We start from the raw sequence: 72,089 nt of genomic DNA on the forward strand, positions 1-72,089 counted from the left end.
CACTCCTGACAGCCTGAGGGGACATCGTGGACAGGAAGTTTGTACGGACTCCCAGGCGGGAAGAGACAGTGGCCAGGGTTGACTCAGTCTGCACCTGTGGAAGGAGGAATGTGGATGTTAAAACAGAGGTCCTGGACCCAAAGCTGCTGCCCCCTTCCCCTGCAAGGAGACACTTGGTTCAGCTTCTCCCTAATATGCGATTTCCCTTCCTCACCAGACTGCCCCGTCCCTTGCTCTTTCGCATCCCAGCCCAAATTCCATCTTTTTTTTTTTTTAAGATTTTATTTATTTATATATTTATTTGAGAGAGAGAGAGAGAGCACGCACGCACCTAAGAAGGGGAGGGGGCAGGAGAGGGGGAAGCAGACTCCTCGCTGAGCAGGGACCACCCCCCACCTCCCTGCCACGCCCACGACCATGGATCGTGACCTGAGCCCAACGCAAACGCTTCACCGACTGAGCCACCCAGGCGCCCAACTCCATCTTTCTTGAATCCCTTTTTGAAGACTCGAGTGCACACACCATCATCTACCTTCTTGGGCCGTCTGCCCGTCTGCCCCCCTCCTACTAGCTGCAGCCATCTGTAACAGAGCCTGCCGCCTGGTCTCCAAACTTCTCCATCAGTTCCTTGTCTCAGACAATTCCATCTTCCATGGGTTCTTGGTGCCCCCTTGCCCCGACTGCTCTGTCCCCCAAGAGTCAATACCCCATTGTCACCTTGATTACAGGAAGACCCACCTTCCACGACCCTGCCCACCACCCACCAGCCCTCCACCGAGCACGAGACTTGCTATCAGCAATATTCTGTGCTGGTTCCCGCCCTCCGCAGGACCTGAGCTCCGTGCATCACGTGACGGCATCCGCTTGTCACCATCTTCCCCTCCCCCCTCCTGCCTTTCCTCCCTCCACCTCTGCGCATGATTTGAGCTCTGGCTACCCTGAGTTCCTTTGCTTCTCAGAATACCGCAGGCGTCTTTGCAGCTCCTCCCCTTGTGTGAGCGTCAGTTTTCTCCCCAACATCTCCTCTGGGGGTTTTCCACTCTCTGCTCACTTCTTGCTTTTGTTCTTTTTTCTACATTTAGAAAAATTTGTGAAATAGACTTGCAGACAAATACGTAAAACTTCTATGAGAGTCGAACAACTGCCCTGTGGATATGGACTCAGATGAGGAAATAGACCATTATCAGCTCCCCCAGGCCCCCGCGTGTCCGCCTCTGAAGGGGTCCCCTACCCTCTGCGCAAGAGGGCACCCACATATCCTCACATCCACCATTATCATTTCATGACTTTCTAGAGTTCTGCCCCATGAACACTAAGGATTGGTTTTGTCTGATTTTCAACTCGGTGCAGCTGAAATCCTATTCTTTTGTACCTGCTTCCTTCCACCAGCATGGTGCTGCTGTCAGGTGTGTTGTGTGCTTTGTTGTGGTTCTTTATTTTTTTAAAAGATTTATTTATTTTAGGGCACCTAGGTGGCTCAGTGGGTTAAGACTCTGCCTTCGGCTCAGGTCATGATCTCAGGGTTCTGGGATCGATTTCTGCTTTAGGCTCTCTGCTCAGCGGGGAGCCTGCTTCCTTCTCTCTCTCTCTCTGCCTGCCTCTCTGCCTCCTTGTGATCTCTGTCTGTCAAATAAATAAATAAAATATTTTTTAAAAAGAGTAAAAAAAAAAAGATTTATTTATTTTATATGAGAGAGAGAGACAGAGAGCGAGCCCAAGTGGGGGGAGCGGTAGACTCCCTGAGGAGCGAGGAGCCAGATGTGGGGCTCGATCCCAAGACCCATGAGCCTGTGGCCTGAGCTGAAATCAAGGGTCTGTTGCTCAACCGACGGAGCCCCTCAGGCGTCCCCTCCCCATTGTGGCTCTTTCTGAATCTGACCTTAGAACATTCCATTCCACAAATGTATGGCACTTGCTGTTAACGGACATTAGGGTTTGCTCCCTTGATTTCGTCTTCTTCAGTGTCTGTCTACCGCGAAGCATTTGATTTCAACTTCCTTCTCCACTAACTGATCCTAAGCTTCGGGAGAGTGGAGACCGTTTGGGTTGTGGATCCCAGAACCTACAGAATGTCTGATACCGGTCGGGGCTCGCAGTGTGCGTTGGCTGCAGGAATGCTCACTCAGACTCTGGGTTACTGAAAGGTGCTGCTCAAACAGTCCCTCCTCCTCCAGGCAGGCTTTCAACAACAACGACAACAGTAATAGTAACCCCCATTGTTGAGTTTACTCCACGGGAGGTGCTCTGCCGAACACACATCATCTCACTTAATCCAAACAGCCGTGACGTTGACTTAAGATCCCCATTCTAAAGACGCAGACGCTGCAGCTTTGTAAGACTCAGTCACCCCCCAAAGGTCACACGGGCCCAAGGTCAAACCGGTGGTTGAGTTCCGGGCTCGGTTCTTTTGCCAACAGCAAATGCTAAAGTCCCGAGATTAGTCTTGCCTGTAGATCTGTTTGATTTGGCCCATGGGGGTTTTGACATTAAAAACAAAAATTGATTTCCTATATTAAAAAAAATGAGGGATTTTGGGGGCGCCTGGGTGGCTCAGGGGGTTAAGCCTCTGCCTTTGGCTCAGGTCATGATCTCAGGGTCTTGGGATCGAGCCCCACATTGGGCTCTCTGCTCAGCAGGGAGTCTGCTTCCTCCTTTCTGTCTCTGCCTGCCTCTCTGCATACTTGTGATCTCTATCTGTCAAATAAATAAATAAAATCTTAAAAAAAAAATGAGGGATTTTTTACAGGGCTGTTGGGAGAGCTGTTTTCAGCAAATTACAGATAGCTTTCAGGTGGCTGAGCCAGGCCTTAGATTCCAGTCTGACTCTCAAGTCTGTGTTCTATCCAATAGAATATTCTGCCTTAGCTTTTTAAAGCAGATGTGGACCGGAAGAACAGTGTTTCCCTGGGGCCCAAGCTGTTTCCTCTTCCGTGGGCAGGTCCTTGGAGCCCGTCCCTGTGTCCTCATGCTCTTCTCTCTCCCATGACCTGGAGAGAGGGTCTGGGCTGCTACTGGAACCTATCCCACAATTTAGACAATCTATCCACATCTTCACCTTTTGCATGATGTCCTATGAATGGACTGGGCTGTTGTAGCGGGGGAAAAAAAAAAAAACAAAAAACACAACATAAATATGTCCCTGAAAAAATAAATTTTGACCTAAAGAGTTGGTAAAATTCAAGTCATTATCATCTGGATTACCTCCAGTCCCTGAGTTGGTAAAATAACATTTTGAAATGCCATTTAAAAAAAAAAAAAATTGGCCTGTCTACACAGTGATGGGTCTGAGAGGCCTGACAGCTCAGGTACTTAGCTTGGAATTTATGAATCAAAAGCTTTAAAACTTAACCCAAGAAAGTTTTTTTAAGTACTACTATTTCCACCTAATTAAGGACTGTCATACAAATATGATTTATTTACAGCTATCATTCATGTGCAGCGTAGAACTATCCAAGGCTTTTTAAAAAAAAATTTCTAATGACTTTTATGCATTAACTCAATCAAGGGGCTTTCTAAAAATATTATCTTTCCCCTTCTGGATAAGGAAATTAATGCCTACTTATCATATAAAATTTAGAAACTATAGGAAAATACAGTGAGAACATAAAAATTACTGGAATCCTACCACCTGGAGATAATCATGGTGGACACTTTGATAATAGTTTCAATTTTTTCTGTATGCCCTTGTATAAAAATTGATATATATGTAGTATAAAAATAGATAAAGATATATATTGTTTTATTTCACGTTTCATTTGTACTCATTAAACAGACTCACAACTGTAAACATTGTTAGAAAACATCATTTTTAATGACTTCAAGTTGTCTCTCTCATGGACTTACCATAATTTGCTCAGTCTTTTCCCTATTATTGGAAACTCTGCCTGTTTCCAATTTCCTGCTATTACAAACAATGCTCTCATGAAAATCTTTTACATACTTTTCCCTTTTTGATTATTTTCTTGGTCTAGATATAAACAGAATTAGTGGGATGAATAGAGAATCAAAGGTCATGATCTTTATAAAGATCTCAAGGAGTCGCTCCCTTTCTCAGCAAGTTATGGGGAAAATGGTTCTTTTGTAATATCGGGTGGAAAAATTAGGATGGGGAATTAGATCTTCATTTTCTCAGTTATTTGAAACACACTAAAATATGTCTTATAGAAGGATATAGTCAACTGATTGCCTTTGGGCAGTGAATTGTTTTGTTGTTGTTTGGTGGTTTTTTTGTCTATTTTCATTTTTTTACTCCTTTAGACTTTGCAACTTTTATACAAAGTGTTCCTGTGGTGTATTTCTTCTGCCCCCTAGACACAATATTATGAGCCACCACAATGTGCAGGGCTCATCTTTATCCATGCACTGATTTCTCATATTTTTGATTCTCCATTTCCTTTTTTCTTTCTTTTTTCAGGTTTTTTTTTTTGGAAAGTCATATGTGCCCTTTAAAACTTCGAGGACTCTAACCTAGGTGACATCCCCCTATGCTGTCTACCCACTTTCCCGCTCCTTTCTTTTTTTGTTTTAAGATTTTATTTATTTATTTGACAGACAGAGATGACAAGTAGGCAGAGAGGCAGGCAGAGAGAGGAGGAAGCAGGTTCCCCGCTGAGCGGAGAGCCCCACGCGGGGCTCAATCCCAGGACCCTGGGATCATGACCTGAGCCGAAGGCAGAGGCTTTAACCCACTGAGCCACCCAGGCGCCCCAGAAGACACTCTATTTCAACTCATTTTACTCCCTGCCAAGTTTCCTGATGCCAAATGGCTCACAGATCCCATTTGATTAGTGGATGCATGGTTCCTGCTAAAGTCTCAAAAGTTTCTGGACGTTAATCATGTCAAAAATAAAGATTCAAGGTAAGTTAAAATGAGATTTTCTCAGGCTGAGTGCACAATGAAGATTAGCTCAATCTGTGATGAAAGACCGTTTAATTCTATAGAGAAAAGTACCCAGTTGTCTGCAGCAAGTTACAATTGGAATTGTGTAGAGGGACAACATTCTTTTGTTAGTACTAATTGTTAATCTAGTACTAATTTCTTATTACTAATTTAGTACTAAATTATTTTATTTTATTTATTTCTCAAGATTTTATTTATTTGACACAGAGAGAGAGCACAAGCAGGGGGAGCGGCAGAGGGAGAGGGACAAGCAGGCTCCCCACGGAGCAGGGAGCCTTACCTGGGGCTTGATCGCGGAACCCTGGGATCATGACCTGAGCTGAAGGCAGAGGCTTAAGGGACTGAGCCACCCAGGCACCCCAATACTAAATTGTTTTAAGGTATACTGCCTTTTAAAATGTTTTAGTTAATCCATTTATTTAGAATCTATTTCTTGAAGACCAACCATATCCTGACCGTGGGCAAGAGTGTGGAGAAAGGCGTGTGACCTCTGACCTCAGGCAGGTGACACTCTACTGAGAAGTAAAAGGAATCCTGTCTCTGTTTCAACGTGTGGTTTTTTCCAGCACCAGCAGGCAATTAACGTAGTTCTGACCTGTCGACCCAAGACAGCGTTGGATCCCACAGGTTAAGGTTCAGCCTCATGGGCTGCACCTCACCACCGACTTCAGAATCCAATCAAAAGTCCAGCGGGTCACCTATGCTTCTGACTATAGAGGTTCCAACCACCCTCTCCTTGGGTGGGGTTAATTTACTACGGTGGCTCCCAGAGCTCAGAGAAGTATTTCACTTACAAGATGACCAGTTTGTGATAAAAGGATATAACTCAGAAACAGCCAGATGGAAGAGATGCACAGAGGCGGGTGTGGGGAAAGGGCACGGAGCTTCCATGATCTCTGGATCTGACACCCGCCCCATCTGGCACATGTTCACCAACCCAGAAGCGCTCCCAACTTTATGGAGGTTTCATTACACAGGCGCACTTGATGAAATCGTGGGGCATTGGTGACTCAACCTGCAGCCCTTCTCCTCTCCAACAAGGTCCAAGAGGGACTGAGGGTTCCAAACCCTGACCATGTGGTTGGCTCCCCTGGCAACCAGCCTCCCTCCTCAGGTGCTCTCCCCCACCCGCCAGAGTCGGCTCATTAACATAACAAAAGACACATTAATCACCCTCATTACAAGAAATTCCACGGGTTTTAGGGAGTCCTGTGCCAGAAGTGAGGAAGAAGACCACACATAGGTATTTCTTATTATAAATCACAGTATCACAGGAGGAGATGAGCAGTCAAGAGATAACCACAAGTAATTACAAATCAATAGGCAATTGCAAAGTGTGGTAAAGATTCAGAAAGAATACATGCCTTTCTATGTAGGGGAGCATGATTTCATCTGAGGAATTCAGGAGAGGATTGTGAGTGAAAGTCTGAACAACAAACAGACGGGAACGAGCAAAAGAAAAAGAGAAAAGAATAATGCAGATAAGTAAACTCTACGCAAAGGCTTTCATATCCAGATAATATCACAGAACTCATGATTTAAAGCTACCGTGGCTTGAGGACTATCATTTTGTGTGGATGGGCAGCTTTGGTTGGTGGTCCCAAAGATGAATGATTTTGGAGCACTTTTCACAATAATAGCCATACCCTTTTGAATGTCTTAAAAAACAAAATTCAACTGAGTATGTTTAAAAGATGTCATTGGCTTTATTCAACAGTTCATGCATGAATCAGGGAGCTTCCCATCCAGCACCTCGCCAGGAGCTTGGAGGAGCTGTGCAGAATGGTAGACCTTCACAGGCAGAAGGGGGTCAGAACAAGGAAGCCATACCTGCCAAAAAAATATAGGTTGGTTATTGCAAGGTCACTAATTTTAGGGGATGACAGGGGTCTGCCAGGCAGTTGGCCTCACTCGTGCTGATCAGGTGATTCCCGACTGCTTTGGGGTTCTGTTTCTGGGAGAGCTAAGACTGTCATTAAGTCTCCGTTTGGTGATGTGGGGCTCAGCAGAAACAATTCCATTTGGGGGCTTGTCTTGTCTTTTAATGCCTGCAATTTGCCAGACACACTGCCTTAGGTTTCTGATCCAAAATTGGCTTTATGAGCTGTCTGCTTTTATTACTATGCCTGTTTTAGAGAAGGGGGTGGGAGAGATGAAACAACTTATCCAAAGACCCCTGGCTCAGAGATGGAGTAGCCAAGCCTTGAACGCAGTCACCGGATTCTAGAACTCCTACTCACTGGTACGTTGCCCTGCCTCCCATGCTCGGAATACGACCCATTTTTATGCTCGAGTGTTCAAGGAAGGTAGCACATGGGTTAGCTGAGGATATGTATTATTGGCCTCTTTTCTATTCCACTGTATTGTTTAAATAATAAGTATTTATGAAACCTACAAACGTCACGACTTACCCCTATTAACGCAGTGTCGTTTATAAAAATAACAACGTACTTGGTAGTATCGATGGACTGTGAGGAACTTCCTTTCTGCCTCAGGGACAAAGCAGCAAGAGAAAGCCCTGTTTGGGCAATGGCCCGAAGCCTGCTCTCTAGTCCCGAAATAGTACTTGGCCATGGGTGGGAGTTACACCACTGCTCTATCTTCTCGTACCTTCCTTCTTCCCATCTGACCTCTGCCCTTGAAACGTATATAATCTGGGACCTAAACCGGAGCCGTCTGCGGGAGCCACAAGGGCTACAGTGAGTATTTGCCGCACGTTAGCTTTGTTTGAGTACATTGACACACTTTTCCCAGAGCATACATTTATAAAGATATATAAATATATTATTTTTAGGGTTTTAGGCTTTTTCCAGAACATGTCCTTTCAAACTTGTTTCAATAGAATGTAGAAAGAGATGGAAAAACAGCTTCGTATTTATTGGGCCGATTCGAATGGTAAAAATCACCTACTTTCCCTCCATCCCGACTGATAATTTTCTGTGCATACATAGGTATGTGAGGTATGTATACAATTGTGTGAAACAGTCATTATTCCTTAAAAAGGGCTCTGTTGGGGCACTTGAGTGGCTCAGTCAGTGAAGCGTCTGCCCTAGGCTCCGGTCGTGATCTCAGGGTCCTGGGATACAGCCCCGCGTCCGGCTCCTTGCTCAGTGGAAGCCTGCTTCTCCCTCTCCCTGAACCCCCACTCCCGTTCACGCTCACACTCGCTCTCTCTCAAATACATAAATAAAATCTTAAAAAAATTGCTCTATTAAATAAATACTTTTTACTCAAGAAAATATCGTGCGGTGTCAATAGAACCATTTTGAAGTGTAGGATTCCCTGCTCCACGATTTTACTGAACTATTCCCTTGGTGGTTTCCAACATTTTACCAGAATAAAAATTGTTGCAGTGGATATTTCTACACATGTGTATTGCATAGTTTCCGATTCTCTCCTTAGGGTAAAATCAGGGACAGAGGACTTCTGGTTAAAAGTGTAAAATAAACATGCTAAGCTGTTTGATGTACATGGCAACGCGTCTCAGCAATGAGAATACACCCATTTTCCACCAAATCTTGTAAGAGTTCCTGTTGACTCGTATCTCCCAACAATGGGATTCACCACTCTTTCAAACACGTACCTCCCTTGTAGACTAGGAACGATAGCGTGTTCCCGTGTTGTCCGGTCGGTCTGCGCGGAAAAGCTTCAGCGACACCATCTAAAGGAAAAGACTGGCCAGAAGAAACGGACCCTCTTCTTTGAAGATCCAGAAACTCACTCTTTCTCCCTCGCAAGGATCTGATCCCAGGAGAGTGACTCTCGCCAACTAAAATGCACACGGTGGTGAGAATGATATCAAGATATCCATTACTGATGGTCAATGGAAACCATGACCATGGCAAAGACCAGAAATCCATATGTGAATAAAACCAGTGTATTTGGCCTCAGAATGCTATACATGCACTGAATATCCATCGGAGACCTCTCTATGATTCTGTGTGTGTGTGTGTGTGTGTGTGTGTGTGTATTACTGTCAAAGGGAATAGAAAAAAACCATGAAATTCATGTCCCCAGCATGGTCATCAAAAAGTTGTTAGATGAACATGGGATCAAAATTAAGGCGAGGAGAGAATTCGATTCCATCATGGATGGGTGGGTTTGCCGGAAGGAACAGTGTTTGGAGGCTGTTGGCTATCATCTCTCCACTTTGGCACCCATCTAAGGACAGCCTGCGGTTGAGATGGGGAACATTTGCAAGAGGTGGTTACCTGGGGCAGCATTTGGATAGAGATGACACTTATTTATTTTTTTTTCTTCCTATGTTGATTCATGAAGTGAGCTGTCGTGGAATTTTGCTGACCACCCAGTGCATGGAGCTCAAAGTAGGGCTCGATCTCATGACCCTGAGATCTCCACCTGAGCCAAAATCAAGAGTCGGATGCTTAACCGACTGAGCCACCCAGACGCCCCTCCTCTTTTTCATTCAGCAAATCAATGGTATGCTTATTTGCTATATTAATAAGGATAGAACCCTGGCTTGGCTTAGCTCAGAGAAAAAGCAGGAATGTTTACTGGCTCAAAGATGAGAACCAAAGGAGTGAGGTAGATGGGCTGGTGGGCAGCCAGAATGGAGATCCTAATGCCACCCAGTTCTTGGTTTCTCAGTGTGGCGCTCAGTTGCTCTGGTTTCATGCCTTCCCACAGCGGGCCAGGGAGAAAGGGTGTGAATGTGTGTATATGTATCAGTGGGGCAGGGACGGTTTATAGATGTGACTCCGGAAAGTTCCAGACTCAAGGCTTTCATGACTTGAACAGAGACCCAAAGACTCTTCTCTGCCAGATACCGTTGAAATAAGAATCCTCCTCCTCCCCCGCTTTTTTTTTTTTAAAGATTTTACTTATTTGAGAGAGAGAGAGAGAGAGAGCACAAACATGAGCGGGGGGTAGGGGAGGGGCAAAGGGAGAGGAAGAAGCAGATTCTCAGCTGATCAGGGAGCCTGATGTGGAACTCGATCCCAGGACCCTGGGATCATGACTTGAGCCCAAGGCAGAGGCTTCACCAACTAAGTCACCCAAGTGCTCCTGAATAAAAATTCTTAAGAAGAATTCCATTCATCCAGCTTGGGTCCCCTGCCCCAAGAAAGGTGAGTGATATATCCATTAGCAATACCTACTTGAGGAGAACATTTTCCAGTAGAATTTGGAGAGTCTTCTGTGCAGGTGAAATAATACACATTCGCCACGTGTCTCTATCATTAATAAATAGTGGGACTCCATTTCTAGTTTGTCTGTATTGACTTGTCTATTCAGGCTGTGATTTTTCACAGCTAGGTTTTTATGAGACTGACGCGCTGCCTACTGCGCTAAGGAGGCACCTCACAGCTAGGTTTTTAAACCGAGCCCAACATTGGCCCGATCCTCATGTGCACACACACACACGCATACACACACACACACACACACACACACACACACACAGCTCGGTCACAGTACAAATCTGTAGACCATGGGACTCAAATGGGCATCCAGCTGCTTGGCAGGCTCAAGGGAATTCCTCTGTGACCTATCAAGGGATTATGGTGAAGGTATCAAGAGACGGTACCGCTCTCATCACCCTCTCCGCTGCCGCTCTTCTCCTGCCCGGCAGAGAGTACATCACAATTGTCTGGCTAACAGGCTTGAGAGGACGCACTGAGCTCTGTGCATCTAAGCTCACCAGCGAGGGACCCTGAGCCGTGGAAGAGAAGAAAATTAAGGTAGCGTGATCACAGGAGATGATTATCCTCCGTATATCCAGGGATATGTTTATTGTATGGTGGTTAAGAATCCTGACGTGACCAGCCCCTGATAATATGGGTTTTAGGAAATTATTCCATGTGTGAAGCCCTAGGTGCTTCCATCTGAAAAATGAAGGTGACCCACAAAACCACCTGAGCAGGTGATGCTAAACTAAGCATGTCCCCGTTTCCTATTGGATGGATTCATTTTTCTCCTTGTTATTAGTTACTACCATACGGGGCAGGTTTGAGATTTCAGTTTGGATGCTCAAAACCTTCAGAACAACAAAAAATTCTTTGGGAGATCATCGGCCCTATACCATGTGGTCTCCTACTGGAATGGAATCATGAAACTCTACTGTGCTCCGTGGGGAGAACAGGGATTCTGTGATCGAACTTCTTTGGAATGTACTGAACTTAACAGAGTTAAACAGGCTGTTGGAAGCTTCTACTCTGCTCATAGCCACAGAGATTTTTTTTGAAACAGAAATAATGATCAAGTCACCTTTTTGACCTGAAACTTTCCAGTGGATTCCCTTTGCACTTGGAATCAAATCTTTGTGCTTTGACCTCTACATCCTTATGTAATTTGACCCTTGGTCTCTCCAGGGTCCCTGGGTACCCCTCTCTGCCTTGCTCACTAATCTCTTGCTCTGTGCATCAAATCCTCTGCCTCCAAGATTTTACACTTCCTCTTTGTCCTCTCTGCAGTGATTTCCCTCCACCTCGTTTCATAGCAGTGCATTTGCACTCTCTAGGTCTCCGAGGGCTTCCTCCCTGACCACCCCATCTAAAGGAGGCCCTGCACCACCTACCTTGTTTCCCTCCAACAAACTCTTGGTTCACACCGGTCGAATAGTACCTCACGGGTGCCTTGGAAATGTTACATATTTTGCCGTGCTTTCCGGATCTGCTCCAGTTCTCCATCATCAAAGAAAACGGGTCTTCCTTCATCAAGCTGAAAAATCTGTCTGTGTTTCCACCTGTCACTTCACGCAGCCTGGAATTAAGTGCAGTTGGAATATGCATGATGTCAGCATGAATATTTACAACAAGGCAAGAGAATTGCATCAAAGCAACCCTTGCCTTGAATGACTTGCATCAAATTTTTTTTCCACCTTGAATTCACTCAATGAAACCATGGGATCGATTAATGGGACTTTGGGGGGGGGTGGATTTAATGAAATTGTGAGCGTTCTCCCTGAAGCAGGGAGGTGTAACGGGCAAGCTGGTGGGTTTCTGTAACCCATTGTGTAACCCCACTGAAGGATTCCCCTTTCACGGGGCAGCCCTGTAAGGATACCTCCATGTACAAGTCCCTAGAATGTGCTTTCACAGGCATTGTCAGCAGACTTTAGCCTGAAAATCAACCAGTTGGGGCCAACCATATGGGACTTCTCGGGAGTCCTACACAGGGGAATGTGCTGTTGGGTGCTGAATGTGTATTCTTGGGAGGAATAAGGCAGGTTGATAGAATGCTGGAACTCGAGCCCTCTGAGATGTTGGAGCTGGAGCCATTCTTGATTTTGCAGGTGGAGGAACTGAGGCCCAGAGAGGTAGAGGATTGTGTGTGTGGGGGAGGGATGTGATGTCAGAGATGTTGAAAACCTGGCCACTTGATTCTCTGTCCAGAGAACCTTCCACCGAGTCACAACACCAGAAACACATAGGGCAGATGTAAGCCGTCACCCATGCAGAGGCACAGGAGGTGAGGCCCCGGCAGTGGAGGGATGGGTGCTCTACCACAGCAGGGAGCCGGCAGGTGGCTTGGGGGGCTGGGGCTGTGAAGGTTACACTCGGATGGTGGGTATGAAGTTGGGTCTTGAATGGGAGCAGTGACAAGAGGCTGGAGCATCCCTGGGGGTAGCATTTCAGAGTCTTTTTTTTTTTTTTTTTTTAAGATTTTGTTTATTTGTCAGAGAGATCACAAGGAGGCAGAGAGGCAGGCAGAGAGAGAGAGAGGAGGAAGCAGCCTCCCTGCGGAGCAGAGAGCCCGATGCGGGGCTGGATCCCAGGACCCTGGGATCACGACTTGAGCCGAAGGCAGAGACTTTAACCCACTGAGCCACCCAGGCACCCTGGCATTTCAGAGTCTTGAAGAGTGAGGGGAAAGTGGACACATTCGCGATGTCCCGGGTCTGTCACGGCTCCCTCTAACATCTCTGTTCATTCTCTGTCCAAGTCCCTAGACCAGCTTCTTGATGCTTGTTCAGCATCCTTCTGGTCCATACCTCATGCATGGGTGGCCTCTCACAGGTCCCCAGTGTGTCAGTCAGTCCCCGGTGTCTCTCCATCAGGCCTAGGTCCTCAGCATGGGGGCAGGAGCTCTCTTATGGCGGATGATTTCAGGCTCCCTCCTGTCTCTGCTGGAGCTTTCCCTGATGATCCTTGCTCTGCCATTTTTCCATTTACCGGATGCCTTTGGCCCTTGCTGCCATTGCTGGGTGTTTAAATACTCCACTGTCTGGGGACCTGCTCTAAGTTACCTGGATCTCTCACACTGGGTCATAAGCAGAGATTGTCCTCTCTGCTCCTCTGGGCCCGGCTCCCTGCTCAGGAGCAGTAAGTAACCCTAAGGCTCGGTTAGACAAGGTGGGTCTCTGCTCTCCACAGACAGTGGCTTCTGCTATGATCTGAAGGTTTGTGGCCCCCACAAAGTTTATATGTTGAAACGCAATGGTATTAGGATATCGGGCCTTTGGGAGGTGATTAGGTCTTGCGGGTGGAGCCTTCATGATGGGATTAGCACCCCGATGAGAGACCTCACCAAGTTCCCTGGCCCCTGCCACGACATAGGGACCCAGCAAGAAGCACGTGACCCGGAAGAGAGCTGTCCCCCAACCACACCAACATTTGACCTTGGGCGTCCGGTCTCCAGAACCATGAGAAATAAATTTCTGTTATTCACAAGCTACTCCATCTGTGGTATTCTGTTAGAGCAGATGGAACAGACTAAGACAACTTCTATCTGGTTTACCCTTTTGAGATCCCCAGCCGGGGCTCTGGGGGCATTGACTTGGTGAGCTCTAGTGTGGAGGCACATGCTTAAATATATGTGTATTTTTAAAATTTTGGTAACATATACATAAAATTTACCACTGTAACCATTCAAAGGGCACAGTCCAGTGGTACTAAGTACGTTCCCATTCTGGAGTGATCATTGCCACCCTCGATCTCCAGCACCCTTTGCAATACCTAGAGCTGAAACCTAATAACCTAATACTTAAAACTAAACGCCAATCCAGCCCCTGTGTGCCTCCCACTCCCCTATCCCCCCCCCCCCCCACCCTGCTGAAGCTGCCTCTCTACTTTCCGTGTCTCTGACTTTGGCGACTCTAGGAACCTCACTCAGTCTTCGTCCTTTTGGGACTGGCTTATTTCAGCGAGCAGTGTTTCCAGAATTCACCTATATTATAGCCTGCATCCAGAAAGTCCTGCCCTTTGGGGTGCCTGGGTGGCTCAGTCGGTTAAGCATCTGCCTTCGGCTTGGGTCAAGACCCCTGGGTCCTGGGAGCGAGTCCCTTGTAGGGCTCCCTGCTCAGCCGGGAGTCTGCTTCTCCCTCTCTCTCAGTCCTTTCCATCTCTCAAATAAATAAAAATCTTAAAAAAGAAAAAGGTCATTCTGTTTTATGGCAAAATAATATTCCACAGCCCGGGTACAGCCTGTTTTATCTACCCATTCACCTGTCTCCGGACATGCCAGTTGTCTCCACCTTCCAGCTGTTATGAGGTAGGCTGGATTGCACATGGCGGTGGAAACATCGGTTTGAGTCCCTGCTTTCCATTCTTGCTGGCTTTTGGCTCTCTTCTCCGAGGGAGAGGCTCACAGTCATATTGGTCCTCCTCCCAACTCACAAGTGAGAGGAGGATGTGGCTTGCACGGGGTGGGGGCAGGTGGACAGCTCTCTGGGGCTCATAGGGGTGCCTCGGTCCCCACTTGTCGGACTTTCTAATGACTCTCCTGGGTGCATACCACGGGACAGTTATGGGAACTTCAGCCTGAATGTTTTGGCTGACCTCTGCCACCTCCCCCACTAAATGGTTGTTAACATGGGGGAGTTGCATGGGTGAGGGATTATCGTTACCTTAATTATTTTTGAGTCTTGAGAAATTAATCAGTGTCCCTGTGATTGTTTACGTTAGACCATGCGAGAACCCGTCCCAGCATAGCCGGCCCGTCCAGCTGCTCGCAGATGTTGAAAGGGGCCATCAGGAAAACCTAGTAGGCTCATGAAGAGTGGAGCAGAGGATATTTTCCTAATGATGTGTAACTAGTCAGAAATGAAGTATTTGGTTCCTGCCCCAAATTTAATTTAATCCGTGACCCTGGAACACTCAGAAAGGAGGGAGTTAGAGAATATTCTGCAGCCACCGGACCCCTTCAAAGGGTGATTTTCTTCCTGGGATGAAATAGGCACCTCCATCGCCGGTAAAACGGGACCACAGACACAAAGGCCCGGATTTTGGAGGGTCTGTATTATTTAGCAACGTGACTGACTTGTAAACGGCCTCACATTGGTTTATGCAAATAAGCAGATGCCCCTTTGCACCCCCCCCCAAGTCTGTTTTTACCTGTTCCTCTTACGGGGTTCTTTATCTTCAGTGAAAGGGCTTGCTGCGCTGTTAACCCCAAACCAGCCCCAGAGAGAGTGGATTCAGTTGTCTATCCACGCAACCAGTATTTATTGAAGAGCTACTAAGAGTCAAGTATGTCAGCTGGGCTCCCTCCCAAGCGGGCAGGGGTGGGGAGGGGAGAGAGCTGGGGTATGGCAGGGGGAAGGAGGACATGCTGATGAGTGGGGTTTAGTCATGCTGCGGACACCTGAGAAAACAGGTGGTGGGGGTCCCAGGATCAAAATGATCGTGGTGAAAGCTATTGCAAGGCTCCAAACATACTGTTGACTAAAACAGGACGTAAAGCTCATATTTGGTGTAATTTCAACCACATATAGAAAAACACGAGTACACACAGGCACACATGATCCTGACATTGAGGTGATACTACTGTGATCATTGGATGGCCAAATGGTATTTTGTAGCGCGGATATATCACAAGTTGCTTTCTATTGTGGAAATAGTAGTTGCTTTCAGGTTTCAATAGGGCAGTGGATACCTTGAGCGCTAACCTGGGTCTGAATGTTTGAAAATTTCCTAGTGTAGATTTTTGACATTGCCATTTCTGAGTTGGAAAAAAAAAATGAATATGTTTAAGGCTTTTCATAAATGTTGTCAAATTAGTTTCCAGGACAGCTGAAGTGTTGATAAGTGTTCGCAAAACTACTCAAACTCTTGAATTAGACTGATAAAACTCTTTTGTCAAAATAATCAATCCGGTCATCCTGAGTTTTTATAGATTTTATTTGTTTATTCATGAGAGAGTAAGAGAAAGTGAGTGTGCCCACAAGTGGGGGGAGGGGGTGGCAGGCAGTGGGAGAAGCAGGCTCCTCACTGAGCAAGGAGCCCAGTGTGGGATTCGATCTCAGGACTCTGGGATTATAACCTGAGCCAGAGGTAGATGCTAAACTGACTGAACCACCCAGGTGTCCCTCGAGTTTTTAGATGCTTTTATTTTCATTATAAAACTCACTCCCTCGAGTTTTTAGATGCTTTTATTTTCATTATAAAACTCACAGAAATTCATTCAATGATACTGAGAAAAGAGAGAACAAAAAACATCACCTTGGCTTTAAATTGCCAGATAAAATTCCAAAGTTGCTTTTTAAATAAATTTAACTAAAATATAATTTTAAAGTAGTTATAGTTTCTGTCTCTCCCTTTTTTTAAAGTCGCCCCTCTCCTTTATGACATCATCATCATTCTGAGCCATGTTTGTGAGTTTGCACAGGGAAACCCACCTATGTGCACGTATGTGAGTGTGTGTGACCAACGCAAAGCTAGACATCTCCCTTTTTTTTTTTTTTCCTTTTGCAGTCCCTGTTGGTGCATTTTTCCTTGATTACTATTTTTAAATTGGGGATTTAGAGATGGTTTCTGAATGACCTATTTATAGCCTCACCAAGATACATCTTTTTTTTTATTTATTTGACAGAGAGAGATACAGCAAGAGAGGGGACACAAGCAGGGGGAGTGGGAGAGGGAGAAGCTGACTTCTGCCAAGCAGGGAGCCCGATGCAGGGCTCAATTCGAGGACCCCGAGATCATGACCTGAGCTGAAGGCAGATGTTTAAGGACTGAGCCACCCAGGAGCCCCCGAGATAACTCTAGAGATAACCATTGCCCAGGGCATGGATGCCTTAGGGAGGAAGTTGTGTTTTCCAAAAGAAGTTTTCAGAATGTTTTAAGAGTTCCACATGAGATGAGTCTGACACAAGATTTTGCATTCCTTTGACAAGTCCCTTTGGTGAGCTAGTTGCCAACACAGCTTGGGAACCCAGTTTTTCTGCTAGCAGGTGTCTCTTACCGCTCAGGTCACGGTAGGAGGGGCGAGCAGGAAGCCTTGAACCACTCCGGCCTTGCATTTATTGACGAATTCTATCAGGTTGACCATTGGAATCAGCGAGTCGATGAGGTGTCCTGGTTGACCAATGCAAGTTAAACAAGTTCCTTGCTCTTAAAAAAAAAAAAAGAAAGAAAGAAAGAAAAAGGGCACTTCTCTTCTTTTCTAACCATTCTTTCTGTCTCGTTCCGTGTTTGTGCGGTGTTGATGGTCGGTGGAGGTGGCCAGGACAGAGTGGTGACAAGGACAAAAGAGCGCGATAACACTTGAAGTTGGGGCCGACAGAGGGGTGAGAGGTCAGAAAAGCAAACAGAGATCAAGGGGCACAGATAACGGGGGGCAAAGCCCATGCAAACAGCGGCTCGCGGGCGGGCTGGGCGCCGGGCTGTCCTGCAGGGAAGGCTGCTGGCCTGGAGGCAGCTGCTGGCCCAGCCCAGCTGCACTTTGTCCCCTCTCGCCCTGTGGAGACCCGGCCCCCACTGAGTTCTTCCTGGGGACCCTGTCCTCGATGAAAACTGAAAGCAGCTGGCAGGTAGCTAAGCCTGGGGCAGAGGGAACCCAGACCTTCGCCCAAGACAGAGCCCTAGTGTTGCTTTTGCAAAAGAATAAGATTCCATGCTTCCTGTCTGTTTCAGGAACCGTTTGATTCCGTCCCGGTGAGAGGAGGTGCGGGTGCTGGGAGCAGGGTTCTCAGTTTGCAAAAGGCTCTTCATCCGAACGAGCAAAAGAAACAAAACAAAACAAAACAAAACAAAGATGTGTGCTTCTTTAAATTAAGTCCTAGCTTTATTTTTTTTAGTTTTTATTTTTTTTAAGATTTTATTTGACAGAGAGATCTCACAGGCAGGCAGAGAGGCAGGCAGAGAGAGAGAGACAGGAGGAAGCAGGCTTCCCACTGAGCAGAGAGCCCAATAGCCAGGCTTGATCCCAGGACCCTGAGATCATGACCTGAGGCCAGGGCAGAGGCTTTAACCCACTGAGACACCCAGGCGCCCTAAGTCCTATCTTTAAATTAAGTTCTAGTTTCCCAGAAGCAGGGCCAGAGACCAAGAGTTTTGTGCGAGTTAATTTGGAAGGTGAATGGAGGAGAAACACTAGAAAGGTTGGAGGCAGTTGGGATGCCCCCAGGAGACCAGTTAATGTTTGCACAGTTAAGCAGGTTAGCAGGGTGGGTGACGGGTCTCGGTGTCCCTGGGGAGCTCTGAGACCAGCGGAGGGCATGCTCCAGAGTTACCCCTCAGAGAGGGATGGGAGCTGAGCCATTTATCCATCAAGCCCCGAGAGTCACGGGTTGAGGACTTTTCCAGGAGGCATTCTGTCCCTGGCTTGTCCTCCTCACTCTGGCCGAGTGGGCTCCCAGTGGCCAGACAGATGCCAAAGGCAAGGAGTCCGGGTGCGGCAGTGGGAGACATTCCGGGGGCTGCTCACGGTAGTGACCGGTGCTAAGGCACATGGGCAGAGGTCCGAGAGTGTGTGCCTCCAAAGGGAAGTGGGTGTTCTCCGTGATTGAGAAAATTCAACATTCCACTCAAAGAGGCATTCGAGATTCCGCCAGGAAAGCCCTCTCCCCAGTGAGCCCCTCCCCAGTGATCATCCCAACCATTTCATTGATCCAAAGTGGCAAGAATGTTCTTCCTCCCCCAGCCTGGCCCCCAGCCCTTTTACCTATTCTAGTGGCTTTTTGTTGTAAACCCTAGGAGTGTGTTTTACGTAATGAGGTTTGTTCGTCGTTGCTGTGTTTTGGGGGTATTAATTACCCGTTTATACAAATCCAGGATTAAGACACAATGTGATACGAGTTACAATTTTCCAAGGCAGCAAAAATCCTGGATAAAACAATTAAGGGAAAGTACTCGGTGGACAGACGGTATCTGCTTTGCCAAGTTCATGATTTGTGAGCCAGCATCCTCCTGACAATGTTGATGTATGTTTCACATACTCATCTATTATCTTAATTTGTAACATTTCTTCTAAACTCACCTGAGGGCATGTTCTTTCAGAAACTTAATTATGGGGCCATTAGTTGTTTGACAACACTTTTGGCAAGTGGTTATTGCGGGAGTAGGGTCTGGGTGTTTGACAGACAGAAGGACATAGCGGGGTTCTCTACAGGTGGGAATCCCAGGAGTGAGAGAAGCCTCCCGAAGGTTAGAAGATCACGGAGCCCTAGAAGTCCTGACTTGTTACTCAGCAAGGAGTGGAGGGGATGAATGTCATTCAAGAAGTGTTAACTGAGCATTTACCATGTGCTAAAACAGTGATTCTTTACTGGTCTGACTGCTTAATACGCTGGAACATTATTGAAGACCGCAAAGAGCTTTTACATCTATACGGTTATATCTATGGATATTTTTCATATTAGAAATTAAAAGAGAAAAATATGAAAATTTTATTACTAATTGATGCCGAAAATAGCCATAATAAGGCCATTTCATGGTAACATAAGTAACATATTTTTATGGAAAATAACTCTATTTTCCAAAACAAAAGAAATGTATGGCAGGGGGAGTGGCATAGCTTTACATTTGTGCAAATGTCTTTTATGTCTGGCTTGATAGAAGTCAGCTGGATTTCTATCTCTGCTTCTGCATTCAATTTGTTGCAATAAGTTGTTTTCGCTGAAGTCTGTCAAGAACATCCGACCTTGCAGAGATGCACGGTTGGAAAAAAGGAGGAGTATTTTAATAGCCTTTTAGATAATTGTGGTTTTTTTTTTTTTTTTTTTTGATGCAATACCCAAACTTGACAGTTCCCAAACTAACTTCCTTTCTTCCTTCCTTCCATATCTCTGTAACCATTTTAAGCATACATGTTGCTTTGCAAAAGAATAAGCTTTCTTGCTTCTTCTCTGTTTTAGGAACACTTTGACTCCCCCTAAGAGAAGGGACAGGTGCTGGGAATGGAGGTCTCCGTTTGTGAAACGCTGCTCATCCGTGTTTTGACCAAATCTAAGAGGAACCATCAAAAGAAACCAAAAGCCAGTTGAAGACTCAACTTTTGATGAATGTTTCTTTAAAATGACCTTGTTGGGCAACTCTCTCCGTGGTCTCCTTCCAGAACTCTTCTCATCTTGCAAAACGGAAAGTCTGTCCCCATTCAACACTAACTCCCCATTCCCCTCCCCCTTAGCCTGTGGCAACCACTAGTCTACTTTCAGTCTTTGTGACTTTGACTACTTTAGGTATCTCGTATGTGTGGAATCATATATTCTTTGTCCTCTTGTGACTGGCTTATTTCACTTGGATAATGTCTTCAAGGTCCATCCACACTGTAGTGTGTGTCAGAATTCCCTTTGTTTTTTGGCTGAAAAATAGTCCGTTGTATCCCTTGTTTTGTTTATCCATTCATCCATCAGTGGATTCTCGGGTCTCTTCTGGCTATTGGCCATTATGAATAATGATGCCATAAAATATGGGTGTGCAAATATCTGTTTGAGTCCCTGCTGTCCAGTCTTTGGTGGTATATATCCTGAAGAAAAATTGCTGCATTGTACCGAGGTTATGTTTGTAATGTTTTCGGGAACAACCCTACTGTTAAGTAGTAGTTTCTTAAAAGTTAGTTACAAGGTGGGATCTGAAACCATATCTGTGAATGTTATGTGATCTGTTATGTTAACATTTATTAGTCTGTCTTGCACTTGGGATGGATTTTTAACCCATGCACGATTCTTAAAACAGTACGCATTGGTCATTTGGAATAGAGCAGCACAGTGAGCTTTGCAAATCTCCCCACTAATGATTCATTTTCAATACAAGATAAAACAATCATGTTCATTCATTTCACTGCCGATATTAAGGCCTTTAATGCATTTCCAAGCTGTCAAGCTCGTGGTGACAGATATAAGTTTTCTAAAATTCTAATTATTCCTTGAAAGCTTTGCGTTTTATCCTTGACAACCGATGCCGTCAGTTGTTTTCCTTGAAGTGACAGACTCACTTTGTTCATTTTCGAGAACACGTCTGCCAGATAGCCAAGTGTGAATCACCCGAGCTTGTCACTTTTCAAGTAATGACGATATTCCAGGGAGGGGGAAAAGCTCTGGTTCAGTGTGTAATTCAGACAACTGTCCAAGTACTTTTCTGTGAGACACTGTCCTCCTTTGCTACACAGAGTTACCCATGGAAGAGTCTGTGTTGTGCGAACGGAGGTTTTGGTTCTTGGATTTACGACAAAAGTTACATGGGTATTCACGCTCAAACAAAGACATCTAGGAGGAAAGTAACAAGCACAATATAGTTTATTAAGGACGGCACACAGTCTCATTTTCCAAAGATTTTATTTATTTCAGAGAGAAAGAACATGATCGGGGGAGGGACACTGGGGGAAGCAGACTCCCAGCTGAGCTGGGAGCCCGATGTAGGACTTGATCCTGAAACTCCAGGACTGGTGACCTGAGCTGAAGGCAGACGCTTACCTGACTGAGCCACCCGGGGGCCCAGGACTGCACACTCTCAAGAAGGGAGACCAGGCAGGCCCTGAGGTGGCAACGGCACTAAGGTTGGGGGGGGGATGTCTTTTCTTTTTATGTTACAGAGGGTCTGGGTCATAGCTAGGTCAGTCTCCTACCAAGGTTGTCTTCAATCATCAAAGGGACCCCATGTAGTGATCGGGAGGGAGGATTTTGGGCCATACAAGGGTCTTGCTGGAACTGACAAGGCTGTCTCTCCCCATCGGGGGATGGATTTGAAACCATGATGTAATTATGTTATAATGAAGCCCTCGGTTGCACTGGGGCAGAGATGGAAGAGGGGAGCAAGTGCTCTGCACCTGGAGCTTGGTCTCTCAGCCCCCCGGGGGCATTGGAAGCTGGAAGGTCATGATGCTGTGCCCTCAGCCTTTGAAGGGGTCACCTGTTTATGCGTAATGCGTCCCCTCTGACGCCAGCCCACAGCTAACTAACTGCCTATCAACAACGGAAGTGTTTTCTGTATACTTTCCACGTCGTTGCTCAGAATATTAAAAACACTGGTATTCAAGGATCAGTCAGGATTTTTAAAAAATTTTTTTAAAAAGATTTTGTGTGAGAGAGAGAGTGCACAAGTGGGGTCGAGGCAGAGGCAGAATGAGAAGGAGGTTCCCCACCCAGTAGTGAGCCCGACACAGGACTCCATCCCAGGACCCTGGGATCATGACCTGAGCTATAGGCAAAGCCCAAACGACGGAGCCACCCAGGCATCTCATAATCAGTGAGGATTTATTTTGATTTTTATTTATTTATTTATTTATTTATTTATTTATTTAAAGAACTCTCTAGTTTTTTTTTTTTTTTTTAAAGATTTTATTTATTTATTTGACAGAGATCACAAGTAGGCAGAGAGGCAGGCAGAGAGAGAGAGAGGGAAGCAGGCTCCCTACTGAGCAGAGAGCCGGATGCGGGGCTCAACCCCAGGACCCTGAGATCATGACGTGAGGTGAAGGCAGAGGCTTTAACCCACTGAGCCACCCAGGTGCCCCATCAGTGAGGAATTTTATTATTTTTTTTTAAGATTTTATTTCTTTGACAGAGATCACAAGCACGCAGAGAGAGAGAGAGGAGGAAGCAAGCTCCCTGCTGAGCAGAGAGCCCGATGTGGGGCTCAATCTCAGGACCCTAGGATCATGACCTGAGCCAAAGGCAGAGGCTTTAACCCACTGAGCCACCCAGGTGCCCCTGCTATCAGTGAGGATTTAATAAAGTTCATCAATGTGACGGTTTGGTCAGGGGAACAATTTAGTGACATTGCATTCTTTTACCGTCTGTGTGCTGGTGGGGAAACAGAGACTATGCATGGGTGTAGTTTGGTTATTGCCTCTCCTTGGGCAAAGGCTACTGCACGCCCCCCACCAGCACCCCCTCACCCCTGCTTTCATGTCATCAGTTTAAATATCACACAGTGAAGAAGGCATATAACAGTTTAGTGTGTTTTTCACGGCTTATGTTTGACAAAGAACATTATGTTAGTTTCAGGTGTCCAACATAGTGATTCCACAGCTCCGGACCTTAAATCGTGCTCCCCTCAGGTGTAGCTTTCATCTGTCACAATACAGGGCTCTTTTTTTGTTTTGTTTTATTAATTTTGTTTATTTATTTATTTATTTGTCAGAGAGAGAGAGTGTGAGCTTATCAGCGGTGGGGGGGCTGGGGACCCGCAGCCAGAAAGAGAAGCAGGCTCCCCATGGAGCAAGGAGCCTGTTGTGGGGCTCCATCCCAGAACCCTGGGATCATGACCTGAGCTGAAGGTAGACACTTAACCGACTGAGTCACCGAGATGTCCCACCGCATGGGACTCTTACATCCAGTGACTATGGATTCCCCATGCTGCACCTTCTGCCTCCCTCCCCTGACTCATTGGTTCCCACTCCCCTTCCATCTTGCCACCCATCCCCCATCCCCAGACCCCTCTGGGCACCATCAATTTGTTCGCTCTATTTATGGGTCTGTTTCTGCTTTGTTTGATTGTTTCATTTTTCAGATTCTCCATGTAAGTGAAATAGTATGGTGTTTGTCGGTCTCTGTCTTAGTTCACTTAGTACATGTTCTGAGTCCATCCGTGCTGTCACAAATAACAAAAAAACCTCATGCTTCTTTTTTTTTTTTTTTCAAAGATTTTATTTATTTATTAGACAGACAAAGATCACAAGCAGGCAGAGAGGCAGGCAGAGAGAGAGGAGGAAGCAGGCTCCCCGCAGAGTAGAGAGCCTGATGCGGGGTTCGATTCCAGGACCCCGGGATCATGACGACTTGAGGTGAAGGCAGAGGCTTTAACCCACTGAGCCCCCCGGGTGCCCCCAAACCACATTCTTTGTTATGGCTGAGTTATTTTCCATTTATACATACACCTCATTTTCCTTATCCATTCATCTGTTGATGAACTCTTAGATTACTTCCATATCTTGTTTATTGTAAACAATGACCCTTAGTATTTTTTTTTAAAGATTTTATTTATTAATTTGTCAGAGAGAGAGAGAGAGAGCACAAGCAGGGGGAGCAGCAGGCAGACGGAGAAGCCGGCATCCTGCTGAGCAGGGAGCCTGATGAGGGACTCTATCCCAGGACCCTGGGATCATGACATGAGGCAAAGGCAGATACTTAACTGGCTGTCTTTAAAAAAATAATAATTTGCTATCTTTGCTTTCAGCTAAAGACCTATATCTACATCTTTTTATTTACATATATACTTCTTTAAAAATGGAATCATATTAAGGAAGCTGTTACATAACTGGCTTTGCTTGTATAATGATACGGCATAAATATTTTTCTATGCAATTAAAGAGTTTTACACAAATACTAGTTACAAATACAAAGCAAATGTAAAACAAATAGTTGGTATCACAACCTGTGGCACAGCTAAAATGTATTTTAACCAAACTCAATTGTTGTGAACATAGCTTATTTTCCATTACTTTGCTATTGTAAAAATTCTCTACCCACCATTGTTATACCTGAAGTGTTTAATATATCCTTGATGTTTTCTTTCTTATTTTATGTATTTGTAGTGATGGAGTTGGTAGATCATGGAATCTTCATGTCTTGAAATAAAAATGGATTTTAATTGTCCTCCAAAAAGTTGTATCAACCTACTCTTTCATAGGACAGTAGAAGGATGTCCGGGTGCCAGCTGCTGTTTATTGATTGATTGACTGATTGATCTATGTATTTATTTATTGGAGAGAGTGTGGAGGAGTGCAAGCAGTTGGGGAGGGGGAGAGAGAGAGAGAATCTCAAGCAGGCTCCATGCCCAGTGTGGAGCCCAGTGAGGGGCTCGACCTCATGACCCTGAGATTACAACCAGAGCTGAAGTCAAGAGTTGGTCACCTAAATGACTGAGCCACCCAGGTGCCCCCAAATGTACTCTTTTTAAAAATTACCATTTTGGGGCGCCTGGGTGGCTCAGTGGGTTAAAGCCTCTGCCTTTGGCTCGGGTCATGATCTCAGGGTACTGGGATCGAGTCCCGCATTGGGCTCTCTGCTCAGTGGAGAGCCTGCTTCCCCCCCTTTCTCTTTTAACAATTACCCTTTTAACAATTTTTATGCATATAATTCAATGGCATTAAGTACATCTATGCTGTTTTGCCCCACCATCCATCTCTAGTACTTTTTAATAAAAATGCAGTTGAAGTGAATCTGCAGTTCAAGGAATTTTTTTTTTTTGAAGATTTATTTATTTGACAGAGATCACAAGTAGGCAGAGCAGCAGGCAGAGAGAGAGGGGAAGTAGGCTCCGTGCTGAGCAGAGAGCCCGATGTACGGCTCGATCCCAGGACCCTGGGATCTGAAGGCAGAGGCTTAACACATTGAGCCTCCCAGGTGCCCCAAATCACGACTCCAGTACTTTTATCCCGCTCACCTGAACTCTGTCCGCAGTCAACACTCGCTCCCTGTTCCCCTTCTCCAGCCCCTGGCCATCACCTTTCTACTTTCTCTCTCTATACGTGTGATGACTCTAGGTACCTCACCAAAGTGGCATCATACAGTATTGGTCTTTTTTGTGAGGGGCTTCTTTCACTCAGCATGAGCACCCACTGATATTTGCACAGTATTTCACTTTCACAAGCGCCCACACGGCAACACTGGGATGGTTCGATCGCACTGTGTTTGCAGGTGGGCAACATCAGGGTTGTCATGTTCCTCAGCACATTCGGTCAGGAAAGGGGATGTATGCACAGAGAGTCTTCTCTTTGGAGGGATAATTTGTCTAAATGCATTGTCCGAAGAAATGACCCTAGCTGTGAATGAGGCTTCCGGGGACTGTCCGTCGATCTCAACAACAAAAAAGGACTTTCAGGTGTGTATTTCCTTGCAACGTCTACGGTAAAGAGCACAGTGACCAGGGCCAGGAGGATTTCTGAATTCCTGGGACGTCATTGTCTTACTCGTCCTCTTACACAGAAGGAGCCCTCATTCCAAAGGCTGGTTTGGATCAGGTGCTCTCGTCTGGATAGAACATTGCGGAGCTGGCTTTGTCTACAGAAAGTACGGTATTCACACCCCCAAGCGCTGGGTCCGTGACCGTCCAGTTCCTTATTAAAATCAAGCTATCGGCAGAGTCAGAAGTACTCAGACGCTCGCAGGATTGCAGAGTATGATATATAGAGAAGCTGAGGACTTTTTCAGATGCTCATAGTGGTAGGATCTGACTTCTCCTGAGGGCTTGGTGTGTACCAGGCACCGATCACTGGCCACATTAGCTCATTTCATTGTGCTAAAATGCTGTGCCCTGCTTCTTCTCAATGACTTTTCTTTTCAAATGAAGAAATAGAGGATAGAGAGATTCAATAAATTCCTAAAATTGCAGTATGCGGCAAAGCAGGATTTGAATCCAGCCAATCTAGTTCCGAAATCTTGGGTCTTCATAAACCAACCTAAGTTTCCTCATCTCCCAACAGATTTCCTGAATATTTATTAGACTGATCTGCTGAAGGAAAAACACCTCTTAAGTTCCCTGTAACCGTTTCATTTACAAATATCAATAAATACTGTATCTGAGTTATATTCCTTGCAATTATGGAAACACAAGGTACATTTTGTTTAAATTTTTGAAATTATTCTTATGTTATTCTTATTCTTAAATTTAAATTCTTAAATTATTCTTGTTCTTATAGCCTTTCAGTTAGCCAACCTGTAGTACATCATTAGTTTCTGGTGTAGGGTTCAACAATTTGTAAGATAAATTTTTTTTTAAAGCAATTGTTTTTGAAAATATTTTGTGGGGTTCTGCAAACAAAAATGTTCAAAAACCCTGTTCCGTTCACAAACGATGTCGTAAGAGAATAATGATGATCTATTTTGATGGGAAAGGGGGAATGATGAAAAATTTTTTGAAAGTGATCTACAAAAAACAGTGCTTTGATCGTCACTTTGATGACCTTATTTTACCGTATTTACTTACTTAATTAAATCAGTAACTTTAGTTAATGTCAGTGCAATATTAGATGAAATGAGAGGCTGTCCTCAATATAGTACATGAAAATTATTTCCTTTATGAAAAACAGAATCAGGACTAACTCTGCTCCGAGAAGAACGTTACGAAACAATGCAGGTATCCAAGGCGTCCATAGACTTGGCAAGTGTAAGTAAAATTTTAACAGCCTTTCTTCCTCGTTAATAGTGATCTATGAAGCTATGCGCTAGCAGAATAAGCCTATGCTTTTCATCCAGGATTATGACAGCCGAGTAGGCAAGGTCCAGAGGGAGGGGACAGCTGGTGCCAGGACTCCCAACCGCCTACTGAAAATTTAAAGAAGTTTTCTGTTTTCTGATCCCTATCACACACGTCCCCACTTTACTGCAAGAGGCAGATTATTACAATCCCCCCCGGGAGCCCCTCAGAGGGACCTCGGGGCAAAGAGGTCATGTGATTCAATTGTAAGAATATTTGATGAGCATCTACAAGGAACTGGGAGCTGTGGTGGTTGGGGACCGTTTGGGGGAGACAGAAAAGCTGGATTAGACTAAGGTTCTTGTTCTTCTGGAGTTGATGGTCTTCTTAGGAGAGGAGGCAAAGCGTGTGCAAAGTAAAGAGAACACGGGGACAGGAAATGAGCAAGTGGGGGGCTGATGAGGGCCTGGCAGAGAGACAGAGCATAAGGATCGTGCTGGAAAGAGGAGACCAAGTTGGTATGGGCACTGTATCCAATAAAAGCTTAGCCGTGGTCCCCAGGACGCAAGGCAGAGGAGTGGAACGGACCTAAGAGCTATAATGCAAGAGAAATTTCCTAAAATCAAAAATACAAAAAGATTGGAAGCTACATATGGAAAGGTACTACGTCCCTCAGAATATCAACCCAGAATGATCTATGCCAAGACATAGTCTCATGAAAGTTTGGGGCTTTTTGTTGTTGTTGTTAAAGATCTTTTTTATTTGACACAGAGAGAGAGAGTGTGCGTGGACACACAAGCAGGGGGAGTGGCAGGCTGAGGGAGAGGGAGAAGCAGGCTTCCCACTAAGCAGGGAGGCTGATGCGGGACTCGATCCCAGGACTCGGGGATCATGACCTGAGCTGAAGGCAGCCGCTTCACCGACTGAGCCACCCAGGCGCCCCAGTTTTGGCCTTTAAAAAAGAGAGAGGAGAAAAATCCTTTGGACCAAAGGCAAAACCAGCCAGTGACATGGAAAGGGAATTAGGTTATCATCAGACTTCTCACAGCACTGCGTTACGCTAGATGAAAATGGAGTGACGTCGTTAAGACAGTCCCTTACCGAAGAATGTTCCAGAGGGCAAGCTTCAGACAGCTGAAATGGCTCGGAGCAGTTCCATGAGGGCTGGTGTTGAGTATTTGACGTGGGTTACTGTAGAACTCGGATCAAGGGAGGGGCAGCAAGGAGACAGAACCACACAGGTGAGGCTTGGATGATGTCACAAAGCAGGTAAGGAACAACCATACAAAGAGAGGGCACATGGGGAGCGCATACTTGGAAATATTTCTAAACAGCTCTCAGAAACTCAGTTAGAGTATGGTGTTGCTCTTCTGAGACGGCTGACGTGTGTAATGGGGTAAGCTACGGCCTTTTCACATTCTTGTCCTTTTACCTGCCCGAGGAACAGGTACCCTAGACTTAGCATTGACCTTTTGTAATCTCTTTTTCATCGATTTTCCCCTTCCCTTCCCTTCCCGTTCCTTTCCCTTGCTTTGCCCTTTCTTTTCTCTCTTCTCTTCTCCTTTTTGTTTTTTCCTTTTTCTCAGTAACCATGCCGGAAGGTCTATATCTTACACTTCTCCTTCTTGACGTAGCAGGTTTCTGGTTCTGGGCTGACGGCCTCTGCTCCTTGCTATCGGGATTCTTGCAGTATTCCTGGGCTGTCTGGCTTAGCGTGTTTTTAAATCTCAAAGAGTATTTCTGTTCGGATTGATAAGGACTTTTTGCGTCTTGCGTTAATCTCTCAATGTCTGTCCTGGGCCACTGATAGCCACTGACCACTTCTAACCTGATTATAAACAACTAATCCCTCATTTCACTGGAATACTCTGTCCTGTCGGAAACACAGCATGGTCCCCCATGAATTTATTTGTCATAAATACTCAGCACAGTTTTTATGTCATCAAATGGCCAGTGGCTTAATTCTCCTCTCTCCTTTTTTGCATTTCCTGTGGCAGGAAGGGGAAAATGTCAGGTCCCCATGATGCAGAACACGCCTTTGGCTTTTCTTTGTGACACTGACCGTTAGGTGACTTCTGTTTATGCCTTCCTCAGCTCTCTCCCCATGGCCCCCCGGGACATTGTGCCTTTGTTTCTGTTCCCCAGCATCTGACAGCAATGGTATCTTAACAATTATTTGTTTATTGAATGAATGAAATGCTTTCGGATGTTATGCATTCGTGATAAAGCAAATATATGTGTTCTTCAAGGGAGGCCCCATTAAGTGTTCCAGGCTCTATCATGGTCGTGAAGAATAGAAGAGGAAGAAGTTTTAGGGAAAGTTCTGTCAAAATCCAGAGAAACAGGGGCTCTCTGCTCAGCGGGGAGCCTGCTTCCTCCTCTCTCTCTGCCTGCCTCTCTGCCTACTTGTGATCTCTGTCTGCCAAATAAATAAATACATTCTTTAAAAAAAAAATCCAGAGAAACATTCCCAAAGATTCCTCTAGAACCTATTGTTGAGCTTATCTACATACCAGGGTGACTGACTGGGTGGCTTAGATCGTTGAGCATCTGACTCTTGATGTCAGCTCAGGTCATGCCCTTGAGGTCCTGGGATCAAGTCCTGCTTTGGGTTCCCTGCTCAGAGGCGAATCTGAGTCTGCTTGTCTCCCTCTCCCTCTGCCCCTCCCTTATACCCCACTCCCTCAAATAAATAAATACATCTTAAAAAAAAAAAAAAAGATTATCTACACACCTTCCAGACATGAGGGCATTTTTCATACCAAATAACTGTGGTAGGTGCACGATGTTTCACTTAAATAAATAAATGAGTAGATAAAACAAACGTTAACCTTTTAATACGCTGAGATGGGGTCATCACTCAATGACATTACACACCACCGCAAAATAGTGTATCTTTAGTAAGAAAAGCAGGTCGTTCTGCAAATCTGAGAGCACGTGAGTGTGGACAAATTCTGTGAAGCGGATTCTGTGGACAAAGGGCGTATGTGTTTGGGATTTTGATAGATCGTGCCCAGTTGCTTACTGTGGAGAGGTGTATCAATTTACACACCCCTGCCATTTACGAGAGGGCCCCGTCACCACTCTGGGACCTTCTATGTGCCCAGAGGGGTCTGTGAAAAGCACAGAAGACTTGGATCCTTTCTGAATGAAGGCAACCACTGTTTTGGACTGAGACCCAAGGACCCAGGCAAGTCAGCTTACTGGGAAACAGGACTCGTTTCTGTTCAGAAGGCTGTGAATTTTCTGGAATGCGTGCTCCCCGTGCCATGCTCAGGCATGCATGCAGGTGCATGTAGGGATCCGTAATGAGTAGGTAGGTGCCCATCGCCCAAAGTACCAGCTGGCAGCGGGCGTGCTGGCGTTCCAGAGGCTGGGTCTCTTGCCCTCAGACCCTGGGGCCAAGGCATTCTTTGGCCACTGGACCAGTTGATTCTTAGCTGGGATTTTCTTCTCGTTTGAAGGAAGGTCGGTGGGGGTGGGGGGCACCACATATCACGGAGTGATTTCTGTACAATCGATGAGCTCAGCAGTGGCATGGGTCCAATTTCGTCATTAAGGCCGTGTGTACATGATGTGAAAACAGCCTGTGAATTCCCTGCGTTCAGATATTTGGTCTGTTTGCTGGGGTGGGGTGGCGGGGGGAGATCAGTTAAACTGATTGTTAGATTTAATTGACTGGCGGCTTGAATTGATGAGACAGTTCCATTAAAATGGTCGATCCAATTAGGCTTGTAAGATGATTGAAAATACAGGATCAATCGCTTCTGGTGTACTGTTTTCACTCGATGCAGGCTGAGGGGTGGGAGCTCCTGCCCTGTCTTCCTGCCACGGGTCTGGTGGTAATACCTGGGTGGCCTGAGTGTGGCTGGGCTGGAGATTGGGGGTGGGGGGTGGTCCAAAGAGAGGCATTCCATCCGGGCAAAGTCCAGGCAGTGCAAAAAATCTGCCTCAGGAATAAGCAATGCACTTTCCAGTTGTTTTTGTTGTATTTTGAATCACAAAAGGAGAGGGCAGCATAATCTCTTTTTGAGTGTAGCCTTCTAAAGGACTTAAGCCAGTCCTGTAAAAACAATTGATTTTATATATATATATATATATATATATATATATATACACACACACACACACGTATATATATGTATGTATACATATATATATATGTTTGTTGTCATTATTTTAGTTAACATGTATTTTTAAAAATTATTTATGTATTTATTTACTTATCTTCAGTAATCTCTACATCCAAGGTGGGGCTTGAACTCACGACCTGGGCATCGAGAGTCCCACAGTCTTTGAGCCAGCCAGCTATCATTATTGTATGGATACGTTTTCCTAAGCTCATTGCCCAAAAAACTCTTGGTTAATTTCTTTAACATTTCAGCACAAGCGACTACCAGACATCCCAGGGAGCCACGCCATTTGCCGGTGGTTAAATAATGAGCCTCGTGCTTTTTCACTCAGTCTCCGATTGGAAATAGTGCCTTTTATATAAACAGCCAAGCTTAGCAACATTAAATAATGGATTACACATCATAGTAATGCTTTTCCACTGTGGAAGAAAACAGCCATGCCAAGTGTGGAGACAAAAGAAGAAGGAAAAAAAACCACCAAAATATCTCCAGAGTTATGGAGATATTTTGTTATTATCTACTTAAAAGTTTTGGTGAAAAGAGGGGAGTAAGAATAAGTCAAATTAAACTTGTTTTTTACAATTTTACAATTACAACAATGTTAGGATTCATTCCTCCCTGTACTGTAAGAAAACTGAGCATATAGTACCAAAAAAGCACGTAAGCATGAATAGTGTGGTTGGTGTCCATTTGATCCTAATTGCATGAGTATGTTTTACTGAAATTTTTTCTTTTAATTTGGGAATAAAGCTCTTCCACAACTCTGAATTTCATATCCAAATCCTTCATTTATCTGGTTTTTAATTCTCTCTCTCTCAGGAGTGAGAGTTTATCTGATGCTGCTTTTTGCAGACATAAGGGAAAACCTTCGTTTTCCTTACAAATGTTCACATTAACTCCTCAGGTTTAAGAGATAAGGAAGCTTGTCTCGGTGGGACAGGTGTCTCTGAGACAGTTGGTCCAATTTCTACCACAGGGCCTTTGCAGTGAGAATTGTCTGGTGAAGGTGACTGGTCTTTGGAGTTGGGAGTGAAATAAGTTGACTTTTTCTTTCCCCCCCCTGCTGCTGTTTTATGAACTGAATTCGAAGTAAAACCATTCCCTTAACAAGCAGCTATTTAAAAACCCTGTTTCAGGGTGCCTGGGTGGCTCAGTGGGTTAAAGCCTCTGCCTTCAGCTCAGGTCATGATCCCAAGGTCCTGGGATCGAGCCCTGAATCGGGATCTCTGCTCAGTGGGGAACCTGCTTCCCTCTCTCTCTCTGCCTGCCTCTCTGCCTACTTGTGATCTCTGTCTGTCAAATAAGTAAATAAAAATCTTAAAAAAAATAAATAAAATAAAAACCCTGTTTCCAACACTGAGTGTGTCACTGTTACACCACCATTAAGCCAAAGAATGTGTTCTAAAAGAACCAAGCTGTCTTTCAACAAAAATAATTTTAAGGGAAAAGTAAATATAATTCTAATGGAATATTAAGTTGAATAAGATAAAAGAGAGAGGGATGCCAGACTTGGCCCCTACAGTCTCAATCCCACAGAGTCATTGTACTGAGTGCCTATGGTGAGTGCGAGTCTTGTATTTCTACCCACCCCACCTTATTTAACCGAGGTAAGGACAACTGAGGGGTACATACGGTGGGAGGGGGCGTCGGGTTAGGGACAGAAAGGAATGAAGGAAAAGAGGTCGTTTCCAGTTTCCCTTGATTTCTCTAGAATTATTTTTATAGCATAAACTATAGAATATGACACATAACATGAAATTTGGCATTTTCACCATTTTAAAAGAGTGCAGTTCCGTGGTGTTCATTGTATTCCCAACGTTGTACAACCATCACCGCTATCCATTTCCAAAACTTCATCTCACAAGCGAAAACTCTGGAACCAAAAAGTAATGTCTCACCCCTTCTCCTTGCAGTGCTGGCTAACCTCCGTTCTACTTTCTTTCTCCATGAATTTGCCTCTTCTGGGTTCCCCATACAAGCAGAATCATACTGTATCTGTCTCTTTGTGTCTGGTTGTTCGCTCAGTGTGATGTCTTTGTAGCTTCCTCGGAACGAGGGTCGGAACTCCCATTCCTTTTTACGGCTAAATAATATTCCTTGGTACGGGCTCACCACATTCTGTTCCTTCATTCCTCTGTTGATTGTCCTTGAGTTGCTTTTCCTTATATTGTCAAGGCTGCTATGGCATTGGCATACACGTGTATCTGTCCAAGTCCCTGCTTTCGGCTCCTTTGGGTAAATCTAGAAGTAGTTCCCCTTTTAAAAGTTACCTTTCTGGGCGTCCCAGGTAGACTGACTCTACATTATAGAAGTGGGAACAGCCGATTCCGTATCAGGAGAGCAAACCAAGAATTAGCAACAGAGGGTTTTTATTTTGTGTTTCAAACTGGAGACAGATTTTAAGGGGGAAAAAATCCAAATAAAAGCAAGGACTCCCATTTTCCCCTCTGTCTTCTCGTTCCTTCCCCCAGCCCTCAATGCACTGCAGACACCCCCTCTCTCCTTTCAAGTTTATAAGGCCGCTCTGCAATGTGATGGCTCCTCTAGGACCTTATTAATGACATTTACAATTCCCATAATAACTAAACCGTGCCGTTCTCCCAATACCAGACCTCGGAGAAGTCATTACCCTGGTGATCACAACAAAACTGAATTCTAACGGGCTGCCTGCTGCTACAATACTCTGGGAGGAACTCTCTGTGTTCTGGCAGTAAAAACAAATTAAATTAAAGATCCCTGTTCACCAAAGGCCTAATTCTAATTTTTGCAAAGTTTCCATTAAACAGTATTGTCTATGGAAAGTACACACTAACATGCTCCCCCCTGGGAACTAACTGGAAAGGAAATTCTAATAGGAGAATTATTAAATTTCCCCATTAATTTTGTGTTACACCCTCTTAGCATTTATTAAGAATATTAGGTAGATTCAAAGATCTGTCCTCTTTGAATTCTGTAAAGCATTTATGGAAATTGCATTTCATCGGGGAGACGGGAATTGCTGAAAATCAGAGATGAACAAAGCAGTAGATTAAAAGGAGTTTGCTTTGGTAATAAATATGGTAATGGCGTTTCTTCCTTTTATTAATGGCACGGAAACAGTTCAGGGGATATTTTAATATTGTGTTCCCCCGAAGAACCTCCATCTAAGTAGTTTTTCTTCTAGCATTTAATGACAGTGGTTTTCACCTTGCCTTTGATTTAACAGTCCTTGGAAACAGTGCATGGTGTCTGGGAAAAACAGGTGTGGTTTCCACACCGCTGGGGGCGGGGATAAAATGGCGCCTCTGGGAGAAGGTGTGTGGGTGGGCTTCCCACACTGGTCTGTGGCTTGGTTGATTGTTACTGCAAGGCTCCAGTGAGTTATTCCATTTCTTCCATTCCCCTTTATTTGAGATGGATTCAAGTGTTCTCAGACTGTTTTTCCCAGGTATACGGAAGCAGCGTTATGCTAAAACAGGAGACTGGAAGAAGGTGGCAGAACGGGGGAGATGGAGACTTCTGGAGCCTCCCCGACCAGATATCAGAGACTTTATGCTAGATGCTTTTGTATATCTTGTTTTATTTTGATTCTCACAGTAAACCTCTGAGGTACCTATCCTATTTTTATTCTGTTATGGACAAGAAAACCCATGTAAGGTCACAGCTTTTCAGAGAAGAACTCTCATTCATTCATTTAAATATTCAACTACTATTTTGTGGTATTGATTTGCGCTAGGAGTAGTACTAGGCTCTGGGGTTCAACAGTTGTGACCAACATAAGTGTTTGTTATCTAGTGGGAGGGAAAAACAAACAAACAAAAAGCAATCATGATAAAGAATGAGAGAACATGGGAACACTTTCCATGGCTTCAAATCCAGGAGTGACCATTTCCAAATTCCATTCTCTTTCCCCTGAACCCTTCTGGATTTACTGATGTGGTTGTAAGATTTTGCCAATCACTTAGGTACCCAAAGCATCTTGATCTACAATTACCACCAGCAGGACTCAAAACAGTTATACAGATGCCTGTGCCTGCTGCTCCAGGGGCCACTCTTAAAGTGTCATTCAGATTTTGGGGTCCACAAGTCTACAAGCCCTGGGTTTAGGTAAAAGAGGATCCTCAGGGCTAAGCAGTCAAGAAACAGTCTTCAAGAGAAGTCTTCAAGGGTCTCTGTTGGGATAGTCATAATCCCTGGCAAAGCAGAGAGTATCATGTCCAATGAGGCTTCCTGGGTCTGAATGAAAAGCAGCTTAAGGAAAATCCATCTGGTCTTGTCTGAGTGGGCCAGAAATATATCTTAGTGACACATCGTGATACATTGAACAAGGTTATCTTGTTTAGTGACATTCTTGAGGAGAGTAACTAGGCTTCTACAATCAGAGTTTCTAGAAACATGGGGATCAGAATGGTCTGAGGAGCTGTAAGAAGGGGCTCGTTGATATATCAAGGGACTTATTAATGCCCCATTGGGTTCACTGTCCATTGGGGGTGGGAGGTTTGACTGGAGCATGGGGACTTGACCAGTGTATCAGATAACATGGGCCTCTGGCCTTTTGTTCCCTTTGCTTCATTCTGGGGCTTCCTGCTTTCCTCTTCTGATTTATGTCTTTCCCTTATTTCATTAGGTTTTCATTATTTGAAATAATGAAATAATTTCATTATTTCTATATCTTAGGTTGGGTCCTCCAGAGCAGGGAGGAGGCTGGAGATGAATGAGAAGGTGAATTCTATCTGAAAAGGTTCTTAGCAAAAGCTAGTAGGGAGCTAAGGAGATGGGACCAGGACAGGAAGAAGGCCAAGGTGACAGAGTGATACCTTGCAAATTCCCATGGAGGGTGGCATTGGCCCCATGCTTGCAAGGGAAAGGGAACCTCACACCCAACAGTCATCCCTGGGGAGACAAAGAGCCTGCGGAGTGCATCCCTGCGTGGCCGGTGAAGGGTTGGTTCTCAGGCACTTCCAACCCTCAGGACTCTCAGGAAAGTGGCAGGGAGATTTGGGTGCTGGCCACATGTGTAAGCACTTGGGCAGCTGGAGTGCCCAATGAGGACAGGGGCCACGGTGGAGAAGGGCAGTGTTTACTGCAGCGTGAAAATGATTCATGCAGGCTCCTTTGTATTTGTGTTATTTATTGTGATGTTTTAGGACCTTTTTTTTTATCCCCCTTATAAAGCAGGTGGAGTTGGATGTTGCATGTTTTTTTTAAAACAAATTTACTGATGTGTCCTGGTGTTTTATCTGCAAGTTCTGATGATTTTTTCCTTTTTGCAGTTCCTCTACAGCAGGGCTTCTCAACGTGTGGTCCTGGGACCGCAGAGCCAATATTGTGGGGACACTTTTTTAGAGATGCAGATTCTCAGGCTGCATCCCAGCCCTCTCCACCCAGAAACTCAGGGGGGTGGACAGTAACCTGTATTTTAACAAGTTCCCCTGGTGATCCTGATGCTTCTGAAAGCTTGAGAAATAGCTTTCTGGAGACTGGGCGAGAGTTACAGAGATAAGAAAGGAAAGAGGGGGAAATTCACATTTAATAAACACCTACTTTATGCTAAATAGAGTCTTAAGTACTTCATGCTCATGACCTCATTTATTACTTATGACTCTACCTTTGCATGAGGTTAACATCATAAGCCCCCTTTTCACAAACTAAGAAGCTGAAGGTTAGGAGCATAAACTGACTTGCCTATAGTTAGAATCAAAGTCAGGATTTGAACCCAGGCCTGATTTTAAAGACCATGCCTTTTCTCTTTGTTTCTTTCTTTCTTTCTTTTTTTTTTTTATTAACATATAATGTATTATTAGCCCCTGGGGTACAGGTCTGTGAATCATCAGGCTTACACATTTCACAGCACTCACCAAAGCACATACCTTCCCCAGTGTCCATCACCAGCCACCCTATCCCTACCCCCATCCCCCAGCAACCCTCAGTTTGTTTCCTGAGATTAAGAGTCTCTTATGGTCTCTGTCCCCACCAATCCCATCTTGTTTCATTTTTCCCTCCCTACCCCCCATGACCCCCAACCCTGCCTCTCAAATTCTTCATATCAGAGAGATCATATGATAATTGCCTTTCTCTGATTGACTTATTTCGCTTAGCACAATACCCTCTAGTTCCATCCAGGTCGTTGCAAATGGCAAGATTTTGTTTCTTTTGATGGCTGCATAGTATCCCATTGTATAATTATACTACATCTTCTTTATCCATTCATCTGTCGATGGACTTCTAGGTTCTTTCTGTAGTTTGACTATTGTGGACATTGCTGCCATAAACATTTGGGTGAACGTGCCCCTTCGGATCACTACATTTGTATCTTTAGGGTAAATACACAGTAGTGCGATTGCTGGATCATAAGGTGGCTCTATTTTCAACTTTTTGAGGAACTTCCATGCTGTTTTCCAGAGTTGCTGTACCAGCTTGCATTCCCACCGACAGTGTAGGAGGGTTCCCCTTTCTCCGCATCCTCGCCAACACCTGTCATTTCCTGACTTGTTAATTTTTGCCATACTGACTGGTGTGAGGTGGTATCTCACACAAATCTTTGATTTGTATTTCCATGATGCTGAATAATGATGAGCACTTTTCATGTGTCTTTTGGTCATTTGGATGAAGACCATGCCTTTTCTAATGCATTGCGCTGCATTAGGAAAATAGATGCCAGAGAGTGGGGTTCACCGTGAAAACTGGAGACAAGCACAGATCCATAAGCACTGCTTTGGAGGGGTTGCAGTCTTGCCTGGGGTTCTGGCTCTGATCCCCACATGTGCACGTGGACTCAGCAAGGAGTAGTCAAGTCTAGTGGAGGAGCAGAGAGGGGAGTGTGAATCACTACCACAATGGATGTGAGCTGAGAATCTCTCTCTCTCTCAAATATTCTGGAGAAAGTTGAGCCTGGAAGGGAGTAGGGGGAAGCTAACTAGCTTCTGTTATTATGAGAATGCAGGGTTTCCAAGTAACAGATATTTGGCTTTGTGATAACAGTGAAATGATAATTGCATAATCATATGCTAGTGATAGTGGGAGTGATGATGGTGCTGGTAGTGTGATGATGGTGGAAGTGGTGGTGGTTCTAGAGGTAGTGATGGTGGAGGTGGTGATATGGAGGTGGTGGCGATGGTAGTGATGGAGATGCTGGTGGTTGTGGAGATAGGTGGTGGTGGTGATGGTGGGGGTGGCGGTGGATGTGGGTGGTGGTGGTTATGGGGTGATGTGGTGTTGATGGTGGAAGTGGGTGGTGGTGTTGATGGAGGAGGTGTTATTGATGGTAGTGGTGATAGTGGAGGCTAGTGGTGGTGCTGATGGAAGAGGTGGTGTGATGGCAGAGATTGTGGAGGTGGTGGTGGTGGTAGACGTGGTGGTTAAGGGGGAGGTAGCAGTGATGGTGGTGGTGGTAATGGTGGAGGTGGTGGTGATGGTGGAGCTGTTGGTACAGGTGGGTTTTGGTGGTTATGGTGGTGGTGGTGATGGGGGAGGTGGCAGTGATGGTGGAGGTGGTAATACTGGCAATGGTGGTGGAGGTGGTGCTGTGGTGGTTGTAATGATTATAGCAGCTACCACTTACCAGGTATTGCATTATAATAAATTTCACATGTATTGTCTAATGTAGAGTCTCACTTTAATCCTCATGATGATCCAATGTGAGGTAGGGGATACAAGGCATCGTTACCACCATTTTAAGGATGGAGAACTATAGTCTTCTGAAAGAATCACACTTTCCCAGCTTTAAAATCCAGAAGCTAAACTAGTGGTGATATGTGTATTGATCATAAATTAATCACTTACTTAATCCTCACAAGATCTTTATTAGGCAGCTATCATTGCCTAGCAAAGAAACAGAAGCACAACAGGAAAGTATTGTATCGTTTATAGATCTATAAGCAACAAAGCCGGGAATTGACCCAGGGTCCACATTTGATCCCTAACCTGTACTTGTCTCTCAGAGTATGTTCAGTGGGGAGTGGAATCTTTGGGATATGCCTGATTCTTTGCAAGATTTCATGATGACTTACTGGAATTTCCTGGTGCTTGCATAGAGAAATTGTTGCAGTTCCTGACTTTATAAGTCCCTGGGAACTCTAGTTCCCAAGTTTTAGTTGCATCAAGGAGTTGCGTGTGTTTGCAGTTCTTTCCTGTTCCACATTTGGCACAGAAAATTGCACTTCTCCAATGCAAATTCCATACTAATTGACTGATTGAAACAGGATTCTATTTCAAGTGTGCTTTGTAACTGAGCACTCTTCTCCAGCTATAGCTTCAGGTCACTCATATAAAGAAAAGACAAATCTTGAAGTTTTATCTCTTTCTGAGAGAGTAACCATAATTTGGCATATTTTGCATCCTATTAGAGTGGGTTCAAAGCTACGCTAAGTTACAAAAGGCTCCAGCTGTCACTCTGGGAGATGTCTTTTTGTACATCCGTCTGGAAAGGATTTGTTCCCGTGGAAGCTTCTATACCTTACAGATATCAAATGTGGCTTGGGATATGTGGGCTGGGACTTAGAAACCTTTCATCCTTGTAAGATTTTTTTTTGTACTTGGGGTACATTTTGATAGTATTTGACCGGTACTGACTTCTTCTAACACTGCTGGCTAACAATCCTAGTATTTTTTTTTTAATATAATTTTTTATTTTTTATAAACATATATTTTTATCCCCAGGGGTACAGGTCTGTGAATCACCAGGTTTACACACTTCACAGCACTCACCAAAACACATACCCTCCCCAATGTCCATCATACTACCCCCTTCTCCCAAACCCCCTCCCCCCAGCAACCCTCAGTTTGTTTTGTGAGATTAAGAGTCACTTATGGTTTGTCTAACAATCCTAGTATTAACGGAAGTGTGGATGCTGGATATTATGTGAGAAGCAGAGTGTCTTATATGAAGGGTAGCTGGAGAGGTAGGATGGTGTAGTGGTTTATCAGATCACCCAGTCAAAGTGTGATCTGCCAACTATTGTTGGTCTAGAACGTTCTGGTATTGATTCACAAGGAGATCTTGAGGTTGAACCAGAATGTAAGTCAGTGAGGAAACTAAGCATGCTGTTTAGCTCAGCATCTGTGTTTTCCTAGCAAGACTTTTTCAATGAAGGATGTGCTGCATTGATTTATAATCTGGTATGAACTCCTTATTTTCTCCAAGATCAGTATGAAAAAGTTGGAAGTCCAACACTTTGGGTTTCTCTGGTTTAGAGCAGAAATTCTGGGACCAAAATAGGTGGGTTCAAGTCCTAGCTCTGCCACTTATCAGCTGGATGATTTGAGGTAGGCTATGTAACTTCTTTGTGACTCACTTTCCTCATGAATTAATTGAGAATAAAATTAATGCCTATCATTATTTTTAAGAAGCTTTTGTTTACTTGAGAGAGAGAGAGAGAGAGAGAAAACACAAGCAGGGGAGGGGTGGGAGGGTGGAGGAAGAGGGAGAAGCAGGCTCCCCACTGAGCAGGGAGCCTGATGCAGGGGTTGATCCCAGGACCCTGAGTTCATGACCCAAGCTGAAGGCAGACACTTAACCGACTGAGCCATCCAAGTGCCCCAGTGCCTACCACTATTAAATACCTGTGTATATATGTATACACATGTATGAATATGTATGTGTGTATGTATATATACCTATATCACATAGTAGCCACTATACACGTCATTCATGATGTCAATAAAAGCACACCAACAATTATATGAATGGAACAACCAGTGTGGTCGTTCAGGGGCAGCCAGAGGTGTGTCTGTCCTTCGACCAGAGATGACCAATGGGTGAGCTGGTGAGTTAAATCAAGGAGAAGCTGGGGCTGGTGTTGAGTTTTGTGGCTGATAAAGAGTTTTATTTACTGACTTCCCAAATTGCCCTGTCATGTATTTCTGAAAAAATACAGGAGGATCCCAATTAAGGAATAACGTAGGTGGCACCCAGGTGGCTCAGTCAGTTGAGCATCCGACTCTTGATTTCATCCCTGGTCATGATCTCTGGATCGTGGGATCGAGCCCTGGGTCAGGCTCCATGCTGGGAGCCTGCTAAGGATTCTCTTAGTAAGCAGTTCAGCCTGCTAAGGATTCTTTCTCCCTCTTGCTCTCTCTCCCTCTCTAAAAAGGTGACCAGGGTTGGAGGAAGGAGGAAAATGGTTATTGTATATTCCAGTGGATTTGTTCTGTTGAGTGCAAGCGCTGGATTGCGAGTTCCATGAAGATGGTATTTGTTACACAGCAGATACTCATAAATATTTGTTGGATGAATAAAGGAAGGACGGCTGGCATCACCAGGAATGCAAATTCTTCATTCTGTGGATGCTTTCAGGTCTAGAAATTAACATGCCCTAAGAAAGTGATTTTGCACAGAATCTATTTGTCACTTCCTTCTATTGTCATATTTGTCACTCTCTTCCCACCACTGGCTCCACACAGCCTCTCCAAGATGACCTGTAGCTTTTTGTTGTTTCCTTGAAAAGACCTGAGCTTCAAGCAACTCACCTTTTATGCATCACAGTTACATTCTCACGACACTGTGAACAGAACTTGACGTCCGTTTTACAAGTTTGGCCTCTTTGGGTCCTAGCATTAAAATTTTCAGCTTTTCTCCATGCTGTCGAATGCTGTTTAGTTATGGTGTTGGAAAGTCATGGCCTTCAGAGCCCCTGGGAGAACAATTCTGAAGTCTCCTAAAACCAGAACTCCAGGGATGTTGTGTTTAATAAAGAAGGGGAGGAAGGGGAGCAGTCATGTTGTTTTTATTTATTTTTATTTCCTCTGATTTCCCCAAGGGAAAAATGAAAGCTGGCAGAAAACGCTGGGCTAAGCTGGAGGCTGGATCCAGAGAACTTAGGTGAAGGCATTAGGGTACTTTCTCAAAAGATGACTTTGATTTTACTTATTTAAAAAAATTATTTTTAATTGGGGCAAAATGTATACCGTATTAGCATTTTTCAGTGTACAAGTTCAGTGGCATTAAGCACATTCACACAGCTGTAGCGAACACCACCACCATTCACCTCCAGAACTCTTCCTTCTGCAAAACTGAAACTCTGTCCCCATTGGACACTCTCTCCCCACCCTTGGAACCCAATATTCTAGTCTCTGTTTCTATGAATTCTCTGTCTCTGTCTCTGTCTCTACGAATCCACTGATCCACATCAGGGGAATCACACAGCATTTATCTCTTGGTGACTGCGTTATTTGACTCCGCATAATGTCCTCCAGGTTCAGCCATGTTGGAGCAGGTATCAGAATCCCCTTCCTTTTGTAGGCTGAAGATTATTCCGTTGCATGGATATGGCACATTTTGTTTAGCCATCGGTTTGCAGACAGACACCTGAGTTGCTTCCACCTTCTGTCTCTTGTGAAAATACAAACACGGGTATACATGTGTCTCTCTGAACTCTAATTTTAGTTATTTTCATAATGAGTCCTGATATTTTCATCTGAGCTCCTGTAGCCCAAGACAGTGACCTTCAGTAGCTACCCAGGTGCTTTTAATAGAAAAATTGTGTCTTCTTTTTCTTTTCTTTCCCTCTCTTTCTTCTGTCTCTTTGTGTCATTCTCTCTCTTGGTGGGTCTCCCTCCTTTTCTCCCTCCCTCTCTAGAGCTTGCTCTTGTTGGAGGGCGCTTATAGGCAGAAACAACCCCATCTACCCTCCCAACACCTTGCAAAATGGTTAGATTTTATCAAAGAACATATTGGAGAATTACCAAACACAGCCATGGAGAAAGTCACCAAATGGAAATAATAGATTAAGCTTTGGTTTAAGGGAGAGCTACTGTAAAAGCTAATGTCTTTTGGTATGAAGATAGAACCCCTGGATTTCATGCTTATTCTTAGAAAATGAACTTACCATTAGATGAGAGGCAATTCTGCCCCCTTTGCAAAGTAAATCATTTGAACCAATAGGACTGTTGTCCGGGCAAAACAAAAAGAAGGTTAGATTTGGGGCACGGCACAGAGTACACTCTTTGGAGAGCAATGGAGTTCCGATTTAACTGCAGAGAGATAGAGATGCGCAGCTGGGGGCAGAAAGTAGCCCGTAGAAAGCTCCCAGCAGTTACAGCTCTGCTCTCCTGTCTCTCACCCACCGCTTGCTTGGTCTGAGCAAGTCATGCATACCCCGCTACGAGTGGGCAGCGGTGTCGAAATGGAAGGTGGAAGTGTTTGTGATCATGAAGAAAGATGCAATGGGAAAAAGACTGATAGGAAGATCACTAAAATGCTCATCATTTTGTTTGGGTCAGTGATTCTTTTTATTTTTTCTAATAAAAACTTTTTTTTTTTTTTTTTTTTTTTTGTAATGGAAAGCACTGTTTATGGTAAATTAGAAAAAACAAAGCCAGAAATGTCCATTTGACTTGTGTTTTTCCCTCTCTCTCTTGCTGCTATCACTAGTAAGAAGTCGAGGCCTGTGCCCCTGGTCCTTGACCTCCCTTAACGCCCCCTTCTGCATCAGCCCCCCTTTCTCCTGCTCTGTCTGTTGGGAGCTGTTGTGAGAACTGGACACTGACGTTGATTCTCTTTTCCTAAAACACCCAGATTTCCTTCTGGAGAATTACTTCTCCACCACTGGGTGCTCTGTGGGTGGATATTGTGTTGAATAGCGCCTGCCTTCTTTTTATGGACGCCAAAGGGGCCCTTGGAATTCCCTGCTACCTTTTTCTCTTTCTGCCTCCTGCTTCAGAAAAGGAGCAGACCTGGGACTTGAGTCTAGCCATTCCGATTTGTTTTCTGAGATCCTGAATGTTGAATGGCATGTCCCAAGATGGGGAAAAACTGTGTTGGCACTTCCGTGACCCCCTGGAAAACCCACCGAGCAGTGGTTGTCTCCAAGCCTTTATGGAGCTGCCTGTGTTAGCCTGTTCTGAGCCTTTCCTTGGTTCGCGTGTCTTCCCTTTTCTGTTACTCCATTCCCCTTTTGTTTAAGATGACGAGAATCAATCTCTGTTGCTTGCAGCCAGAGTTCTCATTGAAATCCCGAGCAGTGGAAACCAGTAAGTAGTCATTTCAAGGGTCCTATCAAATTTTGTTGCTTCGCAGGTGCTCATACCACAACAAGGTCAGATGCTAGGCTAGAGGCTGGGCAAGAGGAACCAGAGAAGGACATTCAAGGTCCGGCAAGAAGCAGAATCCTAGGCACAAGGGTCCAGTTGAAGAGAACGTAATCTTCGGGACAATTTCACGAGTACAGACAGAGTTTAGCAAACCTGCAAAGAATATTGATCACAAGGGGACTAATGAGAGTGGGAAGCCACTGCCACTTTCAAGACGGAAGAGGGAAAATGGTGTCTCTTGACCTGAGACGGAGCTAGAGCGTGGAGTTGTGGAGGAGGGGCTCACTCCAAGGCAGGTGGTCTTTTCCGTTTTTTTTGTTTTGTTTTGTTTTGTTTTGTTTTTACAAAATCATTGAGATAAAATTCATGTATTATACAATCCCCCAGATTAAAGTATATGATTCAATGGCTCATAATGGAGTCACAGAGTGGATCAACCATTTGTTTGGAAGCATTCACATCACCCCAAAAAAGGGTTGCTGTACCCATCAACAGTCGGTTTGAACTTCTTCCAACTCTCCTTTCTCGCAACCCCTACCAACCACTCTACTTTCTGTCTCTGTCTGTTTGCCTGTTGTGGATGTTCACGTACATAAGGTCGTTTTTCGTGGTTCACAGTAGGGGTATTTTCTACGCGTGCAGCAAACCTTGAATTAGTGCATATGTGTCTCTCATTGCTCTCCTGCGGGACACAGAGGAGCCTTGGGTCATGACATTTGCATCAGCAGATCAAATATATAAGCTTGTTCTATGCGTATGCCTGTTTAAGGACACCTTATTTAACACCGATCGTTGATTTATTACCATTGAACTGAGGTCAACAGCACTGCAATGCCGCTGATCTAACACGTATTGTTTTGCTAGAAAGCACCTCACAGACTTCTTGCACTTAGGAAAACTGGACATCACTTCAACACTATCCTTGGGGGGATGTTTTAGGAAGCAGAATCACCAAAAAGAAGCATAAAAAGGTGGGAACGTGGCATTAAGTTGACGGCGGAAGGAATGCTTGTTTGTGGTAGGTTTGCCGGAACAAGAAGACAGAGCCTTGCCTGGGAGCGCACTCAGGGTTTTCACCATTCTGCGCATGTCTGTGAATGGCCACAAATGCACCATATCGATTTTGCGGTTGTAAGTAGGGAACTTGCAACCAGGAAACCTCTAATGAGGGTTAACCATGTTATCATGCAATATGTGGCAATGGGCTTCTTTCACTGGGCATGACGTTTTCTGGTGTTCTTCATGTTAACGTGTGTCAGAGCCCCGTTCCTTTTTATTGCCACGTAATATTCCATGGACTATTGTGGATAATGTGTAAGGGTCTGTGTGACATATGTTTTCACTTCTCTTGGGTGGAGAAGGAAGAGCAGAATTTCTGGATCATGTGGCAATTCTCTGTTTAACCTTTGGAGTAGCTCCTGGACGGTTTTTTCAAACAGGTGCATCATTTTGTGTTCCCATGAGGAGCGTAAGGGGTTCCAATGATGAGCCTAAGGGGTTCCAATGAGGAGTCTGAGGGGTTCCAATTTCTTCGCATCCCTGCGAACACCTATTATCTGACTTTCTGACTACAGTCATCCTACTGCGCATGAAGTGGTTTCTCAGCGTGGTTTTAATTTGCATTTCCCTAATTAATCGTGTTAAGGTATGTGTGTGTGTGTGTGTATGCTTATTGGACATTTGTAGAAATGCCTATTCAGATCCTTTAGGATCTGATTCAGATCCTGAAGCTTTTTGGAGCCAACGTCACAGCCTGCTGATACTTTGGAGTCCTTTCTTGGAATACAGCTAATAGAGTTACAAAGAAAACCAATTATAGTAAAATAAAGTTATCAAAATATCTTAAAATACCAGATTTGTCATTTGCTTGAAAAAGGCTATCCTTACTAACGTGTTAAATAAATTAAGGGGCAGATTCAATAATGCCTTCAACTGAAGGTAGTGACGAGTATCGACCATATTTGAAGACAATTGCAACAACGGTAACAAAGTCCAAGAATATGTTTAATTTTGATTGGGACACAGAATCACAGAACCGATACTCCTGATTACTTTTACTCACTAATATTGCTAATTTTTTTCCTACCCTTATAACTGAAGGAAATGCTAAATTTTAGTTAGAAGTTCATGAAACAAATGGTGTAATTTTTTTTCCCTTCTGAGATCACAGACCCCTGGAATTCTCCCCAGGTGGGAGACCCACAGATCCTAGGTTGAGGAGATGTCCTAGAAGGATGAAGCCTTTTCCAGAACTGTGACACCCCTGGAGGGAAGGACTGGGGAAGAACTACTCCAAATGTTCTCTCCTTTTACTCTCTAATCTCCTGTGATATTTTCCACTGGCTGGACCCAACCAGAAGCCAGGAGGCTTCTTCATTCTGGATGATTGAAGGCATAGGATTCAGAGCCCCATGGTACAGACAGAGCTGGGAAGGTGGAGAATGGATTTGTTGGGGTGACGGGAAGGAAAGGTGGGGAGGGAGCTTGGGTGAGGTGCAGTGGTGGCCACACACTGACCAACACCGTGACCCTAAGACTTGCAAAGTTTGGCTCTCTCTTGAGCTTCTGTACCAGAAAATGGAGAGACGAGGAATTTGGTTTCCTTATGGAATTTGGTGGAGAGCAATGTTCTCTAAAGTGACCTTCTTTGGAACGTACTGGGAAACACTGCAACATCTATCCCTCATTTTGGTCTTGGAGACTCACAGTGGATAGCAGCCTATTAAAGCCTCTGGGAAGATCTGTAATGTTGAGGCTTTTTGAAATTCTAATTTCTCTGATTCGTGTGGTCCAGACACTTTCTTCACAACCCTCACAGAACAGAGCTGTGCTGAACACCAGTTTGGGACCTGCCAGTGTAGTACATGGTAATTTCTACTCACAGGCAGCTAGCTGTCAAAAGTCTTGCATATTCCTTATCTTGTTTAACCTCACAGCAGCCCTGGGAGTCAGAATCGTGGGATTCAGAGAGGGTGCCTGACTTTCCCAAATCACACAGCCAGTTGGTGATGGTGCAGGAATTAGAAAAGCCAGTTCTTCTGGTGCCCTAAAACACGATAAACCCACCTTTTGGTTTTTGCTTTTTTTGGTTTTACTAATGTCTCATGCATTCTCCAGATGGAGAACCTAATGAACCCAGTTGTTGGCTTTGACCACTTGAGGAACAGCTTTGAAGATAATTAAGCCAATGGCTTCCTCGTTCTGTGATCCTGTTATGTCTTCTGGCTTAATTGCAATTTCTTAATTGTTAAGTAACTTTTATTTATGAACCCAGTGATTTTAAGGAGGAATGAAAAAAAAAAAGCACTATTCTGCAGTTTTTCTTATTTGAAACTACTTTCCCAGGAGGTGTAAGGAAGAGGTCCCATCCCCATGGTCATTTTTAGAGTACCTTCCTACTTTTGGAAAGTTACTATTTCAAAAAAGGGGGAAAAAAAAAAGATCAATGCAAGTACTCAGATTAAGGGCAAACCAGTCTTTGCCCTCAGTCATAATGGGCTTTTCCTGAAGGGCACAGGAGTTCACAATAAGGATTGTGTCGTGAAACGAATGGAACATTTTAATATATTTGGTCTTTTAACAGTCTTGTAAGTCAGGTAAAGCAGCAGGGGCTTAGCGAGGTCATACGGTTGCCTGGCTTGTAAGAATGTCAGCCAACACATACAATTAGGAGACCTGCTAATTCAGACTCCGGGTTCTTTCCATTTGTATGGCTCTGCCTCGAGCTTTGAACACCCAGAGCACAATAATGGTGTGTAATTGTTGGGTGCAAACCTCTAGGAAAGGCAGGTGGAGAGCTGGGAAGTTTCGAGCTTCCCAGGGGTGGAGAGGCATGGGGATAAATAGAACAAGGAAGACAGGCGCCGTCCCAAGGTATGCCTGGTGTCCATGTTGGTGGGCGGGGACCGTTGGAGATCTTGTGCTTGGATCATTTCAAGGATAATCATAAACCAATGTGCTGCAGTAGGAAGAGGGGAATGCCAGGAGACACCAAGTGTTGAAAGGCTTCCATTTTTGATCTGCCGCCAGATAGTTCTAAGAACTTAGGTTGGGTGTATGGCCCCTCTTTTGCCTACTTCCTCATCTATACAGTTAGTAGAGTGTCTACAGTGAAGGTACCCAGGACCAGGTACAGGGTCAGGAAGACCTCCTCTCTTCAGGGAGCTTAGGGTCCAGTGGGGGCAGCAGCGAACGGAATGATAGGAAACAGTGTGATGGGTAAAAGCAATGTGCTCTAGAGACTTGTAGCCTCCTGGACCAGAGATTGAGAAGGATACCTAAAAAATGTGACATAGGATCTAAGAGTTGAAGGATGAATAGAAGGTAGTGAAGGGCGAGATTGATCGTGAGATGTGGGGGACAACACTTCCTGGGGGAAAGGAAAAGGATGTGCAAAGGCACCGAGGCATAACCTGTTGGAGGAATGAAAAGAAATTGTCTTGAGACCAGGTGGGGGAGGATTGGTGGAAGGTTTTCTTTTCAGCTCCCTCTGACTGATTTACATATTATTTTTATTGAATTTTATAAATAAATATTATGTGCACATAAGATGTCCCAAAAGTATTAAAAAAAAGTGTAAAACGGGAAGTGTGACTTTCTTCTTTGCCCCTTAGCCATGCATTTCTGCTTCTGAGAGACTGTCGTCAGCATCATTTCCCTGTCAATATTTTCAGAAATATTTTACAAATTTACAAGCATATAAATGTGTTTCCTTAGAAATGGCAATATTTTATATACCATTATTATTTTTATTACTTGACTGTATATCTTTCTTTTTTTTAAGATTTTATTTGTTTATTTGACAGAGAGAAATCACAAGTAGATGGAGAGGCAGGCAGAGAGAGAGAGAGAGAGGGAAGCAGGCTCCCCGCTGAGCAGAGAGCCCGATGCGGGACTCGATCCCAGGACTCTGAGATCATGACCTGAGCCGAAGGCAGCGGCTTAACCCACTGAGCCACCCAGGCGCCCCTTGACTGTATATCTTTGATTTTATTACTTAACCACCTTTCTTCCAGTTTTTTTTTTTCTTTTTCTTTTTCATGGCCAGTCTGAGAGGTGAAGGAATTTCAGTTCTTTTATTTTAAGCAAGGTTAAGCTTCTTTTGGGTTTGTGTCAGAGCATCTCTACTTTTTTTTTTTTTAAGTTTTGATTTTAATTCCAGTTAGTTAACATGCAGTGTAATAGTAATTTCAGGTGTACAGTATAGTGATTCAACACTTCCATACATCACCCAGCACTCATCATACGTGTGCCCCTTAATCTCCATCACTTGTTTCACTCGTCCCCCAACCCGCTCCCCTCTTGGTGACCATCAGTTTGTTCTCTCCAGTTAAGAGTCTGTTTCTGAATTTGTCTCTCTCACTGTCTTATTTTGTCCCCATTGCTTAATTTGTTTTGTTTCTTAAATTCCATATATGAGTGAAATCATATCGTCTTTGTCTGTTTTTGGTCATCTCACTAAGTGTTATGGTCTCTAGGTCCATCCATATCATTGTAAATGGCAAGATTCCATTCTTTTCATGGCTGAATAATATTCCATTTATCCTGTCATCTGTTGATGGACGCTTGGGCTGCTTCCATAAGCTGGCTATTCTAAATAGTCCTGTGATAAACATAGAGGTGCATGTATTCTTTTGAACTCATGTTCTACTTTTGGGGTAAATACTCAGTAGTGCAATTGCTACATCACAGGGCAGTTCTAGTTTTAACTTTTTGAGGAAACTCCATACTGTTTTCCACAGAAGCTGCATGCATGTGAGAGGGTTTCCTTTTCTCCACATCCTCATCAACACTTGTTATGTCTTGTCTTTTTAATTTTAGTCATTCTGAGAGGTGTTTTGATTTACATTTTCCTGATGATAAATGATGACGAGCATCTCTTCATGTCTGTTGGCCATCTGGATATCTTCTTTACAGAAATTCTGGTCTTCTGCCCATTTTTTAAATTGGATCATTTGTTTTTTTTTATGTGTTGAATAGTGTAAGTTCTTTATATATTTTGGATACTAGCCTTTTATCCCTTTATTTAAGATGTCATTGGCACACAATCGTCTCCTATTCCATAGGTTGCCTTTTAGTTTTGTTGATTGTTTCCTTCATTCGGCAGAAGCTTCTTATTTTGATGTAGTCCCAATAGTTTATTTTTGCTTTTTTCCTCCTTGCCTTAGGAGACATATCTAAAAAAGAAGTTGTTATAGCCAGTGTCAAGGAAGTTACTAGAGCATCACTACTTTGAATTCTGTGAACAATCTGTTTATGTATTTAGCAAGATTTTTATTGATTTGCCAGAACTTTTTATATATTGGGGAAATTAGTCCTTTGTGACATGACCTGCAAATATAGTTTTCCAGATTGACATTTTACTTTTGGCTTTCTATGTTTTTTATTTTATTTTGTTTTGATATTTTGTCATACAAACTTTTTCAATTTTTGTAGTTAAGTTTATTATTTCTAGTGGCCTCTGAGTTTTACACTTTTTTAAAAAGATTTTATTTATTTGACAGACCGATATCACAGTAGGCAGAGAGGCAGTCAGAGAGAGGAGGAAGCAGGCTCCCTGCTGAGCAGAGAGCCCGATGTGGGGCTCGATCCCAGGACCCTGGGATCATGACCTGAGCCGAAGGCAGAGGTTTTAACCCACTGAGCCACCCAGGTGCCCCAGTTTTACACATTTTTAGGAAAGTTTTATCCTAAGAAAAATGTCTTATATGTAAAAAATACATATATATATGTATTTATATAAATATATATAAAATATGAAATAAAATATGTATGAAATAAAATATTTTATTTTAACATTTTTATAGATTCATTTAAGATATTTCCAATATTTACTCACCTGTAAGTTACTTTTAGTATAAGGTATGAGTTAGAGACCTAAATTTATTTCTCTTTTTCCAAATGGCTATCCATTTTCCCCAGTATGACTTATCTTTTTTCCTTCATTGACCTAAAATGCCACTTTTATCATATACTAAGTTCCCAAATGTATTTGATTTTATTTCTAGATTTTTCCACTCGATTTCATTCCTCTGCCTGTCTGCTTCTGTCCTGTTACCACATCATTTCAGTGTCAAGTTCTATAACATACATGTATTTAATATCTGGAAACCTAGCATCTCCTCTTTCAAAATTTCCCTGCCTTTTCCTGCTCTGAGGGGAACCCTGGAGAGGACCAATAACTAGGTGGTTTGATTATCTTTTGCTTCATTGTCAGATCTTGAGATCTAAGATCTTTCCTTTAGTTTCTGCCTACCTCTGGCTGCTTCAAGGAATTATTGGATTACTAGTAATGAATGAATACTCCGCTTTGTGATCTGCTTTTCTGGTGTTATCAATCCTTCCTGGGCTCTGGGAAGAGGGACTGGACAGATTATTTGCGGTAGAGCTATGACTGGGACCTAGATTTTCCTGACTCTGGTTCAGGATATACCACTATTAATACCGCTATGATGATGACTTGTTATTATTTCTACTGATGTCATCATCCCCAACCCCCACCGCTCCTATTAAAAATGCAGTGCACCAGGCACTGTGCTAAATACTTTTGATATATTATCCTTCTTGTCTTTACACGGCACCCGGAGGAGGTGGAATGTACTGCTCTATCCACACCTAGCTGTTGGTGGTCACTCCTGGTGCATCTCACCCTCAAACATGTTCCTTTTATTGGCTGCTTTCCAGCTCTGACCAGGAGCCCAGGCATGCAGACTTCCTAGTGCTCCAGCAGACAAATTGCTGCATGAGTGTGTTTTTATTTCCAAAGTTGTAAATTGCACCCAAATAGTTTTTATGCAATTTACAACGTGTCTGACAAGAAAACAAGTTGTTGCTGCCAACTCCTGACTTTTAATTGAATCTCTCGTTGAGTGTGGGGCACAATAAATAACCCTACCCATGGGGGGCATAAGGCAACAGTAGAGGCATTCGAGAACGTCTCCCGGGAAGGCCAGGGGGCAAGGACCTGCAGGTTTCTGGATGCCCTGCTTACGTTGGTTATTTCTGGAAAGATCTCTTAAAGGGGCATTGTAGGGAAGTCCATGAATTCATGACTGCCATTTTGAAAAGAGTCAAGGAGCAAAGCAGTCCTGCTGAGCCATGGGGGCTGAACTTGGGCTTGATGTGATATTAATTGGACTTGGTAAACCCTAGATCACCTAGGTTTGTTCTACCCACGTCTGACAAGCCATTGTGCACACAGCGAGGACTTCCTTGTCTCACTGGACCTTTTGTTTGGGGATGGATTTTTGGAGAATGAGGATGTTTGACATTTTCCAGGTGGGCTGAGAGCCGATGTGCGCAGCACTGTTCAGAGTCTTGGGTCACTCAGTCAGTGACATGGCATCATAAGTGGATGCCTGTTGGTCTGTAGCATTCCGAGGGCAGCAGGGGCTGAGCTAAGTCTGCCAGGAGTTCCCAGCAGGGGTGAGAATGCTGGTGTGTTTGTGAGGAATTGTATCACGGCTGGTGCAACATCTGTTGTGAGAAGCGAGAGGAACCGGGAGATAGTGGGAGCCAATGGTCTGAGTCATGAACGCTGGAGGTGATTGCAGTGTGGATGATGGGGGTGACTCTTTTTTTTTTTTTTTTAAAGATTTTATTTATTTATTAGACACACAGAGAGAGAGAGCACAAGCAGGGGGAGAGGCAGAGGGAAAGGAAGAAGCAGGCTCCCTGCAGAGCAGGGGAAGCCCGATATGGGACTCGATCCCAGGACTCCAGGATCATGACCTGAGCTGAAGGCAGAGAGGCTTAACCCACTGAGCACCCCCAGGTGCCTTGATGGGGGTGATTCTTGAAGGCTGGTGTCCCCATAGCGGCTGTGTCAGTGCTCTGGAGTCTCCTAGACGTTCACTACTTCTTACACTTATCCCTGATCTCATTTAAAATTCCACCAATCCTATACTCTGGGTGTTACTATTCCTTACTCTCTGATAAAGAAATTGAGACCCAGAGATGTTAACTTGTTCCGAGATGTGAGTGGCTACTGAGCCGTTCAACTTCAGAATGTTGAGTGTGAGGTTAATCTTCTAGATAGGAAATAAAGGAATGGTTATTTTTCTCTGAATACACCCAAATGTTTTGCCTTAAAAAATGATGTGTTTCTCCAACCCAATGTCCCCCACAAATTCCCTGCCACACTCTTCAGGGTCACTAGGAGGAAATAGTCCTCCTGTTTTAGCTTCCCACAGTTAACACAATGATTCTGTTTCACACACATTTATTGATCACTTCCGGGACTCTGGCGCTAAAGCTGTTAAGATGTGATGACACGAAGTATGACATATTTTTTAAGATGCTTCTATGTGGAGACTTGAAAAGCCAATATGTTAACCTCTCAGACAGGGCTATTCTCCAATTATTTTTCACATACTTAAAAAAACAACTTTTCCTGCCCTGAAAATTATGGAACCTCTTCTTTATGAACTTCAGAGTCTGTCGTCTGTTCCTTTGACATAGTTTCATTAATGGCAGATTGAATCTTTTGAGAATGGATTTGGTTCTTTTGGATTTGAGTTTGGAAGCTGGAAAAATCATTTAGAGCTGTCTGGTGAAGAAAGTAGATGATATAACTTTGTTTTTTTAAAAAATGTGCTGTTAGAGAAGAGAATGGTTTTCTTGCATGTTTTGTGGGCATATTTACAAAGGTGATTGTTAAATACTTCTCCAGGGGGAAAGGCTAGCAAGTAGTATAAAACTATGAAAACATTCATTTAAAAATTGTGCAGTGTTGGGCGCCTGGGTGGCTCAGTGGGTTAAGCCACTGCCTTCGGCTCAGGTCATGATCTCAGGGTCCTGGGATAGAGTCCTGCATCGGGCTCTCTGCTCAGCAGGGAGCCTGCTTCCTCCTCTCTCTCTCTGCCTACTTGTGATCTCTCTCTGTCAAATAAATAAATAAAATCTTAAAAAAATTGTGCAGTGTTTGTTATAAAAACTCAGTATTGGTGTCATAGTTATACCAATGGTTTGAATTCAGAAGGTACTTCTCAGTCAGCAGGTTATACCGCATATTCAAAATAGAGAGAGAAAATGTTTTCCATTTTCAGGGCACCTGGGTGGCTCAGTTGTTAAGCGGCTGCCTTCTGCTTAGGTCATAATCCAGGGTCCTGGGATTGAGCCTTGCATTGGGCTCCTTGCTCAGTGGGAAGCCTGCTTCTCCCTCTCCCACTCCCCCTGCTTGTGTTGCCTCTCTCGCTGTGCCTCTCTCTGTCAAATAAATAAATAAATAAATAAATAAATAAATAAAATCTTTAAAAACAACAACAACAACAAAAATATTTTCCACTTTCCATGTTGTGCGTATTAGCAGCCAACTTGGATTTCTCATAATTCTTAGATTATCACCAAGGATTTTGAACATGCTGCCTGAGAATCACATATGTGGTGAGTTAACCACATGGCCCAACTGTGCTGTCCAGGTCTTAGTTTTTGTGAAGAAACCACAGAGACATGGGATTTCAACTAGTCCATTCTGTTCAAAATATGTTTTAAAATATTCAGAAAAGGGAAAAGCTGTTCAAGTCCCTTTAATCTGACAGCTGAAATAATTCACAATATTATGAAATCAGTCAAAAAAATTATGAAATCAGGTAATTGCAGGCCAAAGATTCACTCAGTTTAAAGGAGAATTAGAAATGTGGTGGACTGAGTGAGGACTGGTGGCTTTGTTGTTATGGTAACCATAGCAACATTTACTCTTAAGAAGAAGGGGCAGGCTCAAGGAAATCATTTTGCGGGGTGGGGAGCAGGAAAGGAGAGAAATCATGACCAATCCAATGAGAGTGTTAGGGGAACTTAGCCTTTTGATAGTGACATTTATATTTTGCATATAAAACATTCATTGGTTTGTGTCCATGTATCCCTCGCTTATTGGAGTGGACAAAGTTGGGTACCTCAAAAGATGACCAAACCAACAAAATATCTGAAGACTAGTTGGCCTTTTATGACAGGGTCTACTTAACATTGTTTCCGTTTGTTTTTATTTACAGACTCTTAGTTATTTCCTTTCTCACTTGAAAAATGTTGAATTAATTATCCTGTTCCTTTGTCTGGTGCCTAGATGTTTTGGGTGTGACTACTTTGTCTTTGTCTTCTTTCTCTTATAATTTGAAGGACAACTATTTAGTAAAGAGATTAAGGAACTTGAAATATCTTAAGATGGGCAAGGTTTCAGCTCTACTGGGACGTCTGTCCTGAGGTGTAAGGGAAGGTAGAAAATCAAAGGAAACCAATGACTGAATGTGATAATACAAAGTACTGAAGAGGACTCAGAAGACGTTATGGTGGACTCAGAAGATGTTATGGTGAACAACTGGCATGTGGGGGAGACAAGTCGAGATCACTGAAGATCATTTTGAAGAGGTGATGTTTGAACTGAGACCCCACGTGACTGACTGCCAGAGGGAGCAGCAAGCACAGGGGCTGAGATGGTCGTGAGGTTGAGGTTGGGTATGAGGGACAAGAAGGCGAGTGTGGCTAGAACAGGGATGGGGCAAAAAAAAACCCCACCACCAACAAAAAACAAAACACAAAACAAAAGACATAAAGGGCTAGAAGTAGGTAGGGACCAGGGTGTAGTACCTAATATTCTATGAAATATTAGATACTTAGACTTTCTTTTAAAAATTTATTTATTTTGGTGGGGGGAGGAGTAGAGGGAGAGGGAGAGAGAGAGAAGCGCAAACAGACTCCTCATTGAGCGTGGAGCCTGACCTGGGGCTCAATCCCGGAACCCTGAGATCATGATCCGAGCCAAGTCTGTCACTTAACCAGCTGAGCCCCCCAGGTGCCCCAAGTAAGAGATTTTATAAGGAGAAAAAACCTGAATGTGTATTTATAGCAATAGAGGAAAGAGGAAAACAGAAGAAGTTGAAAACATAGGTAAAGGGGAAAAACGAAGGAAGGAAGAGTTTTTGGGGAGGGGTGCGGTTTTGATGAGGAGGACGGACTTGTGTGTGTCGGATGGTGGAGGTAGAATTTGTAGCCTTGCTTTGTAGATGGGGACAGACAGTTGACGTTGATGGCCTCGATGATCATGATGAAGGAAGAGACAAGGTTCTCTTCAAGTAAAAAGTTAAGTTTTAGTAAAGGGCCCGAGACAAGTGCAAACCCTTTTTAGATGGTTACTAGAGATAGAAGACAGAGTTGCTCGAGGATAAAGACATGGTCTTATTGGGCCGTGCTGAATATCCAGTTGAACCTGGACAGGGAGATGGGTCCAGAATGGGGAGTGGTTGGTTGATGTTCTTTGTAATAGTCAGTCAATCACAGCACTGAGGAAGTTGGTTGTGAGGCTGCTGTCTTGCTGTTTGGTGGAAGAACAAGGGTGTGAGAACTACAGGGGATGATCAAAAAATATTTCAGGTGGTCACTGGGATCATCCAGACAGGGTTCAGAAGCAAAAGAAACTTCTGGGAGGCTGAGGGCATCCTAGGATATTTTTTTTCTTCCTTTTTAAAGGAATGACAAATCAGAAAAGTTGGCATAAAGGCAACTTGAAAAAAAATTTTTCTCTACTTGCTTCATAAAGTTATTGTAAACTATAAATGAGTTAATTCATGCACGTTGGTTTGGCTACCACCTAGCACATTGGAAGAGCCCAGGGAAGGCTACTGGTGGTAGCAGATGCTCCTGCCCTCTGTGATCGCCTGGCCTCCTCTGGCTCTAGGTGCAGCTCTAGTGGACAGTTCCTGGGCATGTCCATGACCTCCCTCCCCCTCAAGGGCTTGCCATGTCCTTTACCCGATGCAGTAAGAATTTGTTCACCTGGAGCCTAGGTGCAGCTAGGAAATGGAACAAATACTAGAGTTGCATGCCAATGGCTCAGCGTCTTGTCTTCCAGCTGGAGGTGTGTTTTAGATGGTCTCTGGCAGGATTGATAGGAGTGGCTCCCAAGGGCAACCAGCTCAATTTCATGTGCTGTATTGTCTTTCTCCTTTTTGTTTCTCCCTTTTCTGTTCCTTCATGTCTGCTTTCTGGGATTACATTCCAAATAAACTATTTTTGCTCAAGTCCCTGCCTCATGCTCTGCTTTCAGCATGGGTGTGGAGCAGGGGAAAGCCACATGAACATAACCATTATTCATGTTAGTATTATTGTTACTGTTACTTGCAAAACAACTATTAATTTATTATTATTATGATTTGTTCTAGACATCTGGAAATTTTTATAAAATTTCTCATTTCTTTCCTGGACAGAAAAGAACCCGAGTCCAGACATCCAAAAAAGACTCACAAAGTATCAAGCAAAATTATTGGATGTGACCGAAACATAGACATATCTTGGTGAACTTCTGAAGATCAAGGAAAATTATTCAAAAGGCATTTTGAACAGAAAAGTCTGTGGACCACACAGGAACAAGATTTAAACTGCTTCTGAAACTCTCTGCAACACCCAAGGGCAAGGGAAAGGAAGTGACATCAAACAGGGGTTGGGAGGGAGATCAGGATGAACAAGGCCATATTCAGGAGTGTCGTACAAATAAAAGAGCAATGAAAAACAATGTTCTTAGATGTGCAACTCAACTTATTAACGTTATTAGACTTGCTGTGATGGATGGCGGGATGAATCAAAATACAGAACTCGAGAATTTGAAAGTCACACCAGCGACCATTGAAACAAACACACAAAAACACGGATTCTAGATGATTGTTTTATAAACGGTGATATAACAGAATGGATGTGTGAAAAACAACCCTCAAAAATGAAGAGTGATTTAATTATAATAATTTAGGTCTAAGGTGGTGTCATACGAAAACAAAAACTAAAAGACCCAATAATAGAGGAAAATACAATTTCCTCATTGTCCCCGGGGGGATATTATTTCATTCTCAATAAAGACAACTGGACAAATATATGTTCCAGGATGTAGTTTTTAGACCCCAAAATAAGAATAAGTTGAGATAAAAACAGGATGCATATTTTCCAAGTCACTAAAGAGAAAGGCCAAGAAAACAAATTGCACGTATCAAACATACTCATCTAGCACACTGACATTGGGTCTTTAATCTTCTTGTCTCCAGGAAATCCCGTGATTCGTCATCCCCCCCAGATTTTAGCATCACCTCCAATATCATTAATGCAAGTGCTCCATTTCTGACCACAACTTCCTCCCTTTCCAGCTTAGCTTTTTAATTAAAAGCACGAAAATAGTTTTGATCTCACTGTGACCCCTCACTCCATTATCCTCCATTTTTTCTACCCTTCCGCCATCTCCTTTCTTCACTTTGCTACCTATCCCACTTAGATTTCTGGGGCCATTTTTTTTTTGTGTTATTACTGCCTAAATTCCCCTCGTCCTTTGGGGGCTTTTGTCATGCCACATCTGACTGAAATCCAATCCCAGAGCAACCCACTATATGCTTTTTCTTTTTTCGTATTTGATCAGCTGGAGAAACACCCAACGGGGAAGATTGTTGATCTTGAATGGGCCCCGCGGTGCCAGTCAATCCTTAATGTATCCCAGGTCAACCCATGGTCCGACTTTCCACACTGGCTATTCCAAACCTCCTTCAGCTTCCTCAAATGGCCATCTTCCCCACCTCCCTATCAACTCTCAACACATGTCCTCATTTCATGGGAGAACAGATGCTGTTAGATAAAAATCCCTCAGAACCCTGCTACCAAACCCACCAATATCATCCCATTTGTATCTGTCTGTTCTTCTTCTTGCCTGTTACATGGAGGAGTTCTCTCTCTTCCTGATGGAAGCCAATTCCTTAAGAGTGTTTTGGACCCCATCCCCTTCCTCCTCCCCTGGAATTTTATACAGTAGATCGTCTTATTTCTCCTCAATATCCAGGTTTCTTCTCAATCTCATTAATTTCCTTAACTTGTAAACATTAAAAAATTCCATTCTATTAAAAAACTATCTCACCCCCAGATTCTATCAGGTATTTTTTAGACATACTGTCTTGACTTACTTACTTTTACTGGCTTTTCCACTCACTTCAACTTGGCTTCTATTCTCATCCCTCCACTGTGGCAACTCTTGTAAGACTTCTAGTAACTTCCATGATATTAGATCCCATTGGCGATTTTAACACAGCCATGCTACTTAACTTCTCAGGGACTCTTGGTGCTACTGACGACTCAAGTCTACTCTTTTGTTGGCTTCTCTGATACTCTCTTCTTCACTTTCTCTCTCCCTTTCTGTGTATCATCTCTGTCTTCTTTTCCAGGATCTCATTTTCCTTTTTCTGCCTTGTCTCCACGTTGGAGTTAAGTTCAATTTTAGTTGTACAACAAGGGTATCTGGGGGTGTTTCTCATCATTATTGATGTCTTGGCCTCTCCCCAGACTATTTGGAAGTGAATCTATGGGGCGGAAGCCCAGTTATCTGTATTTTAAAAAAACTTATTCAAATTAGGGAAGTGTTTGGATGCATTGTTGGTCAGAATGCAAAATGGTTCAATCTCTATGGAAGTTTCACTTGGGCGTTAAATACAACTTCTAGAAATTTACCCGGAAGCCACATCCCCAACAATACAAAATACTTACGTATAAGGTATAATGATGGTAGAATTATTAACCTAAAATCATACAAATGTTCTCTTATGTTGTTTCTTCTGGAAATTTTGTAGTTTGAATTTTGCAATTAGATCCATGACCCATTTTGCATAAAATTTTATATATTTTATGTATGGCATAAGGATATCTAATTTTATATATGCAATAAGGATATTTAATTGTTCCAACACCTTTGGTTGTAGGAAGTACTCCTTTTCCATTGAATTGACTTTGTACCTTTGTTGGAAGTCAAGTGTCTGTATATGGATGAGTTTATTTCTGGACTTTCTATTCTGTTCCATTGATCTATTCATCAATCTGGTTGCCTACACCACTTTGTCTTAAGAACCGTACTTGTCTAGTAAATCTTGAAATCAAGTAGTTGCTCTTCTTCCTCAAAGCTGTTCTAACTCCTCCAGAATGTCAGTTTTTCCATAGAAATTTAGAATCTGTTTGTCAATGGCTACAAAAACTTCTGAGTTGTGTTGAATCTACAGATCAATTTGGAGAGAACTGACATCTTACCAGTATTCATCCAGGAATCAGTGTATCTCTCCATTTATTTAGTCTTTAATTTCTCTCAGTAAGCAGTTTTCAGTATAAATTTCTTGCTCATCTTTTGTCAGATTTATTCCCATTTTATATTTTTGATGATGCTTTAAAGGATGTGTTTTCATTTTCATTTTCTACTCCTCATTGCTAACATTTAGAAACACAATTGATTTTTATATACTGACCTTGTATTCTGTAACCTTGGTAAACACATGTGTTAGTTTTAGTAGCTTTTTATAGATTTCTTTGGATTTCCTACAGAGATGATCATATCTGTGAACAAAAGACAGACTGACTTCTTCATTACAATATAAAACACTTTTCTCCTTTTATTCCACTGACTGAAACATCTAGTACATAAATAAAAATGGTGAGTGGGTATCTGTGCCTCACTGAAGGTGAAGTCTTCAGTCCCGTTAAAAATGGGACTGCTAAATTATGTATTTTTTCTTTTTTCTTCCTTCGTTTGCATTGATTTTGTGTTATTTTTATTCCACTCTATACTGTGGTTTTTTTTTTTTTAATATGCAATAATCTTTCTACTTTGTTGGTTTAAGAGCAGGAATTTTTGGTTTGTTTTTTAGTGGCTACTTTAGGGTTTGTGGTATAAATTTTAATCTTATCTCAGTCTGTCACCTGATAACAAAGTACCACTGTGTGTTTGTATAAAAACCTTAAGACTGTGCACTTTCCTTTTTCCTTTCAGCCTGCGCTGTTACTATTTTTTTTTTTTTTTAATGTAAGCTCTACACCCAACATGGGGCTTGAACTCTCGACCCTGAGATTAAGAGTAGCACGCTCTACCCCGTGAGCCAGCCAGGGACCCCCTCTGTGCTACTATTGTCACTGATTTCACTTACTATGTAACATTTCACATAATATGTAATGCAGTATCTGGTTGATAACACAAGGTTATCCACGGTCTTTACAAGATATTTAAGTAATAACAAAAGAAGATCTGTGTATTTGTCACACAGTTATAATTTCTGGTGCTTTTCATTTTCCTAAGAAAGGCTTTTCGATGTTGGCGCTCTGAACCTTTGGAACCAAATGATTCTGTGTTGTGGGAGCTGCCCTGTGCCTTGCAGGATATTCAGCAGGATCCCTGGCTTTTCATGTAGCGCTTCCCAACCTTGACAAAAACTCCTGATCTTCTCTTCTTCCCCCTAAACGCAGTCTCCTCTGAAGATCTTTGAGAACGGTATTATTATGTCAACAGTTGCATAAACCTGAAATCTAAGAATTGACCTTGCTACTTCTCTCTATTTCATTGTTCATATCCAGTTTGTCATCAAATTACATTATTTTTACCTCCTTAATATACTTGTTTTTCTCATTTTCTCATTCTTTGTTGCTACCCCTCTTCTTAATCTAAGCTATTATAATGTCTTACCTAGAATTCAGCAATAAATTCCCGATTTCATCCTATATCCCTTTTCCTTCCATCCTGCCTGTTGTTCACACTGTAGCTAGTTTACTTTTCAAAATACAAATCTTGCAAAACCCACCCCTCCTCCCCCCAACCCAACCTCCCTCCCCTCCTCTCTCCCCCATTTTATAACCTAAATAACCAATTTATGCCTCCTATGCCTGCAGCATACTGGTATTTGGATAGCTAAGAAATGTGATAAGCGGGATTCACACTCACCTCTGCATAACTCTATGAATAGACCGTTTTTGAGTTTTTGAATAGGGATCAGCTCAAAATGAAGGAAGATAATGAATGTTCAGGAGAGAAAAGTCGAGGGAATCACAGGTATGAAAGTAAGTGTTTGCACCACACAAAAACGTCAAGAGCTTCCTTCATATTTATGCAGCAGAACATTGTACTTACTTTTTCCATCCTTAAGAGGTGTCTTTACCTCCTTTTAGTTATTGGGATAAGGTGGGTAAGGAGAGGTCACCAAAGAGAACGATTAACGTACCTTTGCTATACAATCTTGATCTTCGGTAGCATGGAGATCCTACTCTAAGTACCATGGGGGACACAAACAGAAAGACAAACAGGACATAGTCCCAGTTCTCAAGGACTATTTGAGTCTTCGGTCTCCTCATTTGCATATCTCCTCCCACTTCCCCACTGCAGGTGACTCCATCATGTAACCCTTCACCGCTGACATTTTTGCCGGTAGCTGTGCATTCAGTGGTCTCAAGCTAAGGGAGCGGAGGGGAGGGTGAGATTAAAAAAAAAAAAAAATCCCATAAGGGCTTGTTCAAATCACATTCAAATTAAGAAAGACAAACGACTCACAGAATCAGAAGGGAATTTAAGCTTTTTTTTTTTTTTTAAAGAAGAACAAAAAACAAAACAAAACAAAACAAAACAAAAGAACAACAACAAAGCGGGCTACCTGAAATCCAAAACAGTTTCCACTTGAAATCCGTCTCTCTGAATGGAAACAATGAAGCATTGCAAGTTTATACTCTTGAGGAAAGCGAAGCATCAGAGGTAGATTAAAAAAGAGGGCTAGGGGGACTCGGAAAGATCAAACAAGGTGCTGTTGGGTGGTAGCATTAGATAAAATGATTTCCTATAAGGCATTCTGCTGGGAAGTCTATAAAAGCTGGCATTGTTACTATTTAGTAAGAAAGAGCTTTTGATTTGGAGAACACTCTCAACCTTCTTTAAAAGGTAACCATTACAATCTCAAAATGAGAATTCTAGCATTTGTAAAGCTTTGATTCACTTCAAGTCACATTGCCAAAAAAAAAAAAGGGAATAAAAGAAAAAAAATCAGTCTTTTAAACTTGACTTCACAAATAAAAAGGCTTCTTATACTGGGCTGGGATCAGAGTGGCCAACCAGCATGTGTTCCCGATGTTTGTGAAGTGTGGGATGTCAGAAAGCCGGAGGATTTTCAGGTTGCAAGAGTCCTTAGGGAACATTACGTCTTTTGAAAGCAGTGGAACTCTCCCTTCCTTTCCAATCTTACCTGGAAAACCAATATTTAAAAAGATGAGAGCAGATGGGAGATTGACGGAGAGAGGAGGGGGCAATTGGGGACACAGAGCCCGCATCTGAGGCACCTCTGCCACATTGTTTTACAACTACTCAATGAGTCTTTTAAATTAAAAACAAAATTTTAGGGGCTCCTGGGTAGCTCAGTCATTAAGCATCTGCCCGCAGCTCAGGTCATGATCCCAGGGTCTCAGGATCGAGTCCCGGATCGGGCTCCCTGCTCAGTGGGGAGCCTCCTTCTCCCTCTCCCACTCCCCCCCCGCTTGTGTTCCCTCTCTTGCTGTATCTCTGTCAAATAAATTTAAAAAAATATTTAAAAAAAAAACCCCAAATTTTCTAAAAAGGTTTTATTTATCTGTCAGGGAGAGTGAGCACAAGCAGGGGGAGTGGGGGAGGGAGAAGCTGGTTCCCTGCTGAGCAAGAAGCCCCACAGGAGACTCGATCCCAGGACCCTGGAATCATGACCTGAGCAGAAGGCAGATGCTTAAATGAGCCACCCAGGTGCCCCATTAAATTTTTAAAAATTAACTATTTTTTTCTCTGTCAATTTTTACTTTATTATATTGAAGCTCTGTCATTAGATTTGTAAATACTAGATGCATGAATATAATTGTTAGATTTTGGGGGATGTTTTGCTGTTATGAAGTTTTCCTCTTTATCTCTAGTAACAGACCTTCTCTAAAATCTGCTTGTCTGTTATTAATACAGTCACTCCCATTTCCTGTGCTTACTATTAGCGTGGCACATTTTTTTTCCCCCCCAGTCTATTTGCTATTTACTGGTTTGTTCCTATATATTTAAAGATGAACTCTTATAAACAACATATAATTGCTTCTTGCTTTTTTTCCCCTTGACTGGAATATTTAATCAATTTAAATTTGGCACAGCTTCTGAAATAACTGACTTCAGGTCTGCATTTTGCTACTTGTTTTCTTTATCCCATTTGCTTATTTAGTCCTCCTCTTCTACCTTTTTTGTGTGACTCAAATTTTTTTTAACATTTTGTTTTCATTCCTCTATTGGCTTTCTAGCGATCAAGCTAATTCTTGCATTTTTTTATTGAGGTGTAATTGACATGGAAGGTTATGTTAGTTTCAGGTGTACAGCATCATGAGTCGATATTTGCTTAGATTGTGAAATGATCACCACGATGAGGGCAGGTAACACCCATCACCTCACATACTTACGTTATTTTCATGTGATGAGAACTTCTAAGATCGGCTCTCTTACTGACTTTCAAATATGCAAAAATACTATTATTAACTATAGTCACCATGCTGCACATTATATCCCCAGGATGGATTTATATTATAATTGGAACTCTGTCTCTTTTGGCCACCTTCTCTCATTTCCCTCACCCTCCACTCACTTAGTCTTATTCTTCCCACTTACCAATGAGGAAACTGAGACCAGAGACATAGAATGACCAGGTCAAGTGCCTTTGTCTGGATAGACTTAGGGCTTAAGAGAGCTCCTTGATATGGGCTCCCTGGTCGAGTACATGTTCCTCAAGCTCTGATTATGATGCCTATCTATATTCTGTTGCTTGAGCAAGTCCCTTTTTGGGGTAAAAGGTTTTTATTTATTTTTATTTTTATTTTTTTTAAGGGTGGAGGAAAAATCTTAAAAATAGTTCAAGGGGTTGACATGGAGTTATGTGGTTTTAATACCAAAGGCTGGGCTCTGGAGAGAGTAAGGAAGGGTGTTGGTGAAAAAAAAATTACGTGCACGTCCAAATTTGCAAGTGATTCTGTCCCTTTCCAGACACGTCCGAGGTCACAGGAGGCCTCTGCCAACTGGGATGTCCCAGGGCTGTGGCCAACATCACAAGCATTTGCTAGGAAATCCTGGTCTAGAGACAAGAGCGATGTTCATGCTTCCAATAAAGAAACTGCACTTTGGTGCCGGGTCGCTGTCTCCTTCAGCATTTGGGCTTGGAGAATGTGGGCTTCAGGCTGCCTTTCCTGTGTGTCATTTCATCTCTGGGGACTATGATAACCATCTCCAGCTCCTGCGTAAATAGGTTGTAGGCTACCTATGGGTACAAATCTTAGGCTTTGTTACTGCCTCTCTTGTATCTGGCACATTGATTTGTCCAGAGAGTGGCTCTTGTTAAATATCTCATCTGGAGCTCGAGAGTCAGGTGGTCTTGGTTGGAAGGGGGTTTCCTGATAGTCTGCTAAGATGAGAGGTGGGGGAAAAGGTATGGGATTTGTGGGTCAGATATGGTTATGAACAGGCTCAACCACTAACTTATTGTCAGGGTTGGTTTATTTGGTTATTCACACCTCCTAGACTTCACTTTCCTCCAGTATCAAGTGAAGAAGACAGACTAGATGGTGTGCAGGGTCCATTCCAGCCTGAGACCTCACCTGTTCCTTGCGTCCATAATGGCGATCATTCCCGTTGTACTTAGGGAGGTCCAGGGTGCACACGCGGCACGCTTTCATCATTGCATCCCACAATGTAGGAGCATCAGTGTACTTGAATGACAAGGAGATTTAAAGGCTAAGACATTAAATAACTCGCTCAGGTTCACATGCTTAGTAAGGGATAGAATTGGGGTTCAAGTGCGGTTTGCCTGATTCTAAAGTTCCTCCATGCTGCCCTGAACTTCTGATGAGAAATTACAAGGATAGTGGGAGGCCCTGGAATGAAGAGACCTTATAAGTCACTCCTGGCCTCCTTTTTCTTGCCCCCACAGTGCTCAGGAGTTTCGCCGGTGACCTCTTGACTCTGCTTTGGCCATTTCTGGGCCAGAAAGCTCATTCTTCTTCACATGTCTCCAATTGAGACCTGTTTGAATTATTGAGCTGGGTTCTTCCTAAAATTTCTCTCTCTTCCTTATCCAGGTCTGGGTTCTGCTCTCTGGGGACTTTTTGTGAAATAGCCTCCTCACCAATGGCTAGGATTTGAGTTTCACATCATAACCCCTTAGGGAGATCACCTTAGTTATGCCCAGCTTTCTAGGCTATGTTTAACCAAGGAGTTCTGTTTGAACCAGATTTCTCCAGAAGCAGAAGATTTCCATCCATGTCTCTGTGAACATTCCTGGTATGTGGGATGGCCTGAAGGCCCTCAGTTTCTGGTTCTTTCCAGAAGGGGCTTGCTAGTTTTGCACTAGAGTCGTACGTTCTAGCTGGATGCATTGAGACTCATTTTCTTGGGCCCCAACTTCTCTTTGAAAGTGCAAATAGACACCTAGTGGTGTTTCCCCAGCACCTTGCCTTTTATTTCTAAGTGACACTAAGGTTATTAAATTTTTACCCCTGGAAGTGCAGGGGCAGCCCACACCTCCCTGTGCTCTGTTCACCCTGCTTGGCTTCCTGTGTTTGCTCCTGTGTGTTTCCTGTGTGTTTGAGTCTGGAGGCGGAATGTTTCAGGCTGGAGCTGACCTGGGGAAAAGCAGTAACTTTAACGTCCCTCAGGACCTGTGCAAGGAATGAACTGGGTAATAATGCCAGTGCACTGCACTCCAGAGAGACTTGACCTTGCCATTGAAATATTTTTCTCCCTGAAGAGTGCTTTGTGAAGGGGATGCCCGTCACACACTTCTCCAGATACAAGTTGGGAGGTGCACCTTCCAACACCAATGTAACAGACATTTACATGTAAATAGAAATTTACAGGAAACAGACATTTACATGTAACACATTTGTAACAGGAATTTACATGTACAAGTACAGGCGCTCTCAACCTTGAATTCGTCTTGCTCCTTTTCCCTGCAGAAGACCTTCATCCCCCATGACTGCCTCCTCCTCTGTTAGGATCTCCAAGTAGCCCTTCTCTCTCATAGGTGGCTTGGGCTCCATATATATTTGATAACATTTTTTTAAGACTTTGTTTATTTGAGAAAGAGAGAGAGAGAGAGAGCATGAGCAGGGGGAAGGGCAGAGGGAGAGGGAGAAGCAGACTCCCCACTCAGCAGGGAGCCTGACACGGGGCTCAATCCTAGGACCCTGGACTCATGACCTGAGCCAAAGGCAGATGCTTAACCGACAGAGGCCCCCAGGTGCCCCAGGTAAAGATTTTCTAATTACAAAAAATAAAAATCCCTCATCATCCTATCGCCAGAGAGAGCAAATTGACATTTTTTCCCCCCTTTCAGTGGGGGATTCTCTGCAGGGATATGTTTCATTTTATGTCCCTTTTCCCTTAATGCTATCTTGAAATTTCCGGGGGAGTGTCCGTAAGGGAGAAAGCAAGCAGCTATAGATAGAATCCAACAAATGTAGCCCTTAGTAATTCCCCAGCATGTTACACAAAAAGGCTTGGAAAGAAGCTTTTCCCCCTGTGGGAAAGAGTAAGAATTGAGTCCTCAACAGAGTTATGTGACCTCAACAGAGTTATGTAATCATGCAAATGATTATTGAACTGTGGATCAGAGAAGGAGCTCATTTCTTTATAGATTAATTGTTATTAATACACACTTATCGAAGGCCAGGTAATTAGAGAATATTGTACTTCAGGAAACACATGAAAACATACATCGTACCACACCTGCTAAGTGGGTTGCTCTGGCAATCCAAAAACCCTGAACTGGGAGTCGGGAGACTTGAATTACACCTCCAGCTCTAAAAACAGCCCGATGACCTTTGCCTGCTCAAGGATGATTTCTAGATTCTTTCCGGTTTAAGGTAATGTTATTGTTTGCTGTGATTCCCACTAGGACTTGACACCAGGAACCATGCTGGGTTTTCTGCGTGCATTACTTTTTCTGATCTTATGTTAACCCTATGAGGAACGTCTGTGACAGGTTAACCTCAGACCTAGAAGCAGCCAGCAAATTCTCACGACAAAGTGAAGGGAGTGTGTCGGGGGGTGGGGGTGGGGAAGCGAATGGATTTTTCACATCGCTGTAAATGCTCTGAGTGTTTGTCCCGGTCATGCTGTTGGTACCTACTGGTCTACCTCAGATAATGTCTCAGATCATGCCGGTAGAGTCTGGACCTGGGTTCTCCCCTACTTGCATGCACCTGTCACCAGATATGCAATCTTCATTGTGGCAATCAAAATGATTCACAGGCAATGGGCACAGCCCATGTATGGAACGGCCTTTTTTTCCTTTCCAAGTTGAGATCAATGTGACAAGCCACGTCCATGCGGGGTGTCAGTCCTGGGCCATTCTTTGGGGCGCAGGTGTTTGCCGGAGGCTGGTGTGTGGTTTTAGGGTGTGGATGGGGAACTGCCAAAAGCTTTCAAATGAACAGAATCCAAGGCAGCACTCCCTGCGAGACCGCAGGCCTGGGGGAATGTGGAGCAAGTTCCTTTCTTCCCAAGGAGATGAATGGAACGGGTAGCACTGCCAGATTGTTCCCACACTGTAGCTCTTTCTCAGGATCCCTTGTTACATGTAGGTAACCTTGGACTGATGGTTTGGGCCAGGTGGATTCCACGGGAGAAGAACAGGACTACAGCCTCTCAGCTGTCCAGGTAAGCGAGTGGAAAGGTGCCCAGTGTGGGAATCACGCCAGAAAAATTGGCATTGGGTGTCTCATTCCCTCTGTGCCCCGAGGTGATCCTGCCCCTGAGCCGTCCCCAGGCGTGGTCCCATCTGAACGGCAGTAGGCAACTGATGGCAGCGGTCCTAATGGGTCCTTGTCCAACATCCTTCCAGTAGGTTTCCCACTGAAAGGGGGGCCGGAAGGAAGGATGACAGGGTGTTTACGAAGAAACGGGTCCTCAGTGTGAGACCCGTTACTTTTCAATCCTGCATGTTAGGAGAATCTATCCCTGGCATATTTTTCCTATTTTTCATGATGATTTTTTTCCCTTTCAATCATAAAAATTATATGTATATATAGATATAGATAAAGATGATATAGATATATATTCTCTTTGCAGAACATTTAGAAGATCAGGTAACAAATACGTACACACATAAGTAAGTTCCAAGTCCCCCCACAGAGACAAAAATACTGTTAATAGTGTAAGAATATTTATTTCTCAATAGACATATAAAAGCGTGTGTGTGTGTGTGTGTGAGAGAGAGAGAGAGAGAGAGAGAGAGGAAGCGTGCGTGAATGCACACGGAGCTGTGGGGGAGGGGCAGAGGCAGAGGGAGAAGCAGACTCCCTGCTGAGCAGGGAGCCAGTTGGGAGCTCTATCCCAGGACCTTAAGATCATGACCTGAGCCAAAATATAAAAGCAGATGCTTAAGTAACTGAGCCACCCAGTGCCCCATGTTGTGTGTGTGTTTTTTTCCATATTGTGTATTTTTTATACTACTTTTTCCCATTTAATATTATTTATGAATATTTTCTCATGCCATTAAATATTCCTCAGGATCAATAATTTCAGATATCTGTAACATATTGTATAAATACATTTTGGCTTGTTTATCCATTTCCATAGTGCTGAACACTCAGGACACCTCTGTCTTTCCGGTGTTAGGACTGATGAGGCAATGGACATCCTTTTATGTTCTTCTTTGCACACAGATTTGGTTTCCTGAAATATTCTCAGAATCCTGTATGGTGGAAAATATCATTATTCCAGCTTAAACACGGTTTGGGGTCTGGTTTTAATTATGGGACCTCATGCATATGGAGATGAGAGTGACACTTTATGGGTGAAAATGTGAACCTTGGGGCATCTGGGTGGCTCAGTGGGTTAAAGCTTCTGCCTTCGGCTCAGGTCATGATCTCCGGGTCCTGGGATCGAGCCCCGCATCGGGCTCTCTGCTCAGCGGGGAGCCTGCTTCCTCCTCTCTCTCTGCCTCTCTGCCTATTGGTGATCTCTGTCAAATAAATAAATCAAATCCTAAAAAAAAAAGAAAAAGAAAAAGAAAAAGAAAATGTAAAGCTTTGCAAGGTTGTGGGTCGAGTTCTAGAGATGCACACTGAGGTTCCTCCACGGTGGTTTTTCTCTCTCTAGGGAGGAAAAGGGAGGGGAGTCAGTGCCGTTCACTCCAGTGAGGCCCTTCCTAGTCCCAGGGAATTCCCTTCCTCCAAAGCAGCTCCCACCTCTGCAGCATCTGCAGCAGGGAAACCACCGTCCGCTGCAAGGTTTCGTCCTAGGGTCATGCCCTACTGAACTCATGCAAGAAAACAAGCAGGTTTGTTTCGCTCTTTGCCAACCAGCGTGAGGGCAGACAGTGAGGTTCCAAACCTTCCCAAGGTCAGGAGATGAGAGTGAAGTGGCCAGGGCCCAAGTCCAGGGGGTAGAAACCTATGGAATGAAACATGGACTAGGGGCTGGGCTTCTGAGTGCACTCAGGGCATGGCGAGGAGCCAGCCCAGCTCAGACCCGGGGAACCCCTCCGTGCTGGATGCTCTCTTCTCTTGTCAGCTTTGCCACCTTGCTGCTCCGTCTCCTTGAGCGTTTCCTCATTTTACTCTTCTACCTTCTTCTGGATGTGGGGCCTTTTGAATTAAGTTTCTTTGTTCCCTTTCCTTCTTTCACCCGCCACCCCCATTTTTTGGAGGTTTCCTGAAATAGGTGTATCTACACCCTGCTGAATTTTAAATTTCTGCTTACATTCATAGTTGTTCTTTGCAAGAGCTCCTTCCTTTCTTTTCCTTTTCCTTTCCTTTTCTTCCTTTACCCATTCCCAGCCTCCCTCCTTCTTTTTCTTTCTTTCCCTTTTTCACTTAAAACAAAAAAGACTATTTATTTATGTATGTATTTATTTGACAGAGAGACAAGGAGAGAGGGAACACAAGCCGGGGAAGTGGGAAGAACAGGCTCCCTGCTGGGTAGAGACCCGATGTGGGGCTCAATCCCAGGACCCTGGGATCATGACCTGAGCCAAAGGCAGACGCTTAAGGACCGAGCCACCCAGGTGCCCTCTTTCCTTCTTTCTTTTTAATAATGCAGCTCTTCCTTATCCTCGCCTCCATTTCCATTCCTGCTATGAGGATACAACACCGTTCAGCCTCTCTAAACAGATTCGGAAGAGTTGTTTTTGTTTGTTGTCTGTTTTTCAAGTTTTCTTCTCTTTTTTAAAAAAATTGTGTTTCTTTGGGAGCCGTTTTCTGTTTGTGCATCTGTCATAGCTCTATCATACTGGATGTGTCCTCTGATTGCCTGGTGGACCTTTATGCTTGTTTGTGTACAAGAATCGGGGCCCAGGAAGAGGGCCGGGGGCTCTAGGAGCTGGGTGGGCTTCCTGTGGAGTCCTGCAGGCTTCAATTCAGTGTAAGCTGGGAAGAGTCTGGGGTTTGTCGGATGCCAAAGCAAGTTATGTCCTGGACTGCCAAGCCTCACTTTGACCTCATTCTCCCCAGCGACTAGCTTAATTTTTGAGATTTTTAGAGAAAGACCGTGAGGTTTTTTTTTTTGTTGTTTTTTTTTTTTTTTTTTTGGTAGGCTCCAGGCCCAGGGTGGAGCCCAGTGTGGGGCTCGACCTCGTGACCCTGAGATCAAGACCCGAGCTGAGATCAAGAGTCCCACACTTAACCCACTGAGCCACCCAGGTGCTCCAAGAAAGACCTTGAATGTTTGAGTCTGGGAATAAATGCTTGAGCAGTTGCTATCTTTCCGGGAAATGGGGGAGTTTGTGATAGACCTTTAAGCACTCCCTTCCCCTCTGCTCATTTCTCCCTTTGTGCCCGCCTGTGTCTTCCCGAACCATCTGGGCTCCGCCACACACTCAGACTAACGTCTGCATGACAGCCCCTCTGTCATCGTGGGCTGTGGAGCTCTCCGCTCTGCTTCACCCATCAGTACCTTCCATCTGCTTTCAATTTTATTTTATTTTTTTATGATTATGAAATATTTCAAATATATGAAAAACCTCAGGGCACCAGATTATCTCCTGCCTCTACTGCTTA

The 72,089-nt window shown here is 43.8% G+C and overlaps 2 long non-coding RNA genes across 3 annotated transcripts; one reads left to right on the forward strand and one right to left on the reverse strand.

The window, feature by feature from the left end:
- Positions 1 to 6,609: 6,609 nt before the first annotated feature.
- Positions 6,610 to 28,374, reverse strand: LOC309851053. Of its 2 annotated transcripts, XR_014304603.1 has the most exons (4): positions 28,258 to 28,374; positions 11,436 to 11,620; positions 8,484 to 8,669; positions 6,610 to 6,730 (listed from the first exon to the last, which is right to left on the reverse strand). It is a non-coding gene; the product is annotated as an uncharacterized lncRNA (long non-coding RNA). The 2 variants fall into 2 exon arrangements; XR_014304602.1 differs by lacking the exon at positions 8,484 to 8,669.
- Positions 28,375 to 28,459: 85 nt separating this feature from the next.
- On the forward strand, positions 28,460 to 58,134 carry LOC309851058. The gene is made up of 3 exons (XR_014304608.1): positions 28,460 to 28,552; positions 44,284 to 44,589; positions 57,494 to 58,134. It is a non-coding gene; the product is annotated as an uncharacterized lncRNA (long non-coding RNA).
- Positions 58,135 to 72,089: the final 13,955 nt, after the last annotated feature.

The sequence above is a fragment of the Mustela nivalis genome, assembly GCF_964662115.1.
Source record: "Mustela nivalis genome assembly, chromosome: 17".
NCBI lineage: Eukaryota > Metazoa > Chordata > Mammalia > Carnivora > Mustelidae > Mustela > Mustela nivalis.